Below are 62,236 nucleotides of genomic sequence, written 5' to 3' on the forward strand. Positions count from 1 at the left end.
GTCAGAGGGCCTGGTGGCACCAGTGTCCGGCAGCCTCGCCTCTGTCAGTGCGCCCCAGGGCAGCTGTGGCTACAATGTAGCTTGCCATCACCAGTGTGTGAATGGGTGGATGACTGGATATGTAAAGCGCTTTGGGGTCCTTAGGGACTAGTAAAGCGCTATATAAATACAGGCCATTTACCATTTGAATAAACAAATACATTTATTAATATATGAGGTTCCATTCAGTTCAAGGAATTAAATTTTAGTGTGGCTGCAACTTACTCCTTAAGTTAAAAATTATGCTGTATATTGTAGTTTATATGTTATACTACTTTCACAGTGAATCGCATTTTATAGTGATACACTCTGAATGAGGATTTAAGTAATTACTCTTAGATCTACAGTAGAAAACAACAGAAATCCGGATGGTGTAATAGTATAATCTCAGTAACATCACCAATTGTTACATTTGCTGTATTTTACAGCTGTTTCCATGAGTACGGTGAGTTACCGTAAAAATAATGTAATCTCATGGAATTTTCCCACAATTACATGCAAATTACAGTACCAAACTGCAAACATCCTTTAGAGTTTTTTACTTTTGATTTTGCAGTACTAAGCTATGGAAATTACTGCAAAGGCTAACAGTGTACAACTGAGTAAAAATACAACGATGCCAGAAAAGAGTATTGCACATTAGTGTTATTGCACATTTGTGGATGTGTGTGTTTGATCAGTTAAAGTCTTTGTTGTGGAGTCTGACAGCAGTGGGGAGAACAGACCTGCAAAATCTCTCCGTCCCACACCGTGGGTGCCGCAGTCTCCCACTGAAGAGGCTGTTCAGTGCTGTCAGAGTCTCCTGCATGGGGTGGGAGATGTTGTCCAACAGGGATGAAAGCTTAGCCGCCATTCTCCTGTCACTCACCACCTCCAGTGGGTCCAGAGGGCATCCTAGAACAGAGCTGGCCCTTCGGATCAGCCTGTTCAGTCTCTTCCTGTCCCCAGCAGAGATGCTGCCGCCCCAGCAGACCACACCATAAAAGATAGTAGAGGCCACCACAGAGTCATAGAAGGTCTTCAGGAGTGGGCCCTCCACTCCAAATGACCTGAGTCTCCGCAGCAGGTACAGCCTGCTCTGCCCTTTCCTGTAGAGGGCATCTGAGTTATGAGTCCAGTCCAGTCTGTTGTTCAGATGAACACCAAGGTACCTGTAGCTGTCCTCAGCCTCAATGTCCATACCTTGGATGTTCAGTGGTTGCAGTGGAGAATGCTTGTGCCTGCGGAAGTCTACCACCAGCTCCTTGGTTTTACTGGCGTTGATCTGGAGGTAGTTCAGATCATTAGACAGCATTAATATTGCACAGGTGTGCCTTAGACTGCCCACAATAAAAGGCCAATCTGAAATGTGCAGTTTCATCACACAGCGCAATGCTACAGATGTCCCAAAACCAGTCAGTATCTGGTGTGACAGACATGCTCAATGGTTAATATGCTGGCCATGCAAGAACTGGAATGTTTTCAGCTTCCAGGAATTGTGTACAGATCCTTGCAATATGGGGCCGTGCGTTATCATGCTGCAACATGAGGTGATGGTCGTGGATGAATGGCACAACAAGGCCGCAGGATCTCACAGTATCTCTGTGCTTTCAAAATGCCATCAATAAAATGCACCTGTGTTCATTGTGATTGAGTTTACATTCCTTAAGCAGTTTTTAAATCAGATTTGATGTCCTTTTTTCTCTCTCCCTGCAGCCTTTGACATTATAGTTAGTCTCAGTTTCAACTTATTTCAATTCAAATACCAGTACAACCAGGCAATACACAGCCTGAGGCAGAGTGTGTGCAGCTAATATTTAGAGCAACATGCCACGTTAAGGGCTAAATGAATTAACTGCTCTCCGAATTGTTGCTTCACCACTTTTACTGTAAAGTCACAGCAAAGAAACCTGAAATGACAAATGTGAGCAGAACCATGTGTCTGAGAAACAGATACATTTTCAGTCTGTTGAGATTCCCAAGTCAGAACCTAATAACCTAAATGATGGAAATATTTTTTTTCCTCCAGTCATTTTAGTCCACAAATTCCTAAGAATCTGTCATCAAGCTCCAGTTTACTTTCCACTCTGCATGCAAAAAGAAATGCTTTTAAAGGCAATATGTGAGAAACAAACTGTCAGTAGAACAAAGACATTATTACTGCCTGTCAGAGAGATGAATGTTTCCGCGTTCCTCTATCCATTTCTAGCAAATACAACTTGTACAACAAGTCTTGTTGTACTAAACTTTTTTTTCTCCAGCATTAACAAAGCTTCTGTTAATCCATCTGAGACACAGACAGTGAAATTTTTTATTGGAAGACTTAAAATCAGTGAATAAAGGCTAGAAACTTTCCACCCGACAGACAGATTGCTGTGAATGATCTCTCTCTGAATTAACAGTTCACCTACAGAGGCTGTGATCCACTAAAACAAATAAGAACATTTAAATGCCTCCACACTTGAAATCTGAAACATTCTTATGGTAAATGGCCTGTATTTATACAGCGCTTTTACTAGTCCCTAAGGACCCCAAAGCACTTTACATATCCAGTCATCCACCCATTCACACACTGGTGATGGCAAGCTACATTGTAGCCACAGCCACCCTGGGGCACACTGACAGAGGTGAGGCTGCCGGACACTGGCGCCACCGGGCCCTCTGACCACCACCAGTAGGCAACGGGTGAAGTGTCTTGCCCAAGGACACAACGACCGAGACTGTCCGAGACTGTCCAAGCCGGGGCTCGAACCGGCAACCTTCCGATTACAAGGCGAACTCCCAACTCTTGAGCCACAATCGCCCTATGATTAAAATTAATAAATTTTAATCATTATTAAATTAATGATTAAAATTAATAAATTTTAATCATTAATCATATTAATGATTAATCATATTATGATTTCATCATATTAATTTTATGATGAAAATAAAGAGTCTTAAATCTTTAACCCTTAATTGTGCTGACATCAAATAACAACAAGCACAACACATAAATAGATAATTGAAATAAATGTCTTTTTTTTTTTTTTAATTAAAAAAATGTTTAACAAGCACAACAACTGCTTTCTGCCCATTTCTCTTAAATAAAAACAATGACTAATGAAGCATTTACTGTGGAAATACTCGTAAATGTGAGTGTGTCCACTGTGATCACTTTAGGCCGCAGAAATTTTTATTTTACTTTTGATTGTTGAACACATCCACTGTCACACTGATAAAAAGCAAAGGAGGTGAAGCTGAACTGTAAACTATAACTGTCTTCCATTTTGTTATCTGCTTACAATCACAGGCTCATAGGGAGTTTCATTTAATTACTTTCTGTAGATACAGAAATTTACTGTGACCATTTTTACAGAAAAGAAACAAAACGCAGACATACTTGTGTGTGATAAGATCTACAGAGAGAGCCAAGCACATACACAGCGCCCGTTCTCACTCCCGAGGCGTAACATCCCGACGTTTTGTCACGTCCCGCGGCGTTCCTGAGGAACGCGAAAGGTGACCTTCTGCGTTCTTATGCGTTCTTACGCCGGGTTCCAGCCCTGTATTCCAGGCCTAAACCTAACCTTATCCCTAAGCCTAACCATAACCGTAGCCCTAACCATAACCATAACGTTATCCCTAAGCCTAACCATAACCGTAGCCCTAACCATAACCATAACGTTATCCCTAAGCCTAACCATAACCTTATTTCAAACCTTAACCAGCACTTTAATAACGTGAAATAGTGTTTTCCCAAGCGATTTTAAGGAAAAGAGCAAAGATGTGTGGATTGAGTCCAAACAGTTCTCATGTGTCCTCACTTTTCCGAGGTCGTCATGTAGGAACGTGTTGGGTGCCCGAAAACATAATATGTTGACAATTTGTCACGTAGCGTAAAATGTTACACTTTGGGAGTGAGAACGTGTTGATACACAACATATATCTGTGAGCATTAAGAAAAAACATAACATAATAAAATGTTAAAATTAATACTCTGATGTTCCTCATAAGAAGAGCTCTTTTCATCACACCAGCCAAAATCTGGCTTGCACTGACTTCGGCAAACAGATCATGTGATGAAATACGTTTTTAGATTTTATCATTTATTATTTGCCTTAAATTAGACACCTAGAAGGTTTCCTCATCAAAATCTTTATTCAGATCCATTTAGATTCACTAAGTTATACCTTTGTATAAAAGTGACACAGAAGCAGTTGCTTTCACCTTTGGTGACATGATTTTTCACACATTTGTACAGCTTTAGTGATGACAGGGTGCTGCAGTGATTACTCTGTGTGCCTTCATCTGCAGGTGCATGTGAGAATCAAACACACAAGCTGTTAAACTTCATGCCAGTGAAACAAAGACATTTTTCCTCCAGTTATTTTAATCCATAAATTCCAAACAATCTGTCATCAAGCTCAAGTTCACTTTGCTCTTTGCGTGCAAAAAGAAATGCTTTTAAATAGGCAATATGTGTGAGACACAAATTGTCAGTCAAACAAAGACATTATTATCTTGTCTGTCAGACAGATGAATGTTTCCGTGTTCCTCTTTGCATTTCCAGTAAATTAACACCCCAGGCTGACAGTCCTCACATATTTTCATCTGTAGTGTCTTGTTGTAATAAACTTTTTTTTTTAATCATCATCATCATCGTTTATTTATATAGTGTCATGGTCCTGATTCTGTGGACTCAGTGATTTTGTGTTTGGTGTATTTATTATTATTATTGTTGTTGTTGTTATTATTATTGTTGTTATTATTATTGTTATTTGTGGACTGTTTTGGGATGGTTTGTGTTTTGGGGTTTTTCTATACTGGGTTTCTGGGTTGGTGCTCCCTCTGTTGGTCCCTGGTGTTAGTGTTCCCCTGTCTTGTCAGGTTAATCAGGTCCAGCTGTGTCTCCCACCTGTGTGTGATTTCCCAGTGTCCCTCTGTGTATTTATAGTGTGTGTCTGCCTGTGTTCCTTGGCACGTCGTCTGTGTTCATTCACTGTGTTCCTCCACGTCTCTTTGTCCTTTTTTTTTTTCTCTCCCTGCAGCCTTTGACATTATAGTTAGTCTCAGTTTTGACTTATTTCAATTCAAATACCAGTACAACCAGGCAATACACAGCCTGGGGCAGAGTGTGTGCAGCTAATATTTAGAGCAACATGCCACGTTAAGGGCTAAATGAATTAACTGCTCTCCGAATTGTTGCTTCACCACTTTTACTGTAAAGTCACCGCAAAGAAACCCGAAATGACAAATGTGAGCAGAACCATGTGTCTGACAAACGGATACATTTTCAGTCTGTTGAGATTCCCAAGTCAGAACCTAATAACCTAAATGATGGAAATATTTTTTTTCCTCCAGTCATTTTAGTCCACAAATTCCTAAGAATCTGTCATCAAGCTCCAGTTTACTTTCCACTCTGCATGCAAAAAGAAATGCTTTTAAAGGCAATATGTGAGAAACAAACTGTCAGTAGAACAAAGACATTATTACTGCCTGTCAGAGAGATGAATGTTTCCGCGTTCCTCTATCCATTTCTAGCAAATACAACTTGTACAACAAGTCTTGTTGTACTAAACTTTTTTTTCTCCAGCATTAACAAAGCTTCTGTTAATCCATCTGAGACACAGACAGTGAATTTTTTTATTGGAAGACTTAAAATCAGTGAATAAAGGCTAGAAACTTTCCACCCGACAGACAGATTGCTGTGAATGATCTCTCTCTGAATTAACAGTTCACCTACAGAGGCTGTGATCCACTAAAACAAATAAGAACATTTAAATGCCTCCACACTTGAAATCTGAAACATTCTTATTAAATTAATGATTAAAATTTATTAATTTTAATCATTAATCATATTAATTCCTTCATGGTTCCCAGATCCCCAGGTACTTGTAACTGTCTTCTGTGTCTGCAATGTTACCTTCTGGTAGTGAATTGATGTCTTGTTCACTCTTGGCATACAGCTTCATGTCATCCATGTACAGGTGGTGGCTGACAGCTGCTTTGCCTACGGATGCTGACTACGGAACAGTCTTGTTAATGATCTCACTAAGGGGGTTCAGGCCTATGCAGAACAGCAGAGGGGACAGAGCATCTCGTTGTTAGATCCCGCACTTAATGGTGACTTGTGCTATGGGCTTGAAGTTGGCCTCTAGTGTTGTACGCCACATCCCCATTGAGTTCCCGATGAAGGCTCTTAGGGTCCTGTTGATCGTACAATTCTAGGTATTCCAGTATCCAGCTGTGGGGCATTGAGTCATAGGCCCTCTTGTAATCAATCCAGGCAGAGCACAATTTGGTCAGTCTAGTCCTGCAGTCTCGGTTGACTGTTCTGTCTACCAGTAGCTGGTGTTTGTTCATATATATATATATATATATATATATATATATATATATACATACATACATACGTACATACGTGTGTGTGTGTGTGTGTATATATAAAGCCAGATACCACCGGGTGATCCGGGCGTTGGCATCCTTCATGCGGTGGAGCCACTGCAGCGGGGCGTGGTCCGAGCAGAGGGTGAATGAGCGCCCCAGGAGGTAATAGCGAAGGGAGTCGACCGCCCACCGGATAGCCAAGCACTCCTTCTCCACGGTGCTGTACCGTCTTTCACACTCTGCCAGCTTCCGGCTGATGTAAAGAACGGGACGGTCGGCCCCCCTTACCTGCTGGGACAAAACGGCCCCCAGCCCTCTGTTCGAGGCATCAGTCTGCAGAACAAAAGGGAGGGAAAAGTTAGGAGTGTGAAGCAGCGGCTCCCCACAGAGAGCCTTTTTCACCTGCACAAACGCCGCCTGGCACAGCCCCGTCCACTGAACCAGATCTGGAGCACCCTTTCGGGTGAGATCGGTCAAGGGGCTGGTCAGCTGCGCAAACCCCGGCACGAAACGGCGGTAGTAACCTGCCAGCCCCAGAAACCGTCTCACCTCCTTTTTAGTCTTGGGGCGCGGGCAGGATGCGATAGCCGCCGTCTTCTCCACCTGTGGACGCACCTGCCCGCCCCCCAAGTGGTACCCCAGATACTGTACCTCCCTCCGTCCAACCGCACACTTCTTCGGGTTGGCCGTGAGCCTCGCCCTCCTCAGGGACTCCAGGACCACGGCCACCCGCTGCACATGCTCCGCCCAGGTGTCGCTGTGGATGATCACGTCATCCAGGTAGGCAGCAGCATATGCAGCGTGCGGACGCAGCACCCGGTCCATGAGGCGCTGAAAGGTGGCAGGGGCTCCGAACAAGCCGAACGGAAGCGTAACGAATTGGTACAAACCGTACGGAGTGGAGAAGGCCGTTTTCTCCTTGGACTCGGCAGACAAGGGAATCTGCCAGTAGCCCTTGGTTAAATCCAGTGTCGTGAAAAAACGGGCCGTGCCCAACCGATCCAGGAGCTCGTCGACCCGGGGCATGGGATAAGCATCAAAGCGTGACACTTCATTCACCTTGCGATAGTCGACACAGAACCGTATAGACCCATCCTTCTTCACCACAAGAACGATGGGGCTACACCAGGCGCTGTGCGATTCTTCTATCACTCCCATTTTCAGCATTTCAGCCAATTCCCTCTGAACAATCTGCCGTTTATGCTCAGGAAGCCTGTAGGACCGTGAACGCACCGTCACGCCAGGCTGCGTTTCAAAATGATGCTCAATGAGAGACGTTCGGCCGGGCAGGGGGGAGAACACATCAGCAAAACGCTGTTGCAACGCGACAACGTCCGCTCTCTGGGCCTGTGTGAGATGGTCATCACAAGGGAGGGAGGCGGGGATGATGGAATTTGGTACCTCCGGCCCCAACTCATCTCTCTCCTTAACCAGGCTTACCAGAGAAGCGGTTTCAGCCTCTCTCCACTCTTTAAGGAGATTGAGGTGATAAATCTGTGTGGCCCCTCCCCTGTCTGACCGAGCGACCTCATAGTCAACGTCCCCAACTCGCTGTGTGACCACAAAGGGTCCTTGCCACTTGGCGAGCAACTTTGAGCTAGAAGAAGGGAGTAATACAAGCACTTTGTCTCCCGGTGAAAATTGCCTGAGTCTAATCCCTCTGTCATACAGGCGTTGCTGACGCTGCTGAGCCTGGAGCAAATTCTCCCGTGACAACCTCCCCAAAGTGTGGAGTTTCGCTCTCAGGTCCAACACGTACTGAATCTCATTCTTGGCGGGGCTCGAAACCTTCCTCCCAGCTTTCTTTAATCAGGTCGAGCACTCCACGCGGCTTCCTGCCGAACAGCAGTTCAAAGGGAGAAAATCCCGTGGAGGCCTGGGGCACCTCCTGCACTGCAAATAACAGAGGGTCTAGCCAGCGATCCCAATTGCGTTCATCTTCGGTAATGAACTTACGAATCATGGACTTTAAAGTCTTATTCAGCCGCTCCACCAGCCCATCCGTCTGAGGGTGGTAGACGCTGGTCCGAATAGATTTAATGCCCAGTAATTCGTACAGTTCCCGCAGTGTGCGAGACATGAACGACGTGCCCTGGTCAGTCAGTATCTCTTTCGGGATTCCGACTCGGGAGATGACCTGAAACAGTGCCTGCGCCACACTCTTTGCCGAGATGTTGCGCAGCGGGACTGCTTCCGGGTACCGCGTTGCATAATCCACCAGGACTAATACAATACAAAGCGGTAACCACGTGCACTCCGATGAAACGGCCCGATGAGGTCCATGCCAATGCGCTCAAACGGGACCTCTATGAGTGGGAGCGGGCGCAAAGGCGCTTTTGGTATGGCCGGCTGATTAACAAGTTGGCAGTCCGGGCAGGACGCGCACCAGCGGCGCACATCCGCTCAGATGCCCGGCCAATAAAATCGGGCCGTTATTCGCTCCAGAGTTTTTTCGTATCCCATATGCCCTGCCATGGGGTTATAATGAGCCGCCTGGAAAATCATTTCCCGGCGGCCCTGCGGCACCAACAACTGGGTGTGTGTCTCCTCCGTGCGAGTGTCACGACTCACTCGATATAACCTATCTTTTAATAAAATGAAGCGCGGGTAGGTCCGCAAGCTTCAGGGCGCACCACGTGACCATCAATCTCAATCACCTGGTCAAAGGCTGAGCGTAGGGTGTCATCACGAGACTGCTCCAGTGGGAAATCACCCGTGGGGGAAATTTCCGGCGCCGGCGGGGCCTCCCATGAAGGACCCGCCGTCTCCCCCTCCCCGGAGTCAGTGTCGGATGACCCCGCGTCACCGCTGAGCGCCGCGCAGACACTACACGCTACTAACGGTCGTGATCGCATCCCCGCATACTGCCCTAACAGATGATGAAACCCCGGCCAATTCGTGCCCAGAATTAGGGGATGCGACAGGCGCGGGCTAACCGCAGCCGTTACTCTATGCGTTTTGCCCTTATACTTTAATAACAGAGGCACTATGGGATACCTGTGAACATCCCCATGAACACACTTCACCTCCACCCATTCTGCCTCCAGCAATGCCCCGGGGCGAACCAAGCTTTGGTGCACGAGGGTCTGCGTACAGCCCGTGTCCACCAAAGCATGGCGTATACCCCCTCGAGTCCTTACCGGAATGCTGTATGTCCCTCCTGGACCGGGAGAGGGTGCTGGGGTACCGGCGACTCGGAACACCTGCCCCACTTCCATCAGAGGACAGTCCCTCCTCAGGTGTCCCGGTTGCCCGCACTTCCAGCACTCCTGCCCCGGTGTCTGTGCTGCTCTCCGTGGCTCAGGGGCGGCACTGCTCATTTCTGATCCCTGGGAAGGCACAAACGAAGCAAAAGGATTAGTGGGGCTCAGCGCCGGCGCCCGCTCTGCCTGCCCTGGCGCAGGTACCCGGCGCCTCGGAGCCGGCACTGGGGCTTGTTTGGTCGGTCTCCGGCCGCCGTCCCCGGGCTCCCCCGCTCTAGGAGCAAGGTGGTCCTCCGCCAACGTTACCGTGACCTCCAGACTCACGGGACGGTGGCACCGGACCCATCTCGCCGTCTCCGCAGGCAGCCCCTCCACGAACTGCTCCAGCACCACCTTGTCCACCAGCAGCGTCTCTCCCTCTGATGATCCCGGCTGCAGCCAGCGCACCGCTGCGTCGGAAAAAGCGTTATAAAAACAGCTTTGTCCTTGTTGCTGTCACTGAATTAAATAAGAACTGTTTTTGAATCAAAACATTAAAATTACTATATGCTACAGTGAGGTTTATATTTTTACTAGGTATTTGTGTTTTTGAAGGGATGCCAAATGCTGTCATTTTTCTGTAAAGCAAATTTACCTTGCCTATGGGTATAAATAAAGTTACCTTTACACATACATATACACATACACGTATACACATATACGTACACATATACGTATAAACATACATACATACATGTACGTGTGTGTGTGTGTGTGTGTGTGTGTGTGTGTGTGTGTGTATATATATATATATATATATATATATATATATATATATATATTGGGGTGCAAAATTCAGGGTTCGGTTCGGTTCGATACTTTGGTGTCACGGTTCGATATTTTTCCGATACAAAAAAAATGTTCATGCCTTTTTATTTATCATTTATTAAAATTATACATATATATATTTTAACTCAAAAGTACAGTTTTTAAATTTAATGTTGCTGAAACAACAAAATAAAAAAATTAATCTATCTAATCGAGAAATCACTCATCTTTGGAAAAGAGAGTTTGTTACAGAGAAATGGCTCTTTCCAAAATAAAAGCTATACTATACGCTTCTTCTGGGCTATATTTTCAGAAGCATATTAAACATATCAGGTCCCCATAAGGAGAATGTGCTAATGGCTGTCAAAATGACTCGGGTAAAGTTTGTAGCATGCGTGCTTGTTGTTTTTGTCTGCTTCCACTTGTCTTTGCACTAGGATGATGTCGGCGTAAATGTGCAGTCATATTCGTTGTGTTCTCATTAGTGCTGTCAGCGTTAATCTCGTTAAAATGACATCAATGCCATAACGCGGCAAATCTCTGTTAACAAGTTACCGCAGATCGCCCCATGCTTGGGGCTGGACGGTGTCAACACGTTAACAACCTAACTGCGCTAACGCACTAGTTCCCACAAATTGAGCATTGCGTGGCACATCCGACATACTGTTTTACTTTTGTCCATGGCACGCTTACCATCAGGGTCATGCTTCACATGAAAACCAAGATAGTTCCAAACGCCAGATCTGAATGAGGGTGGGGGAAGTTCAATTTCAGGTAGCGTTGAGGTAGTTGCCATGTTGCAACGAGTTTAGCTTCTGTCTTGCTAGCTTGCGCTGCGCTCAGTGGATCTGCACTCAACAGTGCTGCCTAGGCGGAGTAGTCAAACACAGATCCACTGACAGCATCGTCAGAAGAAAAGTTAATAAAATAAATAAAAAATGTTGTATTGTTCAATACATATGCGTACCGAACCGAAAGCACTGTATCGAAAGGTTCACACACACACACACACACACACACACACACACACACACACACACCTATATACACAGACACACACACACACATATACACACATACATACATACACATACAAACATTTTAATTTTAATTGATTTTAATCAATAAATCGATAATCAAAACCCACCCCTACTAGCAGGCAGGGCATACATGGAACGCCATAACCAAGTGGCTGGAAAACTATACAGAAACATCTGCATTGAATACAGCCTGGAAGTCACAAGGTCAAATTGGGAGACTCCCACTAGGGTCGTGGAGAATGACCGAACTAAAATCTTGTGGGACTTCCAGATGGAGACGGACAAAATGGTGATAGCTTACCAACCAGACATAGCTGTGGTGATAGACGTAGCATTTCCAAATGACAGCAACATCAGACGGAAAGAAACTTGAGAAATAAGAAGACTCAGGGAAGAGATCGAGAAGAGTGGTGGGTGAAGGTAACAGTGGTCCGGTAATTGGAACGTTAGGTGTGCTGACTCTCAAGCTAGGCGAGTGGCTCCAGCAGATCCCAGGAACATCATCTGAGATCTCTGTCCAGAAGTGCACAATCCTATGAATAGCTATAATACTGCGCATGGCCCTCAAGCTCCCAGGCCTCTGGTAGCAGACTTGAGCTTGTAGGATAGACCCTTATGGGCGAGAGGGGAATTGTGTTTTGTTTTTGTTTTGTTTTTTTTGCCAATTTCAAATGTGATTCATACTAAAAAGAAATTCTAGGTTCAAAATTGAAACTTGTTTTATAACATAAGTAATAAATTCAAATGAGTGATACTTTGCAGTAACAACATATGATATGCAAGATATGCAAATTATGTTTGTTAAGTCAATTACATTATTTACATTTAAAATTCCAAACGAGTAATCCTCCATTCCAAGTTCAGATATACACTATTGGTAAGAAATCACATGATAAAAGCAGAGGGCATGATGGGTTGGAAGATCTGAATGCTAAGATCCCCGTAGGTTATATGCAGAGCTGTTAGTGTTTCAGTTGAAGATTGTGGAATTACATAGAGGTAAGTTGGGATACAATTCACTAAGTCCTTCCAATTGTAAGATCCCAATCCCTAATCTGTTTTGTAACATTTAAATACTAAAATTCCACATATTACATATAAATCACTAATGTTTAAAAGATTTTAATTTCCCTGTTTCCCATTATTATTTCGTTTTTTCATTTTTTTAGGTTTCCTTTCTTAATTCTTACGTGAATGGTGACATTTTGTCACAGTCAAGAAAGAAGTGAGTAACAAAATGTTTTTATTTTCTTCATACTTTTATATCTTGTAGCAACACACATTAAGACCTATGTAATTGTCTGTGAGCACCCATTGAATTTATTTCAATCGTACTATCTGCATATCATTTTGAGTGAAAAAGTGCTAGGCAGATTATTTGTGTCAAATCAAAAAGGAACATAGTCCTACAGTAAATAAGTACACATATAGAAATCAGCGCATAGAGACATTGACCCTTGAAATTCTTTAACAACACAAATCTGCGATGCTTCCAAATCTTAAATAACCGTCCATTTTAAAAGGGAGTTCTTCCTTCCCACTGCCATCAAAATGCCACCAAACTCCTGATTTCAATTCAAAGTGGTAGGCTTTTTATATATATCAAGGTTTTCTTATATTTCTCTTCTTATTTTTTTTTTTAAGTATTGGGACGTATACTCCTCAATCTGAAGACTTGTGGGCAAAAAACTTAAGTCAGCTGTTCTGATGCGTTTTCTTCTCTACAGGAAAAAAATGCCACATCAGATGACAGAATGCCCAATATGCTTGGTTCCATATGTTGCAGTTGGGCAGCATTTTAAAAAATACCACGGTGTTGTAAACAAAGAAGAATTACATTTACTGCTAAATTACTGCTCTACAGTGTAAGTCACTGTCATAAAGTATATGACAAAACATTGCAACAATTTAAAGTGGTAGTTGTAGTTACATTTGTCAAACTGGATGTGATATGCAGTTACAGGGGAAGGCTGGACTGTCCAGTATGTAAAGCTAAACGCCGTATAAGACTGGACAAGCACTTGGAAAATGTCCACTGTGAGATTGAGGTTAGTGTTTTGTATACTTTACATTTCGTTGTGGAATTAGAATGTATTCTTATGCGACATGTTTCACTAACTTTCTCAAACATTGCTGTCCTATTGGTTATACCCTTTCAGAAATCAGATCAGAAGAAAGTAATAAGGACAGCGAAACGATTGGCTAATCTGAAAGCCCTCAAAGCTATCAGACGTTCAAATCCACAGCCTCCAATGGTGACCTCACTGGACATAGAGCAGCTGACTGAAAGCAGCGACCAAGAGGAGCGAAGTGATAGCAGTGATACCAGTGAAGAATCTGCAGAGATTAGAGAAGACAGCTCAGTCCATTCCCCTGTCCATCAGTCAGATGATGCTCAAGTCCAACATCAGACTTGCAAAAACTGCAAAGAACTGCAAATGAAACTACAACAACTGAAAAGTAAACTGAAAAGACTGAAATCCACTAAGGATAAACCTGGCCTCAAACCTCTCAGCCCCCCAAAGCGCCAGAAATTTGAAAGACACAAACCTGACTCAACAGCCCGGCTTCCTAAATTTGGTATGAATTATTTAGCAAAAGTGTTTTTTGTTGTGTAGTGTAATGTGAATTTGTATAACTGGTTGTTCTATATATTATTGTAGGCTCTATCCTGAAGTATAAAGTGCCTTGAGGCAAATGTTGTTGTGACTTGAATGAAATTTAATTGAATTCTATCGAGGAAGTTAAATCCTGCTAATTAGCAATATCTTGCTAATATCATTGTCAACCAATTCAAGTAGAAGAAAGTTTTCTGTACCTCATCAGTTTGTTATGACACTCCTAATTGCTATGTTGTTACACTTTATTTTAAACAGAGAAAGTCCTGAATGCTTGGTTTTAGCACATTTGTGGAACAAGTAAAAAGGACGTTGAAAATGCCAAACAACGGGTCCATCATGTCCGTGCCTGGGCATATTTCATGTCTCACAATCAAGTCCCTGCAATGACTTTTGCATTTATGGACAACAGAGAAAGACTGACTGAGTACATTTTTACAAATATCTGTGATATATTAGTCCAGTAACCTCAATAATACTAAAGTGATTACTGATTTGTGTTTGTTTGTGGGCCTTTTTTAGATGGACATCTGATCTGAATAAACATGCCGTGACAACCAAAAGGATTCGGATTGGAAATGTGAGGGCGTTCTTGAAAATTTCGGATTGATGCACAACTGCCAGAGGTCAGAACCTCCCGTATGGCTTTAAAGGGGACTTTATTTGCACTTCAGTTGGAGATGAAGAAGAGCAGAACGGAGTTACAAACCCACAGGCAAGACATCCAAATCAAAAAATCATGTAAGATCCAACTTTACTACTTATTCATCACTGTCGATAACTAGCATGTGTAATAAATACATTATTTATAAATGTCATGATGTCATTACTGTGATTTAGTGAGGAAGGAAGACTCAAAATATTATAATCTAAAGTATAAATTCTATATAAGTATATATTTTCTCTGCTGTATACACACAGTGGCATGCAAAAGTTTGTGCAACCCTGATAATTTTCATGGTTTTTCTTTATGAATCATTGGTTTCTTGGATAAGCAATTTCAGTTCAACATATCATATAGCGTACGAACACAATGATATTTCAGAAGTACCACTGTATACAATGTACAAAATAGAAAGTAAACATAAACTAGGAAATGCAGAGTTGTTAGGCTTCATTTTCTAGTTTCTGTTTACTTTCTTTTCATCTACTTTCTACATGGGAAAACAGTATGTCACCACAAGGAAACAGAGGCACATCATGGATAATTATTTGTATACAAAGGTCAGGAGGAAGAAAAGAAAGTAGAGGATAACTACCACAGATGTAGAAAACAAAATTAAGCAGGGGGTAAAAGTTGAACTAAACAACAGAAAATTGGCACCAAAAACAGAAGATGTGACCAGTAACTAACCAGTGGGAACACATAACTAAACATACAAATGCGGAAAGAAAAAACATAAAATATCTAAACAATAAGCAAGCCAGTTATCAAATAAAAGATACCTAATGATAAAATGAACTATACAGTCAAAAAACACAAAGACTAAAATGGTAAAAGAAATGAGACTATCAAAATTTAAGATAGTTTTTTTTTTTTTTTTTTTCACGTGAATGTGTTATATTCAGTACTGAGCTTGGTAAACTTGGACAAATTAGGAAGTAGGATAAATAAATTGAAAGGGTTAGTATTCTGGATTGGAAAGTAAGATTTAAGTTCAAAATGGCAATCCAATTCATTTTCATATACTGTCAGCACTGGTCGCCAGTTCTTCTTCCTTCCAAAACAATTTTTTGAAAAAATATTAGGTCTAAACTAAAACCTGTTTTATATTTACATCACTGCGTGCAGCATGAATGAGCATGACTGGAGCTGCAGGAACATAAAAACATTCTGTGTCTTTTAGAAATGCTTGTAGATCATGCCCACATCACTGATTTTCTTAAAAAGGCCACCACACACATCCCTGAAGCACTTGGTAAGTGTTTAGTTAATTTCTCCCTAAGTACAACTCTAATAACCCCAATAATATCCCTGTCAATGAGAAATTATATAATATTTACTTACCAGCTGTAATATGTATGTATATATAGTTCAGAATCTCAGATTTACAGAAATATATGACAGAACCTTTTGCTTTCAATTTTAACAGACTGCTCATTTATAATCACTTGTTGGACTTTTGATTTTTGTTCAAATATATAATATATATACAAACAGTAGCATTTGTGATGTTTATATAGGATTATATTAGGGGGAGTATATAGCAATATAAGGGATATACTCCCTTATCCCTTGTGTCTTACCGTGCAACCTCTATGTTACTCAGTAGTCGAGCTTGAGAAAAATCCCACAACTGAGAACCTAGACTGGTTCTATGGTCTTCTGGCATCTGCACAACTGGGCACAGAAGAGGCGTCATATCAAATATGACAGTTGAGGAAGCTGGCACTGCTGAAGCGGATGGTGATGGCCGGCGGATAATCAGAGTAATCATTAAGAAATTATTTCTCTCCCTGATTAAAGATTTTTTCCTACAAGCGACATCAATGACTGTGTACAATGTAATTTATTTGCTGATTCTTTTACAGGTAAAAGAGCACAAGACCAAAGAAACATTTGGCCATGCACTTGTTCCCCTAACGAAAGACGAATACATATGGTTTCACCGCTTTGTGTACCACAGATACCCTGGTGGATCATCACAATTGATTTTTGCCAACACCAATGGAAGGCCTTATTCTAAGATGCTGACATCATTTCAAGATGCATGGAGGAAGTTTGGTATCCCAGGAAAACCAACCTTCTCTATGATTAGGAGCAGCATCCGCACTTTTGTGAGTAGTTTCCACTTTATAGTGATTCAGTGTTTTTTCCTTCCTATCCTTCTAGAAGGATGATATAAAACAGTCACCCTTCCTGGTTCTACTCCCAGTGTTTTAATGTTAAGAGGATATTTCTTTTTCTTTATATTGTCTTCTGTTGTATTTCTTTTTGTGGTTCTGTCCTTAACTCTGAAAATCTCCTTGAAAATGTCAATGTTAGTGCAATTAATAACATTATTTAATGTTTACATTTGTAGAGTGAGAGATTCTTGGAAACCCAAAGAAAGGTACAAGTCCACCGCATGATGTGCTATTCTGACGCAACTGCAGAGAGATTTTATGAGGCAGATTTAAACTTTGACGAAGCCTTCAAGTGCCGCAACAATGCTGCAAAGCATTCACTTGCTGTGAACAATAAAACCAGAGACTCTGAGGAATCTACAACCTCAGAAGACAATGAAGATGTGTTGCAGAGAAGATGGACCGAAGAAAACAAAGTCTAGTCAAAATGCCAAAAGAGGAGAAATTGTGAAAAAGAAGACCAAACAGCATGCAAACACCATTGACAAAGACAGCAGCAAAGATGAAAGTAACAATGAAGTCAGGAAAATCATTGATCTGACAGCAGGAAACACATCTGGAAAACACCCACATAAACAGAGTGGCAGGGGAAGAGCAGAAGTGAGGGTAGAAGAAGACACAACAGGTGATGAAGATATGCCAGGGATGGTGACTACAGAGAGTAGTGAAGGTGAAGATTATGATGATAACGGTGAACACATTGATCTTACAGCAGCAGGTACATTGGGATCCACTAAAGGTAAAGATAATGCTAAAGAAAAAGGAAAAGCCACAAAGAACACAGGGAACTTGTATGGTCATACTCAATTTCTTAAAAAGAAGTCTAAATGTTGGGAATATCCTAAAATTATCTTAGAAAGAATTGCAATCCAAACACAAATACAAAAAGTTGTTAGACAAAACAAAACAACTGAGGGTGTGAACCAAAGACAGACAGAGACAATAGATGAAGACAATCAAGCCTTGATGCCAGAAAGCTTAAATGAAAATGAAAACAGTATACAAACAGTGACTACAGATAATGAAGAAGACAAAGCTGAAGATGAAAATGGTCCCTTGGTGAACACAATAGACATAGACCAAGAAGTTTCCAGTGGACTAGTGAGAAAAACTACAGAAAAAATAAAAGGAATGAGCACAGAGGACATAGATAGAGATAAACATGGACCACAGACAAAGACAACAACCGAGGAAAAATGCAATTTGAGATCAGAAGGAACAACAGAGGAAGGAATGAAAACACAGACAGAGACTACAGAAAAAGAGAAAGGATGGAGCACAAATGACATAGCTGAAGATGAAAATGGGCAGCATACAGTGACTACAGATAAAGACAAAGCACTCAGCACAGAGGACACAGACATAAAGGAACAGGGACCACAGATGAAGACCACGGTTAAAGAAAAAAACGATTTGAGATCAGAAGGATCAATAGAGGAAGGAATGAGAACACAGACAGAGAGTACAGACAAAGACAAAGCACTGAGTACAGAGGACACAGACATAAAGGAACAGGGACCACAGATGGAGACCATGGGTAAAGAAAAAAATGATTTGAGAGAAGAAGGAAGAGCTGAAAACAAAGACACAGTTAGAGTAAAAGAAGATGGCCCTGGGACTAGCTATGAGTCTCCAGTGGCACATCCAAATAAGAGGAAAAGGTCTCTAATGAAGAAAAGCTCTTTGGTGAAGTGTGATGAAAGCAAAGAAACAAAGCAAAAGGGCAACAAGCAAGAAAGAAAAAGACCAAAGAGCCTGACTGCAAGACAGTTGTTAAGTCCAAAGATGCTCAGAAGTCACAAAAATTAAAGAGGCACCTAAAGATACCAACAAAAGACAAAAAGCCATACAAAGACTCAGAGAAATTACAAGAAAAAATAAGGAAAAGAACAAAGGAATGAGCACAAATGACATAGCTGAAGATGAAAATGGGCAACACACAGCGACTAGAGATAAACACAAAGCACTCAGCACAGAGGGCACAGACATAAAGGAACAGAGACCACAGATGGAGACCACGGTTAAAGAAAAAAATGATTTGAGATCAAGAGTACGGTGTACATTTTAGGACATCGTCAGGTCTCAGGAAAAAAGTCGTCAGGTATCAGGCAAAAAAAATGTCAGGTGTCAGTCTCACACAAAAAAAATGTCAGGTGTCAGTCTCACACAAAAAAAATGTCAGGTGTCAGTCTCACACAAAAAAAATGTCAGGTGTCAGTCTCACACAAAAAAATGTCAGGTGTCAGTCTCACACAAAAAAATGTCAGGTGTCAGTCTCACACAAAAAAATGTCAGGTCTCAGTCTCACACATTGACTGTAGAAAAGATGGACGACACGCCACTGCCTACTACCATTGTGCAAAAATGAAGCAAAAATACCCCGCTTGTGGAGGCTGCCATCTTGCAAATTTGGAGCCAGAGTCTGCGCAGTAGTGACTTGAGGTGGAGCGACTGTAGAGGGGCAAACACGCCCCTCTACACTTTTTACGTAGCCCGGCTGCTCGAGTTTTTTTGCTGGTTTACCGCGACTGACGACTCATTTAATTAAGGTAAATACAACCATGTCACTGTTATAAAAAAAGACACACAGCTCAACATCTTATAGTTCTAAAATCACTCTGTTGTTAATTCGTTTGCTAAATTAGCCGCTAGCATACGCACTGTGTTGGAGGCTTTTTGCTAGCTAGTTAGCGATGCTACACACCTAATAGTCTGTATTATTGAAGGACTCAGCACTTCTTATGTTTTTTTTTATCCATTTTTAGACAGCGATGAGATCAGCTGTACACTCTACTGAGGCCCAGAGTTACTGTTAATATCATAAATATAATGCTGCGACATACAGCCTTATGATTTTAACATAAGGCTGTGACTGTAATGGATCTAAAACTGTTTAAATCAGAGCCCTCTACATCCTGGTAACACTTTAAAAGACTTTAAAAACAGCAGCATGAGGTTTCAGTAGTGTAGTGCGATTTGTTCTTTTCATTTATTAATAATCCATATTATATCAACAGCTACATTCACCCTGGAGAGAAACTAGTGAGGGAGACCATCAGGACCAAGCTGGGTTTCCTGGGTCCAGAGGTTTGGAGAAACTTCTTCTCTTTCTTTCATCACAGCTGTCCTGTGCCAGAAGTTCTGTTGACCCACTGAAAGAGGCATCATTTAAGAAACACCAGGAAGACTGAAGCTCATCGCATTGATCAAGGAGGACTCATGATCTTCACCAGCAGCTCCCTCACAGGGAAATCTTCAGCACTCCTCCGTACGCCCGCCCCAGGAGATGGATAAACCCAGCATTTCATGAACACTGTGATGGAGACCTTTGGTTTGTGTAATGTTATAAATACTCGGATATTCCCCAGAGGCTCTGGACTTTTACATAAAGATATTATATTCAGTCCTGTAGAAAGTTATATATTTAAAAATATATGATCCTCTCTGGTATGAATAACTCTGAATTACTTTATGGTAAATAACACTATCTGCAAAAAACTGTGAAAGAATTCCAGATGACAAGTTTGTACTTCAACATACAAGTGACGACCTTTGAACTTCATCATGTTTTCTTAAATTGTGTTAGAGAAAATCTCATATGCTCTTCATGCAGTACATCAAGTGTTTAAAACGGAAGCTGTGCAGGTCTGAGATCAGCAGCTTTGTGAAACACCAAACTGAGGTCCTGTTAATGCTGATATATAGTGACACAGTTACATGAGTGATTAATCCTTTTGTTTTTTTGTCTTTAACTTTAAAACAGCTGCAGCTTTCACTACAGCACATGTGGTACTTTAACCTTTGCACTGTTGTCATCAGTTCACTTTGCAGTTAACATGTGAACATGTTGGATGATCTGTCTGCTGTCACTGGGTGGTGCTGAGGTCTGAATCTGAAGGCAGCTCCTGTAATCGCAAAGACAACAGAACCATCAAACTCAGACATAAATTTTATCCCTCAAAATTGAAATAAAGCTGATTCTTCTGTCCTCACACACTCAGGATCTGAAGTTCTTCTCTTACATGTTTTTCAGTATTACAGTACACTACAGTACTTCAATCCATAGTTCCTGATTAATGAGGAGTTACTGAAGTACAAGCTTTTAAAAAAGATGTTACTGTCTTTACAGATGTGGCAAGAGACTGAAAACATGCTGTTGTTTGCACATATTTAATATTCAGCTCTACACAGGAGCTGCAGCAGGGTGCAGCCTGTTGCTTTTACAGTATAATACTTGAAATAAAAGTACAGTAACAGTAATTAGTGACTGAGTGGCCCGGGGCGTTTCTCTTGATGTCTTTAGTCAGAGTAAATGCATTCACCTGTACAGATTAGCTAAACAAACCCTGACAGCCGAGTGCTCATTTTAGCTAGCTAGGTCTCAGGAACTAGCTAAAGACGGTAATTACGGAGTAGCTTACAAACACATTTAACTTACCGAAAAAGTGCAGCGGGGCCTCTGGTCCTTCTGTCGGGTAGTCCAGTTTACTGAAGAACACCTCAGGCTATCAGGTTAAAACACTCGGGCGTGTTTTCGTAACGTAAACGCTGGCCCTCCTCTCAGAGCCTACACTCTATCTGCTATTCCCGAACAGAGATACGCAAGTTTCTCCGTGACTGCAGCTGTCACTACAGTCATTGGTGGGACATGACAACAGCGGCACCTGCAGGAAGATTTTCTCTCTGTCTGATACCTTGTGTTCTGAGACCTGACGACTTTTTGTCTGAGACTGACACCTGACATTTTTTTGTCTGAGACTGAGACCTGGCATATTTTGTCTGAGACTTGACGACTTTTTTTCCTGAGAACTGAGACCTGACATTTTTTTGCCTGATACCTGACAACTTTTTGCGTAAGACCTGACGATGTCCTAAAATGTACATTGTACTCGTGGCACCCCACAGTCAGGCAGCAGTTCCTCCAACACATGTGCGGGCTTACACACATTTCTTTTTCTCCTGCTCACCTTTCGTGCGTCACTCTTTTGTCTTTGCGCTCACTATCCCCTTTAACAGGTCAGCCTGGCGGCTGATAGGCCACCTCGGGGAACGCCCCCACCTCACAGGGGCCTACAATTGTCTGCTTAGTCCACAGTGGATTAGAAGAATATTGTGCAACAACACTAAAATACATAACATAAATATGACGATAAAACCATGCAATATAAATTTCACAATAAAATCATGCAAAATCAATACTATGTACCAATACACAGATTGATAAAACATAAAAACACAAATTTCCACTGCGTGACACGTGTAAAACCTGAAGATAGTAAGATTAACAGTAACAGTATTTTGTCTCCATCTGCCATTCTAAAACAATGGTGTTGCGGAAGTTTTCCATTTAAATAAAGCCTGCAGACGAGCGGTGAGCGGTAGCTAACATTCTTTAATCCAAACACACAAAGACAACAGACAACCAAGCTTGATGGAGCCCCTGCATGTCCGCGGGACAGACGGTCAGCAGAGTCTCACTGAGCCTAGCATGGCTCTCAGTTAAATACCTTCTCCAGTAACAAAAGGCAGTACACAGCTGTTTCACACCTTAAGGTTCACACTCCTTGCTACCTCCCAGAGTCCTCGAAGAGACAAAAGTCTCTTCCTATGGAGTGGTCTGCTTCCCCCAACTTCCTTACTACACCCCCTACCATTTGTCTTAACGTATGGGTGTCAGACATGTTAAAATCCAGTGGCACCAAGGCATTATACAATAAAATAATGTGATTAATACATAAGTAAAAGAAATTCCTATACAATCCCACCCTTTGATTCTTAAATCAAGAATCACATTAAAACCAGAATTTCTTTCCTGACATTCTGTATATCACATCAGCATTATTGTACACTTAAAGGAGTTTCACACTGTGTATCCTCACTTCACTGTTCTCCCACCACCCTTTGTTCATCTTTAATCTTCCCCACAATCTAAGCTCTCACATGCAAATGGCAACAACAATTATACAGAGGAAAGGTCTTCTCCAGAGTGTTACAGTACTTTGCATGGCAAAGTGAAACAGCATTAGGTGGTCATTCCCAGTCACGGTCATGGCTCCTGGTGTCTGTGCCGTTTACAGAGTCATAATTCCAACGCTGGTCTCCCTCTGCGCTGTCACCATTGGAGCTTGGCACACTCTCTCCATCCCTCGATTTCTGTTCCAACGCAGCTGTAGATTTAAGGCAGAGCACGTCGTACACCTTAGTTGTCTTCCTCAACGTCAATGGCGAAAGTCTTTCATTTTATTTAAGATTTTGCTGTTCAAAATCTCCTCGTGACAATCCTTTGGAAGCCCTTTGGTGCAGCCCACTGTCGTTTGTCTGCTGTCCTGCAGATGGTCCTTGCTTCTCACTGGTCCTCTTGAAGCGTTCTCTCCCAGTCATGGTCTGCATCTGCGCCTCAGTCAATCCTTCCATATCTCTCATGTCATGGTCTCTGCAGTTAAAAAAAATGAAAGCTCCCCGGAAAACCCTCTTTTGCCCTATGTCAGCTTATCACAATTAGACATGCACAATAAAGTTGTGCATTGTCTCTTAAAAATTCCCAGGGCTTCTCCCCTGGAGTAGTTTCACTCCAGCCCCTGTTGTAAGAAAAAAAACATTAGCCAGTGGTGTGTCCTGCTGTAAATCATGTGATTGGATCATATGATTAGCCCTCTGCTGTGGAAAAAGTGATGTAGATGTTAGCACACTTTCTCACAGTGACATTTGCATTGTAAACAATACAAGGTCATGAATAACACACCGCTGGTAAATTCACAAAGACCCAGAAAGTGGCATTTAACACTCAGAGCCCCAGAGAGCAGCCATTTGGCTTTTCTACCTTTAAAACCCACCTTCCAGCCAAATGGCTTTTTAGCTAGGCTTTAGCTTCAGCCAAGTGGAAGCTAAATTGGCTAGTCATTCATATGTAAATTAGGTTGTTACCTGAGAATTCTGGAGGGGAGTGGGGGTGTGTGAATGAGGGGGGGAGCTGCTAAAAGCTGTGAACTTCCTTTTGTGTTCGTCTTAATGCATTCTCAATCATCCAGGAAAATAAATCTCCAAAAGTCACCAACTTGGAGTGGTTAATTTCCAGAGCCACAAGAAAACTTGTGTTTCAGTTTGCCATCTTAGGGAGAAATCAACACACATGGGTGTATTTCCTTTGTTGCTGAGATTTATTGATAAAAACAGTACAAAAAAAACCAACCATTTGTACACATATTTACAAATAATAATAAAAAGTGAGTGAGTACATTTCAACATTTTCAACAATCACTCACAATCCTGGCACTGCCATGGTATCTGTAGTCTGCATTTACCACATGTGTATCTGTAGCAGTGAACACATCGCACAGTGGCATGATTGTTCTTGCATTTGTGTTTGACCTGACACATGGCTCTTTTTCCAGGGCTAGGTGTGGAGGGTTGTGTCCGAAGCAACTGTTCTTTTCTTGCCCTTTTCCCAGCTACATGAGAATGAGCCAACTCTCTTGCAAGCTCCACCAGGAAGTCCACCCGTCTTTCCTTCGTCCCGGTGCATGCTTGATACAGCACATGTGCATTCAGTGCTGCCATGTCAATCATGTTATAGAACACGGCAACTGGCCACCCGCAGTGATCGTGCAAAGACTGATAAGTTCGCTGCAATTTCCAGTGTGTGGGGATCATTTGTCACCAACTGCATCACGTGCTACAACCCTGGTCTACATATCACTGTTGATGAACAGCTTTTTCCATCAAAATGACCTCCAGACCTGACCTCCTCCTGCTGCCTTTTATTGAGAGACAGTTCACACAAAACACGTCAGAACAAAGCCACGCCCAGACAAGGCATTGTATGTATATGTGTGAACTTCTGTATCTAAGTAAGAATGTGTGTGTGTGTGTGTGTGTGTGTGTGTGTGTGTCAGACCTCCTGCTGACCAAAGGGTCGTAAACGCAGGAAGCTTACATCAAAAGCACAAGGATGTGTCTGTAATAAAAGACTACAGCCCCCCACCTAGAACCTCGAGAATCTGGGGTGAAGGACAGTGGAATTTCTTTCATCAGAGTTAAAACAATGTACAAATGGTAAACATAAAAATGACAAACATTTAACAATTCACTCTAACAGTTATGGTAATAAAGATGTCGTCGAGTACTTATTGGAGGAGCAAACAAGGAGGAACCGTTTACATGTCAACTAAAACTTGTCACACAAGATTCAAGTGTAACATTCTTAATCCTTCAGGTAAAAAAAAAAATCTCATTGAGATTAAAAATTGCATTTCAAAGAGAGACCTGCATGATCAAAATAAAAATAATAAAAAATAATAAAATGTACATAAAAATCTATCAGGTTTTAATGAATAAAACGTGTAGAAAAACACAAAAGATCAAGATGTAAAATAAATAAAATAAAACAAAAGCCTTACGATAAAAATGAGACTGAAGTAGTGATGCAAACGAAGACAAGTTGCACAGTTGAGCTCTAAGAGCAAACGCTCGATCGCTGTGCGTCTTTACGCGTGAGGTGGGAACAGTGAACAGGTTTCTGTCTGCAGGATCTGGGGATAGACGCGGTGGCTGTTACGGGAACAGCAGCTCAGGTACAATATTCTGGAGCCAGACCATGAAGGACTTTAAAAGTGATAAATAAAACCTTAAAGCCAGACTGCCTTCTTAAGTTACCTCAGCATTATTGAGAGATATTACTTTGTTTCGATCAGTCAGGTATAAGTTCAGGTCTGAGGCTCGGCTGATGTCAGAGCTCACTTTCAGCAGCGCAAACCAGGACGCAGACGCACAGCACGCCCCGGAAAGGTGACGCAGGTTTAAGATGTTTCATTCCTGCTAACAGTGAACCAGAAGAACCGTCTACTTCATGCCTTTTCATCAACATTTAGTCACGAAATCCCGAATAACGTTGAGGAAAGCCTTATATTTACAGCTTTGGCCTGGGTGGCTTCAGCTTCTGACAGTAAGCTGAAAACTCTTTTGCATTTTTCATATAAGATTTTAGCATTTTAAATACTGGTTTTAATGTGATTCAACTCATATTTGGCTTTCTGTGGGTTCACACCGCAGACATAAACACGAATCGCACATTTTCTTTTGTTTTTTTTGTTTATTTCTTTGTTTATTTTTTTTGTTTTTCTCGAGACAAATTTCCTTCCCTTTTTTTTCCAGTGATGACGCTTTTTAAATCTGACTCGTCTTATATACGGGCTGACTCGTGTCCGTACATAAACTAAATTTCACCTTTAAACAGGGAAAAAATCCGCAATTTGGGGTTGAAGGGCTTGGTGGAGCCGTTTACATCACGCACAACCGTTCGCATTTTGACCCGATTTTCCCACATCATTTGCATTACTTTACAGAAAATGAAAAATAATACAACTGAGAAGTGAAAATCAAATCATAACTGACATTTTACGTTTTACGTTAAGACAAAAAACAAAAACAAAACAGAACAAACAAACCAACATGAAAACCCAAAGTTTGAAAAAGGTTCGCGTTCATCAGCGATACTCTGGTGCAGTGTTGAGTGTGCTGATGTGGAGCTGTGCGCATCGTTGCTCACAGTGTGAGCAACGCAGAGCTCACCTTTGGCAGCGCAAATCAGGACGCAGGCGCAGAGCACGGCCCAGTACAATGAAGCGGCTGTAAATGTTTCCATTGTGGCTGAAAGCAGATGAGGAGAGGTGTCGCCTCCATGCGTTTTACCAACCAAATTTCGATCAACGTTACAGAGTCGGCAAATTCTCGGCTTTGGCTTCGGAGTGGAAATAATGGTTTGTCTGTGAGGGTACGCTGAAAAGTACTAAGTACTGATTCATGTACTTGCTATAAATATTCATTTTAGTATAAATGACGTTCAGAAGTTTGAACTTTTAAAAGTTAATTTAAAAGAAATAAAGAACTTTATGAATATCTGAAGTGAAACTGTGTTTAAAATGTGTGGATGCTAAATGATTGAAACGTTTCTGCAAAACTAAACACAAAAACGATAAAAAACTAAATGTGAAAATCGTCACTTCATCCTTCTGTATTTTTTTGTCTTGAATTCATAGATTCTTTGTTTGGATGGGAGGTTGATTATTTTTATATTAGTCACATTTTTCAATGGTAAAGTGAATGTATTTGAGGAATACATCCTAAAGAGATTTGTATTTGGGATAACTTGAAATGCAGCTGGGGTAGACTTCATCTCCCTGTGAACCTGAGCTGGACGTGCAGAAGCAAATGAAGAGGGGACTTGAAATATCTCTTCAGTAATTTATGTGATGCTGAATATGAGGAGTACCTGAGCCACCTTTAGTTTCTGTTGTACAGACGTGATTATAAAAGCTGTTGTTCTGCTCTGTGTTCCCTCTGGACTCCTGTTAAATCATCAAACAGCACACAGCTCACCCTCCTGAGCTTTGCTCCAAGCAACCGACAGTGGAAACTAGAGGGATCACTGATCCTCCTCCTTAACCACAGCGCACTTTATGAAAGCAGTCTTAAATGTCTGTTTGATAAGCTTTTATCAATCAGGGACAATCAGACTCATTGGTTCTGTGTTCACTTTTAAATCACAAAGATTAAACAAAATATAAGCTCTTTACTGTTATTGTTAACCTGTTATTGTGTGCCTGTGAATCAAAGATGTGATCTGGCTCTAATTGGCTGCTCTCGGCCTTTGGCTATCATTAGAGGCACCAAAATGAAGCTGTTGCTACAGATTTCAGCTGTTACACTTCTTCCTGTGATCTGTCACTAAGTCATTGTTGAGTCAGTTTAACTAACTTTTGCAGGATGTCACAGGTTGTTTTTAAGTGTTTCAAAAATACTTTGTTTTTCTTTTTGTTCTCTCATTTTTAAAACTTGTATGGGAGGATTTTGAAATCCAAAAATCACATATTGTGGTAATGCAGAGTTAGAGGTACTTCAAACCACTGAAAAGCTAATGTTTTTAGACTTTTTGTACATTTTTGTACATAAATAGATAGTATAAAATGTACATAAGAACATGAATGCAAACAATAAAAATACAGTGTGAAAATAATGTTTTAGTTCTGTGCTTTCTTTTTTATAACACTTGATTGGTGGACTGGCTGAGGTGACCTAATTCTCTGCTTCTAAATTCAGACAAAACTGAGGTTATTGTAGTCTGTGCTAAAACTCAGATACATACTTTTTACGGCATTAACTTGCCATGTAGTAAACGAGTATGGAGGTGCAATCACATTTCCGGTCCTGCATAGGTCAAACACAGCTCCGTGTTGGATATAAAAGAAAAAAGAAGCAGTTTCCTGCTCGTCAGTGTGTTACACAACTAAACCTATGACCACACTGTTCATCGCTTTTCTCTGCAGTCTTGTTAAATGTCAAACTCAAACTGCTGACCTCATTGTTTACCTCCCCATGACTCTCTTGCTTTAACCTCTATTAAAAAAATTCTGATCTTCCGCTTACAGGAAGTGACTTCATCATCTCCATGGCAGCAGAACCACCCAAGCACACTGAGCAGAGATTGGCTGAGGGGTGCTGTGACTGCTCAGCATCACTTTTGAGCTGCACAGACTCAGAGTCACAGAGTTCATGTTCAGTCAGCTGGGTGTAACTTGAGCTTTATTCACTGAATTTAAATGAATCCTACCTTATTCCATTTTAGTGAATTCTGAAAGGAATACAGCTCTGAGCTTCAGGGTCTCTTAATCTTTCCTTCTTGGAAACATGAACTTCCAGTTAGTATCTGCAGTGAAGTGTAGTGATTGATTATCTTTAGTTTAGAAGAGCACATAATGTCGAAGCCTCCACAGGAACAGAGGGAGAGACTTTAGGGATCGCACTGGAACTGTTTTTACAGCATCAACCAAGAAGGTCAAACTTTTCTGCTACAGAAACTGTTTAGTTTTAATCCTTGAAACATTTCACATTTGCTAACATGAATTTTATTTTGATTTGTATTAAGTTAAAGTTAGTAACGGTCTATAAATCATCACAGTACAGTTGGTCTATTTTCCACCTCGTGGGTAACAAACGCAAACACCTGTGTGGTCGTCCAGGTTCAAGTTTCTGATCCTCAAGCTTAGTGTCATGTGCCTGCCTAGTCAGCCCATCATGGCAACAAATGTTTTGGTTTTGTCTCTCTCTCCTCTCTCTTGCTCTCTCGCTGCTCAGACTGAGGTCCCGCCCTTGCCTCACGCACCTGCAGCTGATCACCGGTGATTCCTCACTATTGTTTGCTGGCTCTTCATAAGGCAGGGGCGCGGGCTACACGTCGCTGGAATATTGAGTAACTCAAGTTAGTGTTTGTCCAGCTCTGCAGAAAGCTGTCATTTGTTGTGTTTGCTTTGGAGTAATTCTCGTCTCTGTATGTAGACTTCCCTGATCCCTCTCATACCCTCACCCCCGAGCGTGAGTATGGCTCTTTGCATGGAGTTTTGTGTGGGAGGGATACCCTGTGAAGAGCGAGAGGAGTGGAGCATGTGTGAAGATCTTGTTGCTCCGTGACCCTGTGGACCCTTGGAACTTTTTCCCCCACGTGTATCTAGTGCACCCAGTGTGGATTAATAAAAGCCTGTTTAATTGTATCTCTCAGTCTGCACCTGAGTCCTTCCCGATTGCCTTGACACTTAGCCAGTTTGAATCTACTTTAGCATCTATATTTTAAATAATTTGGAGTTCACATTCCACTCACCGTGAGAGATGTTGACATAAACGTGGAGCAACAAGCAGCTCAAACAATGATGCACATTATTAGCAGTAATTTTAATATAGGAGACACTAACAGTATCTCCCATATTATACATGACACATGCTGCTGCTTTGTGAAAACTTGTTTATGTGGGAAATGCACATGATTAATAACATGCCACCCTGAAAACAAGCGTCAGGAAAGTCAAAGGAGCTTGCAAAGAAAAGCGTCTGGACTTCTTTAAGTTACTTGAAGACGTTTCACCTCTCATCCGAGAAGCTTCTTCCATGAAGAAGCTTCTCGGATGAGAGGTGAAACGTCTTCTTTACAAGAAGAAAAACAGAAGCTTCTTCATGGAAGAAGCTTCTCGGATGAGAGGTGAAACGTCTTCAAGTAACTTAAAGAAGTCCAGACGCTTTTCTTTGCAAGCTCCTTTGACTACGATGACCTGGATGACTGAGAACCTTCACAGACAAGCGTCAGACAAGCGTCAGGAAAGTTTGCATGGTTTTAGTTAAGAAGCAGTTTTAAGAAGTTTCCAACAGGTGACAGCAGATCACCTCTCTAGTTCCAACACTGAGAGAGATAGAGCTTTACTATTTAAGTTCTGTAGAGTCTAACCCAGTCAGAGTAACAGACACTGTAAAATGAGGTTGAAGGCTCTGAAAGCTGTTTTTCTTCTTGTAGCTACAACTTTGAAACTGACACACAGAGTCATCAATTCTGGACAAAAACAACATAGGAAAAGCCCAACACGTCTCCACACTGCAAATCTATTCCTGAGTCCCTCTGTGGTCAAAATGAAGTCAACTCATAGTATCTTTGTTTTAGTGTTTGGTGCCTTTGAAGTCATTTCTGTTGTCAGTATTGTAGTTTTCAGATTAGAGATTTAGTCACACACTTTTTAAAAAAAAAAAAATTTGCTTGTTATTTTTATTTTGCTGTTCATTCTTTTTATTTTTAGTATATGGTAAGAAGGCAAAAAATGAAATGGCTGCTCAATTCTTAATGTCAGAAAAATGAATAATAAAAATAAATATTATAGAATTTATTTATTGTTTGCATTTTAAGCCACTTAACAGTGACCTCTGAATTATTATAGTGTAAAAAGCCACCACAAACAAGGGAAGAACTGTATGCTAGCTACACATAGAGGACAATTTAGAAACTGAACCATGTTTTAATTGTACCTTTACGTTTTTTTTTTTTTTTTTCTATTAACAGCCTGCAAAAATACACGAACTTTTAGAATGGTTTTTAACTGAAGCTAGAAAAATACCCCAAGTAAGATCTCATTGATTGTTTTACACACTTGGTGATTCTCACAGAGCTGTTAGCTAAAAATGTTTCACAGCATTTTCTGCAAATTTGAAGAAACTGGATAAGCAAAAGACAAACTATCCACAGCAGATAAATAAACAGTCACTTTTTAAAAAATATTTCTCATCATGGAGTTAGAAATGTGTTGAGTGACGAATCCAGGACACAGTTTGTTGTTTGCTACAGGATTTATTCATGAAAGAAAAACTGAATAACAACGTACAGCTGTTTTTACTGAATGGATGATTTCAAAATCAATAATATCATTTCTCCAAGAAAGCAAGACTGTGGGGTGCAAAACTTATGTTATCAAAACATTTGTCGTTTTGATTTTCCACCATGAGAACACACACACATGCCATGTAACCCATAAACATACAACAGAGACTCAGAATAACTTCTATGAGGTGCAAGAAGAGACGAGTAATTAGTCGTATGACTGTCTCTTCCCCTTTTCAGTCCTTTCTTCTATAGTCTGATTGTTATGAGCCATTAGAGAGAAGAGTTTACTGTCCTGGTGGTTTTGGTGAAAGTGTTGCAAAGCTGAGAGTAAACACAGCACAGATAGCTGACACATTTATAAGCCACATGTAGTCAGTGGAGAAATGTGCATGTAGGGCATCTCAGGGCCTGTGTCTGTTTCCTCTCACAGTGTAAAGACATGGACTGCTGACATTTACTTATCTTCTCTTTAATCAAGGTCACCTCTCTCTCTGTGTCTGTGTACTCAGAAACGATTCTCAGTGATCACTGACGCAATCACATCCCCAGCCAGTCTCTCTTCGGCATCGACAGATTGTGCTGTTGCCATGGAGATGAAGAGGTTATTTCCTGTCAGATTAATGAATCAGACTTTTTCTGATAAATATTTGAGAAGATTCTGAGCGTTACCTTTGGCTCTGCACCGATACAAAGACACCATGAGGAGAGTGGAGATGAAGTATTAACAGAACATCACCAGGTGACAGACCAGTCTGAATGCAAAGTGGAGCGAGTCAGAGGTTGGAGCTGAGGTTGAAAGCATGACTATTGATGTGGTGGGAGGGACTCTGGTTGTACCAGGTTGTATTTGCCTGTCAAAAGAATCAGAGCTGTTCAGATGAATATGTGGATAAATTAAGAGATGGAATCAGAGTGAAGCTCCTCACCTGTGACAGTGATCCAGCTGGATGGAGACTCTATGACTGCTGATGTCACACTTGTAGAGGCCTTCATCAGACCTGGAAACATGCTGGATGGTCATGTGACCTTGGAAGTTGGAGGAGTTCTTTGTTTTACAGAGCAGAGTGACGTCATCTCCCTCCATCACAGGGAGGACAGGACTCTGCAGGATCACTGATCCACCTCAACACAGAGACAAACTACAGCATTTCATCCATTTACACACAGCTTCATCAACACTAACTCCACACATTCAGCTTACCAGTGACTGTCAGGTTAACCATGTTACTGATGGGACCCTCTCTGGACTCACACCAGTAAACTCCACTGTTCAGAGAGAAAACATTAATTTTACAGGAAGAACCGGCACCTTCTATATATATATACACACACACATACACATACATACACACATATATATATATATATATATATATATATATATATATATATATATATAAACACCCATCTCGCCCCTGCGGGCGGTTTATCCTTCAAGCTCGGGTCCTCTGGGAGCTTGAGGGTCCTGCACAGTATCTTAGCTGTTCCTAGGACTGCGCTCTTCTGGACAGAGATCTCCGATGTTGTTCCCGGGATCTGCTGGAGCCACTCGCCTAGCTTGGGAGTCACCGCACCTAGTGCTCCGATTATCACGGGGACCACCGTCACCTTCACCCTCCACATCCTCTCGAGCTCTTCTATGAGCCCTTGGTATTTCTCCAGCTTCTCGTGTTCCTTCTTCCTGATATTGCTGTCATTCGGAACCGCTACATCGATCACTACGGCCGTCTTCTTCTGTTTGTCTACCACCACTATGTCCGGTTGGTTAGCCACCACCATTTTGTCCGTCTGTATCTGGAAGTCCCACAGGATCTTAGCTCGGTCATTCTCCACCACCCTTGGGGGCATCTCCCATTTTGACCTCGGGACTTCCAGGTTATACTCGGCACAGATGTTCCTGTACACTATGCCGGCCACTTGGTTATGGCGTTCCATGTATGCCTTGCCTGCTAGCATCTTGCACCCTGCTGTTATGTGCTGGATTGTCTCTGGAGCATCTTTACACAGCCTGCACCTGGGGTCTTGCCTGGTGTGATAGACCCCAGCCTCTATGGATCTTGTACTCAGAGCTTGTTCTTGTGCTGCCATGATTAGTGCCTCTGTGCTGTCTTTCAGTCCAGCTTTGTCCAGCCACTGGTAGGATTTCTGGATGTCAGCCACCTCCTCTATCTGCCGGTGGTACATACCGTGCAGGGCCCTGTCCTTCCATGATGGTTCCTCGTCTCCCTCCTCTTTCTTGGGTTTCTGCTGCCTGAGGTATTCACTGAGCACTCGGTCAGTTGGGGCCATCTTCCCAATGTATTCTTGGATGTTCGTTGTCTCATCCTGGACTGTGGTGCTGACACTCACCAGTCCCCGGCCCCCTTCCTTCCGCTTAGCGTACAGCCTCAGGGTGCTGGACTTGGGGTGAAACCCTCCATGCATGGTAAGGAGCTTTCTTGTCTTTATGTCAGTGGCTTCTATCTCCTCCTTTGGCCAGCCTATTACCCCAGCAGGGTACCTGATCACGGGCAGGGCGTAGGTGTTGATGGCCCGGATCTTGTTCTTACCGTTCAGCTGACTCCTCAGGACTTGCCTGACCCTCTGCAGGTACTTGGTGGTTGCAGCCTTTCTAGCGGCCTCTTCATGGTTCCCATTCGCCTGCGGGATCCCCAGGTACTTGTAACTGTCCTCTATGTCTGCAATGTTTCCTTCTGGTAGTTTAATCCCCTCAGTTCTGACTACCTTCCCTCTCTTCGTTACCATTCGACTACACTTCTCCAGTCCGAACGACATTCCAATGTCATTGCTGTATAGCCTGGTAGTGTGGATCAGTGAATCGATGTCTCGTTCACTCTTGGCATACAGCTTGATGTCATCCATGTACAGGAGGTGGCTGACAACTGCTCCGTTCCGTAGTCGGTATCCGTAGCCAGTCTTGTTAATGATCTCACTGAGGGGGTTCAGGCCTATGCAGAACAGCAGTGGGGACAGAGCATCTCCTTGGTAGATCCCGCACTTGATGGTGACTTGTGCTATGGGCTTGGAGTTGGCCTCTAGTGTTGTACGCCACATCCCCATTGAGTTCCTGATGAAGGCTCTTAGGGTCCTGTTGATCTTGTACAATTCTAAGCATTCCAGGATCCAGCTGTGGGGCATTGAGTCATAGGCCTTCTTGTAATCAATCCAGGCAGTGCACAGGTTGGTCAGTCTGGTCTTGCAGTCTCGGCTGACTGTTCTGTCTACCAGTAGCTGGTGTTTTGCACCTCTGGTATTCTTGCCAATCCCTTTCTGTGCCCCACTCATGTATTGACCCATGTGCCTGTTCATCTCAGCCGATATGATGCCTGACAGGAGCTTCCATGTAGTACTGAGGCAGGTTATTGGTCGGTAGTTGGATGGGACCGGTCCCTTCTTGGGGTCCTTGGGGATCAGGAGCGTTCGACCTTCGGTTAGCCATTCCGGGTGTCTCTCGTTAACTAGCAGCTGGTTCATTTGTGCTGCCAGACGCTCGTGGAGTGCAGTCAGCTTCTTCAGCCAGTAGGCGTGAACCATGTCGGGCCCTGGTGCTGTCCAACTCTTCATACTGGAGACCCTTTCTTGGATATCTGCCACTGTGATGGTTACTGGTCCCTGTTCAGGGAGGTCGCTATGGTCTGCCCTCAGATCCACTAGCCACTGAGCATTGCCGTTATGGGTTGCGTCCTTCTCCCATATGCTCTTCCAGTATTGCTCCGTCTCCAGCCTTGGTGGTGCTGTTCTCTTATTGTTCCCTTGCCACTGAGAGTACACCTTTGCTGGTTCTGTGGAGAACAGCTGGTTTATTCTCCTGCCTTCTATCTCTCTGGTGTACCTCCTCAAGCGGCTGGCCAAGGCTGTGAGTCTTTGCTTGGCAGTTTCCAAGGCCTCAGGTATGGACAGTTTGCTGTATTTCTTATGCACCTTCTTTGCCGCACCTTTCTGCAACTCCGTTAGTTGGCTAACCTCCCTCCGTGCTGCTTTGATCTTGCTCTCTAGCCTCCTTCTCCATGGAGGGTACTGCCCCTTGTGGCTGTTCAGCTTGTAGCCAAGCATCTCACTGATCACTGCTGCCGTATTGTAGATCAGTTTGTTAGTGTCGGTAATCGTGGTTGTAGGTATCGTCCGTAGTGCTGCATTAACATCATCTAGCAGACCTTCTGAGGGTACTTCACGTAATCTTGGTAACCGGCTACGGGGGATCCAGGTTTCAAGCTTGGCCATGATCCTATTTCTCAGGTCAGTTCCTCTCGCACTCAACGATCCTTCTCCTATCGCACTTGGGGCTATGTACCCAATCTCGGGTGGGGGTGATGATATCTCCCCCCTGACCTGGCGTCCTGACTCCTCCTTGCCGTAGCATTTATGTTGTACCTCGTCAATCTCTAGCTGTGATAGCAGTCCCTTCTTTCGAATGTTGGAATATATATATATATATATATATATATATATATATATATATATATATATATATATATATATGTGTGTATGTATGTATGTATGTATATAGAGGTGATCCAGTGATGCTGCACTAATGAATTAGACTAACTATTTACGTTAAAGAGTTAGCTAAAGAGTTGGGATGCTGTGTAAGACATAAATAAAGCTAAAATACAAAGGTTTGGACACCGTTTTGCATGTTTCCCTACTGTAGGGGTCTCTGCAAGCATACAGGGCTCTGAGAGGGTACAGGATGACAACTTTGGAATTCTACTAGAAACAGTCGATCATATTTGTTTGTCAATGCTGAATCCAGGGCCCACTCACATCCTGTGGATGGACAAGGAAGATGTCCCACTCAGACCCATAGTCAGTAGCATAAACTCAGCCACTTATAACATTGCAAAACACCTCGCTACCATCCTTGCACCTCTCGTGGGGAACACCCCACACCACATCAAGAATTCCACCGACTTCACTGACAAGGTCCAGAAACTTACCCTGGATCCAGATGAAACCATGGTGTCCCTTGATGGTGTCTCTCTTCACTTGCATACCCACCATGGAGGCCGTGGAGACTGTCAGAAAATGACTACAAGAAGACGGCTCCTTGGAAGACAGGACCAACTTCACACCCGATCAGATTTGCACACTGTTAGACCTCTTCCTCACCACTACATATTTCAAATACAACAAAGGCTTTTACAGACAAAAACATGGCTGTGCCATGGGCTCCCCCCTGTCACCTATTGTAGCCAACCTTTACATGGAGGAAGTGGAAAGGAAGGCTCTTGGCTCTTTCAAAGGAAGAGTACTCAGCCACCGGTACAGATATGTAGACAACACCTGGGTCAAAATCAAGACACAAGAAGTGGAATCCTTCACTGCGCACATTAACGCTGTGGATAAAAACATCAAGTTCACCAGGGAAGACACAAAGGATAACTGTTTGCCTTTCCTGGACTGCACTGTGCACATTGAAGAGAATGGCAACCTCAGCAGCGAAGTTTACCGGAAGCCCACACACACGGACCAGTACCTCCTCTTTGACTCCCATCACCCTCTGGAACACAAACTTGGAGTAATTAGGACCCTACACCACCGGGCAGAACATGTTCCCTCTAAGCTTGAAGGAAAAAAGAAGGAACACACACATGTAAAGGAAGCACTTAAAACATGTGGTTATCCTAATTGCGCGTTTATAAAGTCAGCAAAGAGGCACAGAACAGAAGATCAGACACCAGCGAGGGAGGATAAGAAGGACAGACGCAACAACATCATCCCCTATGTAGCCGGTGTATCAGAAAAACTCAGGAGAGTTTTCTCAAAGCACAACATCCCAGTGTACTTCAGACCCAGCAACACACTAAGACAAAAACTGGTTCACTCGAAAGACAAAACTCCAAAACACAAACTTAACAATGTGGTGTATGCTGTACAGTGTAGCAAGGAATGCCCAGACCTCTACATTGGAGAGACCAAACAGCCACTTCACAAGCGCATGGCACAACATAGAAGAGCCACCTCTACAGGACAAGACTCAGCAGTCCATCTGCATCTTAAGGACAAAGGACACTCTTTCGAGGATGCCAATGTTCACATTTTGGACAGAGAGGACAGATGGTTTGAAAGAGGAGTGAAAGAAGCCATTTACATCCACTGTGAGCGACCATCTTTGAACAGAGGCGGTGGTTTACGACACAAACTGTCTGCCATCTATAATCCAGTTTTGAGTTCCCTCCCCAGACGCCTTAACGCCCACTCACATCCTGGGCAATCTGACCTCAGGAAATCACATGATAAGGTGGGGCCAGGTTTCACAATGAGCTCACCCGAAACCCTGGCTGATTGGGACCCACACCCTTATTCACACCTTGGCTCAGGCGATTAGAGGATCATCAGGGGGTCCTTTTGTCCCTCTGTGGGGGGATACTCCCACTAGGTTTAAGTCTGGGACTCCCCACCATTTGACCTTAGAACTGAAGAAGCTTCTCGGATGAGAGGTGAAACGTCTTCAAGCAACTTAAAGAAGTCCAGACGCTTTTCTTTGCAAGCTCCTTAGACTCATTTAAACGTAGAAAGCTGTTTGAGGTTGAAGGTGTTGTTGTAGAAGATTAAAAAAAAATGGATTGAAAAACTCTGTGATGTTGTCATTGTACAAACCAGACCTACATCATACAGGGATGTGCTCATCATCTGTGAGACCATCAAACGAGCAAAGATGATAGATCATTAGCTAGGAGACAGAGTCCAGAAGAAAAAACTTTACGTAAACAACAATATCAACAGTGTGATCATTTCCAAGTTGCTTGAAGCATTATAGCGACAAATCTCGCTGGCCGTGGAACAGACCTTCAGGTTTCTGACACAGTGAAGGGAGCTGGAGGTTTGTTTGTTGCGCAGACCTTCCTACCCAAGAATGCTCGTGTAGAGGTGCAGGCATTCGGCCGAACTGCCAGACAAGGATCTCCAGGATCTGCTTAGCTCATTGTCTGTTTGAGTCATCTGGCAGAGCCACTTCAATTACTGCTTTTAAAAAGGAAACTTCACTCGTTATTTAGAAATCTAACAGATGTAACTCCACTTAAACAACATTTGTTTGCAATGCAGTTAAGGTCATATCAACAAAGCAGCAGTAATAAAGCATCTGCAGAAATGTCATCAACACTGAAGGATATTTTGACTGAACCATCACAGCAAGACATAAAGATAACTAAACAGGTCAGAGACAGCTCAGTGGCTGATGAACTATCAAGCTACTTGGAATTTCAGATCCCACGCATGAAGAAGAAGGAAGAGCTCTTCAGTGATTATCTGGATGTACTAGATGATGTGTACAAAAGCAGTAACAACAAACCAGAGGCTTCAGATTTGTCTGCTCTGAATGAGTTTTGGGGTATGCTGCTACTCACAAGCTTCAGTGCAAAAGACTCCACTGAAGAGCTAAAAAGTAGACTGAAAACTGATCTGGACACAGCAAGGCAGAAACTCAGACAGAGAGATTCGCCCTCATCAAACCTGTACCACTACATTAGCTTTGGTAACAACCTGCATGAAAAGGGGAAGTTTGCAGAGAGCATCAACATGTACACTAGAGCCATTCAGAAGGATCACTGTTGTGGAGCTATTGCATATTACAACAGTGCGTTTACATCTTTGAAGCAGCAAGACAGGAGTCTTGCTGGAGGATTTGGAAAACGCGCACAGATCTGTTCAGCTTCACTTTGACCAACTTGAAGTCACTCACAGGTTTTCTAAACAGCACATTAACAAAGACAATGAAGATTCTCTCACAAGACTTGACAAGCAATTCATGGCCAGATACGGAGTGTTGGTGTCATTTAAGGAACACATTACAGAAACCATAAAGAAGGTGGTCAATGTCAGAGAAGAGGGTGAGAAAGTAAAAGTGGAAAAGACCACAGTCTTCCACTGGTTTCATTGGAGGACTCTGTGACATTGAAGGTGTTTGCAATGGAATCACTGGATGGACTCCTCTCTAGAGACCCTCTAAAGTGCTCCCAACTCATTAGCAACCCCTCCTTTGATATTCCAAATGAAATTGAGTCTCTTAAATCTCTGGGCTTTACTCACATCTATACCTTGGACACACAGTTTTCACTGGTAGGCTTTATCTCAACTATTGGTAGAGCCATAATGTCATTCCTGAAACTTGTTCGGTTTTATGTCAGGTGATTTTTACATTTTTTATTCTCACCATTCTATTTATCTGAAGATATGTAATATTATTAGATACAGTATACACTGAGCAAAATCATGCCTTTTTATAAGCTCATTTTTAATATTGTTGTCAGAATTCTCAGTATTTTTGTATAAATTAACTGAACATCAGTGTATAAATTTCCTGATGAATTGTCATTTAATGCAAAATAAGAATTGATATGTTTAGTGTTTGACTTTTATTTTTATTGGTTTATTTTGATACTTAATTCAATATAGCTGTATTCTTTGTTATGTTTTTTGGCACTTTAACATTTAATCAACTGTATTATAAACACCAACTGTATTTTATAACGTTTGGAGGCGTACTAGAAAAAAAATAATATCTGACTGAAATCTGTGTACACACTCATGATCTTAATTAAAAACATGACATTTGTTAAGCTGTTAAGTACACAGTTTATGAAACACATTTTTTAAGTTGACATCTTCATGTTAGAGCTCTGACATTGTAAAAATATTTTTTTTTAACAACTTCGGCTAAGGCCTGATAAAGCAGGTGTCGAAGTATTCAAAATGAATGAAATATTGGGAATACCAACACCAAAAAAGATGTTTCTTCTCAAGATTCAAAGTTCAATATTCCAAAAATTACAGAAAATGAAGTAGAAAGTATAATCTCTAAATTAAAAAGTTCTAAAGCAAGGGATGAGTTTGGATTTGATACCAATTTCCTGAAGCATTACAAATCTTGTCTTTTGGTGCCTGTGACCCATCAATCACACACGTAGTCATTCCTCTGAGTTGGAAGGTGGAAAAAGTTACACCAATTTATAAATCGGGTGATAAATAAGGCCCTGCTAATTATCGACCTATTAGCATACTCCATAGCTTTTCAAAGATAGCAGAAAACTGGGCTGCTAATTCTGTCATTGAACATCTGACTTCAATCTGGGTTTGCACCATATGGAAATACCAAATGCAATTTCGCACTCTTCATTCAACTGAAATGGCTGTCTGTGTTTTTTGTTGAGAGAGTGAAATCTTACTTAGACAAGAGCAGTTATGTTGCGGCTATTGTTCTTGATTTCAAGCATGCGTTTGACACTGTGAATTATCTTCAGCTCTTGTCTAGACTGTCAACATTTAACTTTAGTAATCACACCGTTAAATGGATACAGTCCTATCTATCAGATAGAAAACCATGCATGCAAATAAAGTATAGCAAGTCACCTGTCGTTAATGTAAGCAAGGTGTTCCTCAGGGTTCAATTCTAGGCCCCCTGTTATTTTCACTTTATGTAAATGACCTGCCCAATCTGGATACAATTATCTATACTGATTATATGGTACATTTTACACAAGCCAAAACTGCTGATGATGCAACCCATCAGCTTTCATTGGCATAACAAGTTGCTTGATGTTGTTTTACAAAAATGGCTGAATGACTCATGCCTGTGCCTTAATGTTAAAGAGACCGTATCAATGTTTTTTAGTAAACCTAAAACAACTGTGGCCGTAGTAAATGTTCACTTGGGTGCACAAGAACTAATTAAAGTTGAGGAATTTAAGTATTTGGGAGTGCTACTAGACTCAAAATTATCCTTTAAAAAACATGTTAAAAAAGTAGTAAAAAAATGTAAATGTTAATATACAAAACTTTAGACATATCCGCACATCATTAACAGACACACCAATGAGTGATTTTATTAAACAAAAGTCTAGCAGTGTTGCCGGGTCTCGACTGATTTGAGCCACTGTTAGGGCTGATTGTGAATTGACATTTAGACGGACCACCTTTTCACAAAATCCTCTGTCATATCAGGGAGTGAGCTTCTGGAATAGTCTTCCACTGTCAGTCCACTGAAGTCTCCCCATCTTTAAGAGTCACTTAAAAGGGTGACTGAGGGACACACAAACATGTGATCATGTTTAATAATCATGCTATATATTGAACGTGAAAAAGAGTTAGTGTATTACAAAAAGGGAAACAACTATTAGTGTAATGGGTCAGTGCAATATCAGAACAGTCAGGGCATGTGCAGTACGGGGATTTGTGTAATATAATTGATGTGTTTCCGTTATTGTCATTTATTTTGTCCTCTGTTGTCCACTCTTCTTGTCATTGTTTTTTCTAGTATAATGTGATCACTGTTTCTGTCTTTGTCACATGACCTGTAAGTATTGTCTCTGTATGTTTTTATTAACTTGTGTTTAACACCAACCTGCCAGAGGGTCTGCAGATGGAAATTAGCCCAAGGCAATAATCTGGCATATTTACATTTGTTAAAATGTTCATTAATATGTATTGCTCCTCTTTCTAGATAAAAAAAATAATAATAATTAGTTTTTCTTTTCCCTTTTTTTTTTCTCAATGACACTTCTGGTTCGAATATGTCATAAACAACAGGCTGCAGGTTCATTATAACCAAAACTTCAGATTCAAACATCATCCCAGTGTTATAAGGTGAAGCATTCTGTGAGCAAAAAAAGAAGCAATCATAGGCCAAAACAGCTGGGCACCTGTGTGGTTATTACAGTAAACACAATAGTCGTTTCTCTATATGTTTTACTAACTTAATTGAGTTATTGTGAGTTACAGTGTGAGCACCGTTAACAGAGAGAGAATTTTGCTGAAGAACACTGATCAGTACAGTCACAGATTGTTGTATTTAACATTATCATTATTATTATTATTATTATCTATTTTTGTTGGTGTGGAATTCTCCAAAATATCTGGTCAGCTTCAGGACCTCTTTATCTTTCCTTCTTGGAAACATGAACTTCCAGTTAGTATCTGCAGTGTATATTGATGGATTATCTTCAGAGCACATAATGTCAAAGCCTCCACAGGAACAGAGGGAGATATGTATGAGGTGCTGTAAAGGACATTATTACTAAAACACACTCATACACACTACTGCTTGACAAAAAAAAAGTTGCTTGTACTCATGCTGCCGCGACATCATGCCAGCGCATTTTGGGGATGGTATGGCCGATTGGTTTTTTTATCGCCCAGTAAGGTGCAACTGCTACTTGCGGCACAGGGAGGAAAGGGCAGTGCGCCTGCTTGTTGGTGGAGTCAAAGTAAACTTTATTGTCATCTCCGCTACATACAGTACAGTATATAGAAAGACGAGACGACGAGGATCCAGTCACAGCAGTGCAAGTAAACAAACAATAAATATAAGAAGAGTAAGAACAAAATCTACACTTTAGGACTCGGGGTAAAGGGATCAATTTGAAATTTATAATTTACAGTTTGATGATTTAAAGTCTCACACACAACCTGTCGAAAGGGCCCGGCTGCTTCCAAATAGAGCACATTTCATTCATAATGATGTAAATTCAAGTCATTATGTATTCATGATTTGAATCCTGCGTTGTGCGAAATCCCAGAAATAAACCTTAGACAAAGTGAATCTGTGAACTAAGGTGTAGGTCTATTAGGTCATGTTGTGGTGATCCTTGGGTTGAGGAATGGGTGTTCATACTGGAGTGCAAATTGAAAAACCAATGTGAGATGGACAAGAAAAGTTCAAAGCCATCAGGTCCTCAGTTTAGAAAAAAAAAGAGAAAAGAAGAAAAAAAAGAGAAAAGAAGAGGAGGAGAAACGAGCAAAAGATGCAGGTAAGCAGATGTGTCATTGGATAATGGCAGGTCATCCTGTAACAATCAGAATCAGAATACTTTATTAATCCCTAAGGAAATTATGTGGGTTACAGTTGCTCCAAGAAGAAATGGCAAAAATAGTAAATAACAGACTAAACTCTTGACAGTTTTTTTTTCTGACAGATCACTGATTGTAAAAAATAATTAAATTCATTTACTAAGCAGTGTGCTCTCTCTCTCTATTCATATGAGTCAATGTAACTCACCAAACAGTTTTTCTTCTCTTTTCTATAATAACAATCAAGATGATATGTATTTAATTACACTTTGAATACTGGTATTTAAGTGACTGGATTGTTTTCTTTTATGTGCTTATAGTAATCAAAAGCAGTTGTGTCAAAAACACGAATTCAGTGATTAAAAAGCCCGGCCCAAATACGTCTGTTCCATTTAAATTAATAAAGGGAATCCTGGCGCCTCACCTGTCTAGAAGCAGCAGGAAAGACACTTTTAGAAACTGTGCTGAAGTGCATCAAACACTCAACAATTAGCCATGGTCATGTGATGTGTGTGTTTTGAACAACACCTTGGAGCACTGTTTCAAAACATCTGTGCTTTACAAAATTCAGACTGTGTTTAAAGGTCAGGGTCAAGCTTCCCATCCCTCCCTACATGTTCTGTCCTCATAATTCACCAGCTAAAGCCGATCATCACTGTTACATTTGTACTAAGACCAGTATTTTATCTCTAGGCCTCTGCTGGTTTATGGCTGTGTATGGCTTTAGTTTCTATTGGATCATCTCCAGACTTGAGATGTTTCTCACTGCTGGACATGGGCTCTTTATTTGTTTGAGATCTTTAAAATATTCTTTCTACAATAAAACATTATTTTCACTTCACAATGACACAAAAATATTAATATACCACACTAGATTCAACATTACCAAAGCTGACATCAGCATAAAATATCAGAGTCTTAGTACAGCCCATAAGGAGAGAATTGCGCTCTAAGACTTTGTTAATTTGCAATATGACAAATATATTATTGCGTTAAGCTTGCAGTTTGCCAAATGTTACTCGTGATACTCATGTTAGTTTGCCAGGATTAGGACTGTTACCTCACAGCAAGAAAGGACTGAAATCCACCATCTTTCTGTGCGGAGTCTGCATATTCATCCCATATCTGTGTAGGTTCCTCCGACAGTCCAAAGACTTCCAGTTTGTGGGGTTGAAGAACTGATTCAACTTCTTTACTTGAGTAAAAGTGAAAAAGTCCAAGCTCTGATATCAAAGTAAATAATAACTTTTTGATGAAAAATTCTGCTGCTATTTCTGGGGAAAAGCTAATTGAACTTCATGTCATATTAGTATGATATTTAAATAATGTTAATACAAGAGTAGATGAACCTCATTTAAACTTCTTTTAATCATTCAGCTTGAACACTTGATTTTTGACTACAGAAAAAAATATGATCAACGTTAAACAATGCATGTCTTATTTTGTATATTTATTTGCCTGTTTGCTTTCATTTTAATGCCAGTTATGTCTGGTAAGCAATTGTGATGAATACACCAAAAGGAGTACAGTCACAGGGCCTTCATTCCAACAGCTGTCAGACAGTTCAATAAACACATGCAATAGATAGCTATAAAAATAAATATGTATATATTAACACTCCCACATCACCATATCTCTGATTTGCTTTTTTCTTCCTGACTATAACAAGCGGATTCCCCCAGTGCGGGATAATGTCTATGTCTACGTCTCTGTCTCTGTCTTGTTATTGTTCCCTCCATTTAAGCTGAAATCAGTTTGTTGTGGGGAAGGCATGCAGTCAGTAACTCTCCTCAGATGTGTTAAGCACTGAACCCGTAAAGAGCATGAAGCCAAGATGTTTGTGCTAATATATATATATATATAAAAAAACACAAGTAAAGTACAGATACCTGAAAACAAATGTGTTAAGAAAAAGGAGATTTCAGTGTTGTATACACTACTACCTTTGGTTTTGTGAAAATATGTATGAAATGATCCTAAATATAGTTTTTACATGTTTTCTATCATTTATTTGTAGTTTATTTGTAAGGCGGAAATATAAAAAAAATACACTGATGCCACACAGGTCATGTCAGAATGTATCTGGTGACCTCTCTGCTCTGTGTTTTGTCCTTTTTCAGACTAAATCATCACAGCTTAGTCTGAACAGAACGTCACTCTGTCATGTTGAACTCCAAACAATGATACCAAACTTATATTTCCACAACCATGTCATTTTGGGAAAACTGCAACTCCTGTGCTGCCATCTGCTGGCAGCAATTATACAACACATTCATAACATCTGATTCACACCCACTCAGCAATCTCTGTGAACCTGGGCTGTGCTGTTAATCTGATAAACTTAAATCTACTTGAATCAGCGTCTGCCACCTGCAGACTGACGGGTTGGTGGAGTGGCTGAATAAGACTTTAAAGTCCACGATTCATAAGTTCTTTCACGAGGATGATTGCTGGTTAGACCCACTGTTGTTTGCAGTGCGGGAGGTTCCCCAGACCTATATCATAGGATATAGGTCTGGGGAATCATAGGATGAGAAGGCAGGTAATCTCTGGACAGGTCCGTTGCAGGGCTAACACAGAGAGATGGACCACTATTCACACTCACATTCACAGCGATGGGCAATTTAGAATCACCAATAACCTAACCCCACTAACTGTATAGTTTCGCAAAATCACACACTGCATGGATATAGCTTAAAATCTCAAGGTTTTATAGCTTACAGAAGCCAAAAATGTCAGCCAGATTTGCAGCCACATGACTTAAAAAAGTAATTAAAGTAAATAAAAGTAGAAAAAATAAGATTTTGTTTCTACTGTGGTTCTAGAAAGCCTCTGTCCACGTCTGTATTTTCAGTTGTTTCAAGTATGCTCTCCCATTCTCCCCGTACATTTTTGTTTTGCTCTCGGTTTTCATAGTCACCCCCTTAACTCTGTTTTGTCCTTCTCCCTTAGATCGCTCCTGTACGGTACCGATCTTCCCCGCTCTGTGTTTCCGTTTCCTTCCCTTTATCGTACATTTAATCTGTCACTGTATGTAGCCCTCACCCTTGTAAATACCCCTTCACTGTAAACAAACATTCATTGCAGCTTCCCGAACCTCTGTGTATTTCGGCTACAATAGTACACCCCTTTAGAATCGCCAAACATTTATTTTCTTTCTTTTATGTAAAGCAGTCAAACTGGACATAATAAGACAATAGACAATGGCCACCTACGCATTGAACCTGCTGAATTACACAGCAGCATCGTAGTATTTACAACAAATACTTGACTGTGCAAACTATGGAAAAACCTTGGAATCCAACACCCTCTGGATTCTTCTTGTTGTTGTTATGAGTCATGATTGGGACAAAGAAAAGCAGCTGTACCTCTGGTTTTTGCAACAGTGGAGAGTTTCTTTTTTACACAAGAAACAGGCTCAGATTTTACTGGAGTCTTGCCTATTTAAGTTCAGTAATTCTAATGCCCAACATGTGCACCCAGCGGGAGCAAAACTGATGATTCAGACACTGCCAATGACCCAGATTACCTACATCAAGTCATCAGTGAATAATCTAGGTGTGATTTGAGACAGCTTGTTAAACTGGACAAACATGAAAACGTTTATCAAAGTTTCTTCTAACTCAAGGTAATTCCTAAGGTTAAATAATTAATATATTTAAAATACCTGTAGTAGTCATAAAAACTGTCATTGCATCTCAGTTGAAATGTCATATTGCACTCTACATTTATGATGATGTGGTGTCTCTTGCATGCTTGTAACTGGTACAAAATTCAGGAGCTCACCTTTTAACTGTCATCTCTATTCCAATTTTAGCCATACTATACTGTTACCTGATTTTTTCAGAAAACATTTTAATAATGCACAACATTATAGACAGGAACCTGAAAAATCTGACCAAATACATATAAGCTACTAAACCTTAGTGTCGGGATTTTCAAGAAGGCAAGGTTTAATACAAAGGCCAGGAAATTACAGCTTCTCTATTTACCACTTGAGACTTCAAATAGGGAACCAGCCTTCAAAGGCTCCCATGTTACAATGTCCAATGTACAGTATAAATAAACGTGTTTACAGCCAAATAAAGCAGTTTTGGCTTTTTGGTCTGGATAATTTCCCCCTTCATAAAAACTGTACGAGAGGTTTATTAATTTTTTTATTGTTATTTTTGTTTTTGCACCCTGCAGGAGAGCTGTGTTACGCCTCGGTTACATACTGAGCTTCTTAGCTGTAAACCCCATACCATGAAGCTTTTGGTGGATGTTTTTTTGTTGATGTTAATGCCATGTTGTCAAATGTTAATGAGTGCTGGTGGCATTTACACACGATCTTGTAGAACTGTGATTAGAGATCTGGACCTTGACTGGGTCAAGGTTTAGCTCTTGGTCAAATGGCCTCACATCTGACTTTATTACTTCTATACTTTGGTACATAGATGAGTTTGTGATCAAGTAAATTATTGCAAGGTGCTCCGGTCCTGTGACTGCAAAACAAGCCCTGATCATCACTATCCCTCTGCTGTGTCTAGTTGGTATGAGGTTTTGCTATGCACATTCTTGCCTGTCATCTCCACTTTGCTCCTGTGTGTCCAAAAGACATTTTTTTTCCGGAGTCTTGTGCTATGCTCAAATGCAACATTGCAAACCAAGTCATGCTGCCATGGTCTTACTATCAAATGATTAGAGAGAAGAGGCTCTCTTCTGTCAACCCTTCCAAACAACACAATTTGTCGTTTTTTTTTTTTGTTTTTGTTTTTTCCAAAGCTGCATTGTTATGAATAACATAGTAACTGGGGCATATAAAGTTCAAGATGGAGCTCTTGGGGTTTTTGCAGTTTCTCTGAGCATACCATGGTCTGACCTTGGAGTGAAATGGCTGTGATACCCACCAACTGAATGTTGCATTGTATTAACATATATCTGAATAGTCCAGACCAGTAAAGTACTCAAATGTCTGCTATGAAAGACACTGAGGGTGTATTTTGTTTTTCATAGGACTGCATAGAGTTCTGTGAAAACTCTCTTTATCACATAACAGTCATGAGAAACAGTGAAGCCCTCAACAGTTTCATTTCTTCTAATGGTACTGCTCTGAAAAATAAAAGCAGAACTGATACAAAACCTTTATATGAACTTACTGACTGTGGTTAGTCTATGCTGAAACTGCAGGAAAATTTGTCAGCGGGTCAACAGGTCATTATATCATGCAAACTATAAAATGATTGCAATAAATCTACGGCAGACTCGTCCACGGTTTCATGCTTTCCAACATCTTCATTTACTCGGTTGCTGTTTCAGCGGAATCACAGCTTCAGCTTTGCAGCTTGCAGGTGAACACACACCAACAACAACAACACAAACTCAGGACCAGGTACAGACTTTAAAGCCGGTGAAGCTTGATAATGAATGCCGCACAGGTGCATCCGTCTCCCTCGCAGCTGCGCCGCAGACCACGCCCCGCCACAATGATTAACGCCATAAAACTAAAACACAAAACTGGCAAAGAGGTGAACAGTACTGAGAAGAGTTTACTGAGATTTGGATTTACAGTTTGTACAAACTCTTCATCTATGTTTTTCCCTTCTGTTAACAGCCCTGCAGTAAAACCTGAACAAAACTGCATAAAAGTATAAAAGCTGAAAGCCAGGGAATTTGTGTAGTGAAAAATTGAAAAACTTTACAAAACATTAACCAGAATGGGATAGGCGATAGGGGAAAAAAACCAAAAACACAAATACTGGATAGACTCAGTAGGCCGTATAACAATTCAATTAAATTTCATTTCTATAGTGCCAAATCCGAACAAGTCACCTCAAGGTGCTTTATATTGTAAGGTAAAGACTCTACAATAATATGGGGAAAACCCAAATGATCGGAAACCCCCTATGCACAAGCACTTGGCGACACAGAGGAGAAAAAAAATCCCTTTTAACAGAAAAAAACAGGCTCAGATTCTACTGGAGTCTTACCTATTTAAGTCCAGTAATTCAAATGCCCAACATGTGCACCCAGCGGGAGCAAAACTGATGATTCAGACACTGTAAGTGACCCAGATTACCTACATCAAGTCATCAGTGAATAATCTAGGTGTGATTTGAAACAGTCCCACCTGGACTAAGAGAGACTGAGATTCCCTTCTATTCCACTTGATGATCTGCTTCACCTTGTGGTGTGGTTGGCCTTTCACACACAGCTGGTTATGTAAGACCACTGACTGACATTTTCCCAGCCTTATTTTATTTCACACCTTTTGGACTATACACCTTAGACAAGTTTTATTTGGGGCTGTGAATAATAAGCTGCTGTGTAGAACATTCTCTACATGTGAATGGTGGGTGGGATCTTCATCTGAATGGACATTGAATTTGAGTAATTTGTTCTCCATAACAGTTTAGGAGTCAGGTTACCAGGGTGCGCCCAACATTAAGAACTAAAAGCTAACTACTGGCCAAATCACTACATTAGTAGTTTTATGTAATTTTACTTTGTTTTAATTTTTTGTAATTTTCTTTCCCACAATGGTATAAAGTGCCTTAATCCTGTGGTTGTCAGAACTTATGGTTTGGTTCACTAAAGATGGCTGGTTCTTTGCATTAACATTCCTGCCTTGGTGTCTCAGATAAATACACCCCTGTGCTCCTATAGTCAAACCTATTCGCCCATTAATATAATCTATTCAGTAATTCCCTTTACTGTGTTACACATCTAACTTGCTTTATATTCTTGACATATGCATCTACAACATAGAGAGTAGTAAAACATTGAACGAGAAAGTGTGTCCAGACTTAGGTAGTGTATATTCAGAAGCTGGACAAGGATGGTAAGGATAAATTTTCCCAGAAATAATTATTTTTAACCTTCCTTTGACCCTCAGTGTGTCAGAGTAGACACCTCCAAAATGTTGTTGGTTGACCTCCATCCCCGCTATCACCATACAGGACAGCACATGGTACTGGGAGATTCTTATTAACTTATTATCAACCACAGTACATTCAGCATTGTAGGTTTTACAAGCAACAAGCTGATTCATCAGAAAAATCAGCCACCTCCACTCTTTACGAATAGCCTATGACAGCGATGCCCACACTATCCATATTCCTCTCAAATAGTTGTGTTTTTTTCCTGCATGTATGGTCAATGCAAAATTTTCTGCATGCAGATAAAAGGAACATGAACCTGTTCAGGAACTAACTTAAGTATTCACCATAAACAGCAGCAGACCTGGGCAATGAGATTACTACTCAACCAAGAAACAGCTTTATCAGTGGTCTCTGAGGGGAACAAGCAAGAGAGATTAAGAGAACATGTGTTTCCTGGAAACAGATCATACTAGAGAAGGTAAGAAATCATGCCATTTACTTTGAGAACAACCTCAAAGCCCACTTGAAGAAGAAAAAGGAGAAAAAGCAAATGCAGAAAACAGAGCTTAATTCATTACAAGCTGCTAAACTGTGAAACACAATTTTTGAGGATTAAAAACACAACCATGTTTTCACAACCATGTACACAGGTCAAATAGAGAAACACAGAACCGTGTGTCCCAAAATAAAGGCTTGCCTTCTGTAGTGTTCACCTCCATAACCTTTGTCTGCTTTTGGGTCCACACTCTCTCCACTCTCTCGGCGTCTGCCTCTGCGGATGTCACACAATTTGTATTTAATTAACTGAAATGTTTTGGGGGGTTTTTCACACCTAATTCTAGTTTTTATTTCCAGTTAACTATAATAGCCAGTACAGTATATAGTATTAAAATGAAATTATTCTGAAACAAGATGCCAGCAATGATACAGCATAGCTCTACTGCCTTTAAGAACAGATCGACTTAGATATATCCAGAAACTTTCTGTGGAGCATGTTGAACAGCTTGCTCTGTTATCAGAGGGTCATGTATGCCCACACAAAAATGTACAAGATCAATACTGCTGGTGTTAGTTGTTTCACACATTCTACCATCAATGTGTGGCTATAATACTGCAAAGACATGTGACAGCATGGTCAGAGGCAGATAATGCTCTTTGTTTTATTGTATACACACTACACACCCTAGTCAACAAAGATTAATGTTAGCTCTCACACAAGCCCAGCAACGACAAATAATGTTAAGGGGAGGGGACTAGAAATGGGCTTTAAAAACGCTGAAACAAAAAGGAAACTATTTACTAGACAAGACAGCAACAGTGACACGTCACAGCTCTACTGCCTGGAAACATTAAACATGGCATATGCTCAACTTTGTAAGTATATTCATAACTTTTAGATTTAGATTTCTTTAATGTTGAAAAACACAATTCTCTTCAATACATTTCAGCTTTTCTTTCATAGTGGATACATTGTCAAAGCTAGTTTTATTTGAGTTTTATTAAAAAAAAAAAATTGATTGTGTTAAGATGCCTTCAAAATCTTTTTATGATTGTTGAATGTACATGTTGAATATTGTTGAATGTTCTATGAAGTTACAGCAATGTGACTTCCATTTTCTCAGTGTGAACCACAACTCTTTGTGCTCAGTGATTTCCTCATTTACAGTTTCAACTGAAATTTCAATTTGGAAATAAAGAAACAAAGATAATAACACTTTTTAGCAGCATCTGTAATTTGAAAATGAAAGTTTTCATACAAGAGTTCATCAATGATATATGCTGGCTGTAAACAGAAATTGCTTAAGGGTATAACTAAGACATGTCGAAAAGCTTCCTGTGGAATCAGTTGAACAGGTGGCTCCATTACTACTCCACTTCCTTTACAGGCTGAGCGAATCAGAGGTTTCAAAAGTACAACCTTGATTCTTGTAAAGTAGGTTTTCTATGTAAAATGTAAAAAGCAGAATGCAAAGTTCAAATCCCTACATATCAAAACGTCTACTATTTTATGAAAAATAATGACCTCATTATGAATTTGAGTCTGACAAATGTTTTGACAGGGGCAACAAAAGGCTTCTGTTATAGAAGAATTAAAATTGTCCATCATTTATCTTTTTTCTTAGCACATGGGACATAAATATAGACCTCAAAACTAAGCAAAACTAAACAAGAGGTGAGGCAAACCGTTTACTTAGGCTGTGGGAGAATTTTAGCAAACTAAATATTAAGGCAGACAGAGAGTGCACATGGGAGACAAAAGTGAACACAGTATGACTCAAATGAAGTTAACGATAATAATGTAAATAAACAAACTAAAGCTTTACATACACACAGGAGGTAATCAGGGAGAGTGGCAGAAAGTTGAAACTAATGCAGAACAATAGAACAAGAGACAGCAAATTTACAAAATAGAAATAAACAACAAGTAACCAATAGGCATGTACTAAAAGGAAGTGTGAAGACTGAGCCCAAACAAAACAAAGAAATTGAGCACAGGAGGGACATTATATCTATATATCTATTATAGTTATCTATAATTATGCTGTACATTCTTGTATGATGACAATAAAATATCTTATCAGTTACACACACACACACACACACACCCTTGTCAATAAAGACTAACATTAGCTCTCACACTTGAAAAGCGTTGAATGAAAAATGAAACTATTCACTAGACAAGACATCAGCAGCCTGTAATCTGCATCATATTTCCCCACACACCTAATTTTGAATATATACTGTTTAAATTGAGATGCTGTGTTTATCATATTGACTTGATTTTTAAGGCTGTTTCGTTTTAAGGCTGTCTACATTATTATCATTAACTTCATTTAGTAGTTACTAATAACTTTGCTTGATCATAACCAAGTTAGTGTACCTCTGCAGTCAAGACTGTATTGTTGCAGACCTGTGGACTAAATGTGAACAAATCTTGCACCAGCCATTTGTGATATGTCAGTGGATGTCTGTAACTTCACTGCCCTGTCGCAGATGTAACAGTTGCTGTTGTAATGCAGTGTATCACCGCACGGTGGCGCCTCCTGTCTCATAACTAGTAGGTCACCCCTGTTTTTGTTCTTCTTTGTGTGTACCATCTCTGTTATGGATTTGTTCATGTGTCCATGGACTGGTACATACATTAAATGTGATTTAATGTATGTACCAGTCATTTAACTTTTGGTGGCGCTGTCACTTGGTGTTCGCTCGCTCTGCGGTAGAGTATCACTTCCTGTTCCTGCTCAAACACAGTGGTGTTTCTGAGTAGCTTATTTGCTTAGCAATTTAATTAACAACTTTTAAATACATTCTTCTTTCATAGTATAATCTTCACGTGCTTCATCCGAAGCACACTTTCTGTGTACTCACTACCTAATTTATAGCCAAAGTATTCACTCACTGTCTCTGTACTGTTTCGCTAGCTTAGCTTAGCTCATAGCCGACTCGTTAGCACCATGGCTACTTCACCTGTCCCTCCTGCACTTTCTTGCTCATTGTGTCAGATGTTTAGTTACTCCTCGGCCTCCTTTAGCAGTAATGATATCTGTAACAAATGTAGCATATTTGCAGCTCTGGAGGCCAGGATTACTGAATTGGAGACTCGGCTTCGCACCCTTCATTCACCCGTAGCTAGCCAGGCCCCTGTAGCTGGTGCAGCCGAAGATAGCGTAGGCCCCGCTAGCTGTTCCCCGGCAGACCCCAAGCAGCTGGGGAAAGAGGGCGGCTGGGTCACGGTGAGGAGGAAGCATAGTCCTAAACAAAAGCCCCAGGTACACCACCAACCCGTTCATGTGTCTAACCGTTTTTCCCCACTCGGTGACACACCCGCCGGGGGTCAAACTCTGGTAATTGGTGATTCTGTTCTCAGACATGTGAAGCTAGAGACACCGGCAACCATAGTCAATTGTCTTCCAGGGGCCAGAGCAGGCGACATTGAAGGAAATTTAAAACTGCTGGCTAAGGGTAAACGTAAATTCAGTAAAATCATAATTCACGTCGGCAGTAATGACACCCGGTTACGCCAATCGGAGGTCACTAAAATCAATATTGAATCGATGTGCAACTTTGCTAAAACAATGTCGGACTCTGTAGTTTTTTCTGGTCCCCTCCCCAATCAGACCAGGAGTGACATGTTTAGCCGCATGTTCTCCTTAAATTGCTGGCTGTCTGAGTGGTGTCCCAGAAACGATGTGGGCTTCATAGATAATTGGCAAACCTTCTGGAGGAAACCTGGTCTTGTTAGGAGAGACGGCATCCATCCCACTTTGGATGGAGCAGCTCTCATTTCTAGAAATATGGACAAATTTATTAACCCCCCCAAAATATGACTATCCAGAGTTGGGACCAGGAAGCAGAGTTGCAGTCTTACATGCCTCTCTGCAGCTTCTCTCCTCCTGCTACCCCCCCAAAAACCCATCTCCATAGAGACTGTGTCAGCTTCCAAAAAGACAAAAAACAAACTAAAAACCAGCAACAAACAACTTAAACATAAACAATCAAAAAGAAAGAACAATACAGTATCCACATCTGAACCAAAGAGTAAAACAGTGAAATGTGGATTATTAAATATTAGGTCTCTCTCCTCCAAGTCTCTGTTAGTACATGACTTAATAATTGATCAACAAATTGATTTACTCTGCCTTACAGAAACCTGGTTGCAGCAGGATGATTATGTTAGTTTAAATGAATCAACACCCCCGAGTCATTCTAACTACCAGAAACCTCGAAGCACAGGCCGAGGGGGCGGTGTGGCAGCAATTTTTCACACCAGCCTATTAATTAATGAAAGACCAAGACAGACTTTTAATTCATTTGAAAGCCTGATGCTTAACATTGTCCACCCCAGCTGTGAAACTCAGAAACCAGTCTTACTTGTTATCATCTATCGTCCACCTGGGCCTTACACAGAGTTTCTGTCTGATTTCTCAGACTTTATATCTACTTTAGTTCTGAGCTCAAATAAAATAATTATTGTGGGTGATTTTAACATCCATGTAGATGCTAAAAATGACAGCCTCAACATGGCATTTAGTCTGTTATTAGACTCAATTGGCTTCTCTCAAAATGTAAAAGAACCCACCCACCACTTTAATCACACTCTAGATCTTGTTTTAACATATGGCATAGAAACTGAACATTTAACAGTGTTTCCTGAAAACCCTCTCCTGTCTGATCATTTCCTGATAACATTTACATTTACAATAATTGATTACACAGCGGTGGAGAGTAGATTTTATCAAAGTAGATGTCTTTCTGAAAGCGCTGTAACTAAGTTTAAGAATATAATCCACCCACTGTTATCATCTTCAATGCCCTGTACCAACACAGAGCAGAGCAGCTATCTGAACGCTACCCCAACAGAGGTTGATTATCTTGTTAATAATTTCACCTCCTCACTACGTACGACTCTGGATACTGTAGCTCCAGTGAAAACTAAGGTCTCTAATCAGAAGTACCTGACTCCGTGGTATAATTCTCAAACACGTACCCTAAAGCAGATGACTCGTAATCTGGAGAGGAAATGGCGTGTCACAAATTTAGAGGATCATCATTTAGCCTGGAGAAATAGTTTGCTGCTTTATAAGAAAGCCCTCCGCAAAGCCAGAACATCTTACTATTCATCACTGATTGAAGAAAATAAGAACAACCCCAGGTTTCTCTTCAGCACTGTAGCCAGGCTGACAAAGAGTCAGAGCTCTGTTGAGCCAACCATCCCTTTAACGTTAACTAGTAATGACTTCATGAACTTCTTCACAAATAAAATTTTTATCATTAGAGAAAAAATTACCAGTAATCATCCCACAGATGTAATATTATCTACAGCTACTCTTAGTACCATTGATGTTAAGTTAGACTCTTTTTCTCCAATTGATCTTTCTGAGTTAACTTCAATAATTACTTCCTCCAAACCATCAACGTGTCTTTTAGACCCCATTCCTACAAAACTGCTCAAAGAAGTCCTGCCATTGATTAATTCTTCGATCTTAAATATGATCAACCTATCTCTAATGGTCGGCTATGTACCACAGGCCTTCAAGCTGGCTGTGGTTAAACCTTTACTCAAAAAGCCATCTCTAGACCCAGCAGTCTTAGCTAATTATAGGCCAATCTCCAACCTTCCTTTCATATCAAAAATCCTTGAAAGAGTAGTTGTCAAACAGCTAACAGATCATCTGCAGAGGAATGGTTTATTTGAAGAGTTTCAGTCAGGTTTCAGAGCTCATCACAGCACAGAAACAGCTTTAGTGAAGGTTACAAATGATCTTCTTATGGCCTCTGACAGTGGACTCATCTCTGTGCTTGTCCTGCTAGACCTCAGTGCAGCGTTCGATACTGTCGACCATAATATCCTATTAGAGCGATTAGAACATGCTGTAGGTATTACAGGTACTGCACTGCAGTGGTTTGTATCATATCTATCTAATAGACTCCAATTTGTGCATGTAAATGGAGAGTCCTCTTCACACACTGAGGTTAATTATGGAGTTCCACAGGGTTCAGTGCTAGGACCAATTCTGTTTACATTATACATGCTTCCCTTAGGCAGCATCATTAGAAGACATAGCATACATTTTCACTGCTATGCAGATGACACCCAGCTCTATCTGTCCATGAAGCCAGATAACACACACCAATTAGTTAAACTGCAGGAATGTCTTAAAGACATAAAGACCTGGATGGCCGCTAACTTTCTGCTTCTTAATTCAGATAAAACTGAGGTTATTGTACTCGGCCCTGAAAATCTTAGAAATATGGTATCTAACCAGATTCATACTCTGGATGGCATTACCTTGGCCTCCAGTAACGCTGTGAGGAACCTTGGAGTCATTTTTGACCAGGACATGTCCTTCAACGCACATATTAAACAAATATGTAAGACTGCTTTCTTCCATTTGCGCAACATCTCTAAAATTAGAAATATCCTGTCTCAGAGTGACGCTGAAAAACTAGTTCATGCATTTATTACTTCCAGGCTGGACTACTGTAATTCATTATTATCAGGATGTCCAAAAAACTCACTGAAAAGCCTTCAGCTAATCCAAAATGCTGCAGCAAGAGTACTGACAGGGACTAGAAGGAGAGAGCATATTTCTCCTGTTTTGGCTTCCCTTCATTGGCTTCCTGTTAAATCCAGAATTGAATTCAAAATCCTGCTCCTCACATACAAGGTCTTAAATAATCAGGCCCCATCTTATCTTAATGACCTTGTAGTACCATATCACCCTATTAGAGCACTTCGCTCTCGCTCTGCAGGCCTACTTGTTGTTCCTAGAGTATTTAAAAGTAGAATGGGAGGCAGAGCCTTCAGTTTTCAGGCCCCTCTTCTGTGGAACCAGCTTCCAGTTTGGATTCGGGAGACAGAAACTATCTCTACTTTCAAGATTAGGCTTAAAACTTTCCTTTTTGCTAAAGCATATAGTTAGGGCTGGACCAGGTGACCCTGAATCCTCCCTTAGTTATGCTGCAATAGACGTAGGCTGCCGGGGGATTCCCAAGATGCATTGAGTTTTTCCTTTCCAGTCACCTTTCTCACTCACTGTGTATTAATAGACCTCTCTGCATTGAATCATATCTGTTATTAACCTCTGTCTCTCTTCCACAGCATGTCTTTTATCCTGTCTTCCGTCTCTCACCCCAACCGGTCGCAGCAGATGGCCGCCCCTCCCTGAGCCTGGTTCTGCCGGAGGTTTCTTCCTGTTAAAAGGGAGTTTTTCCTTCCCACTGTCGCCAAAGTGCTTGCTCATAGGGGGTCATATGATTGTTGGGTTTTTCTCTGTATCTATGAAGCGCCTTGAGGCGACTTTTGTTGTGATTTGGCGCTATATAAATAAAATTGAATTGAATTGAATTGAATTAACTTCACTGAGAAGTTTAGCAGGATGAGCTCTGAGTTCAGGATCCTGAAGGAAGTCCAGTTTATCAGTTTGTAGTTTTCAGCCACTGTAAGTTTCACCCCGCCCTCCCAAAGCTCACCTTATTCGAGGTGGCACACATCAGAACCAAGAGCTAATGCAGTGTTTTCATACAAATCATGTCGTTTGTAGCACAAAAATATTACATGGTTTTTTTATACATGATTTTTTTTATTATTATCTCTTCCTTGTTTTCTCATGGTTTGTGTGATTTGTGTTTTATGATTGCATGTCATTTTTATTAATTTATGTGATTTTTGTGTTTTTTTTATTATTTATGTGATACACTAACACTTTTTTAAATGAAATGTATCATCATCATTCATAATAACAATAACAATAGTAATAATGATGAGTGTAAAGTTTTTAGTTCATTATTTTCTCAATTCTCTAACAGACTCTGAAGAAACTGATCTGAGGATTTTGCTCGTTGGGAAAACTGGAACAGGAAAGAGTGCAGCAGGAAACACTATCTTGGGGACAAATGCTTTTAGATCTCGCCCATCTTTCTCTTCTGTTACAACAGCCTGTGAGAAGAAAGAAAATGCTGTCTACAGTCAAACAGTGGCTGTGATTGATACTCCAGGTCTGTTTGACACCAGGAAGTCACTCAGAGAGGTGCTTGCAGAGATCGCTGTATGCATCTCCTTTGCTGCTCCTGGTCCTCATGTGTTCCTGGTTGTGCTGCAGGTCAACAGATTCACACCAGAAGAACAAAAAACTGTAAAAATCATTCAGATGATGTTTGGAGAGGAAGCAAAAAATTACACTATGGTCTTGTTCACACATGGAGACTTGCTGGGAGAAAACAGCATAGAAGAATTAATGAGTGAAAATCAGCAAGTTAAAGAACTCGTTGATCAATGCCCTGGAGGATATCATGTTTTTAACAACAAAGATGAAGATCAATCTCAAGTCCAAGAACTGCTGAGGAAAATCAATGCAATAGTTCAGAGAAATGGAGGAACCTACTACACCAACAGGATGTTCAAAGATGCCCAAGAAGCCATAAGAGAAGAAATGGAGCGCCTTCTTAGAGAAAATCCTCCAATGGATTTTGAAGAAGCAAGAAGAAGGGCAGAGAGTAGTAACAAATTCATTTGGGCTGTTTTAAAGGGTGCTTCTGCTGGAGCTGGTGTTGGAGCTGGTGTTGGAGCTGGTGTTGGAGCTCTGGCAGGGCCTGGAGGAGCTGCAGTAGGAGCTGCAATAGGAGCTCCACTGGGAGCAGTAGTGGGAGCTACTGTGTCTTCAGCTATGGTTGTGAAAGAGAAGGCATGCATCATACAGTAAAACTGTGTATTAATTATACCTCAGGTACAGGTTATTAAGTCACATTATAACAGAGATACAAATAAATAACCCCAGTAAGAATTCAGATTTTTCAGTAATTTTATGCTTTTTCTGCAGAATGTAGCATCTTTCCTAGCTGTTTTTTCTTTCTTGTTGCTTTCAGGTGTTAGAGGAACATCTTCATTTCAAACAAACCTAATAAATACTTATTTTTTGATTATGGAACATTCATGGGACTCTGTAACTTGTAGCATTGTTAGCTCACTGGTTTGGAGTCATAAGAAATCAATCTTCTGAAAGACTGGTACTGACGTCTAATTTGTTTGTGTAAACAAGACTGAGATCTGATTTCATGTATCCAGTATATTTTATCTATTTCAATCAATAAAAATACATATATGGTGCATTTTTTTTTCTTCCATATAAAAAAAACCCAAATATATATATATTTTTTTTTTATTTTTTTTTATTTTTTTTTTTTTACTAATGTCTTATTTTTTCAGTTGATTGACTTGATTTTCTGAACTGTGCACTGATGCTCAGACTTGTGCCAACCCCTGATGGCCTGTCTTGTTTCAGACTCTGACTTGAGGGTGGTGCTGGTGGGTCAGGAGAGAGTTGGGAAGAGCTCAGCAGGAAACACCATCCTGGGAAAGAAGGAGTTTAACTGTAGGATCAGTTTGAGCCCCCTGACTTTGAGCAGTAAGAAGAGAGAAGCTGATGTTCTGGGTCAAAGAGTCTCTGTCGTCGATACCCCTGGACTTTTCAGCACTCGGCTGTCTGCAAGGGAGGTGAAAGCAGAGCTGGAAAAAGCTCTCCAGCTGAGTTCTCCAGGTCCTCACGTCTTCATCCTCGTCCTCCAGCTCGGACGATTCACCCCACAGGAGCAGGAAGGACTGAAAGCTCTGCAGAAGATGCTGGGCGCTGAAGTCTCCAAACACACCATGCTGCTGTTCACCTACGGAGACCGACTGGAAAACACTGACATTGACATGGAAATGTTCACCAAAGAGGACGAGAACATCCAGCAGTTGCTGAAGAGCTGCAGCGGTGTGTACCATGTGTTCAACAACAACATGGAAAACAGTGATCAAGTCCAAAAGCTGCTGGAGAAGATAAATGACATCTGTGAGGGAGGACAGTTGTACTATGAGAGGTCTCAGTCAGAGGGGTCAGTCTGGAGTTTAATACCCAGAGATTTTAGGATTAAGCAGATGCTGTGGTTAATCTGCATTTCATTAGCCGTCAGAGGGATTTATTACATCTGTAAGTGGTTATTCAGTGCTCAGAATAAGTAATTAACCTCCTAGGACCTGGTGTCCACATATGTGGACATCACATTTTGGGTTATTTAGACCAAAATACTCAATTTTGCTCTACAAGGGCCTGATATCCACTCACAAGGAAATTATACTGCTACTGTTCTATCGAAATTTTAAACGAATATCCTCATATGTGGCTCCCATTTCTCTTAGAAACAAAAATTAGGTAGAAAAAAATCTGGTAATTGTTTGTTTTTACAATCATCAGGTCCCAATCAGCCCAAATATTAAAGAGAAATTAAAAGTTTGGGTCTTAGGAGGTTAAAGTAGGTCTCCGTAGATTTAATCTGATTAAATCTGCTGAGACACAGTTTGTAAATTTGCTTTGTAGAAGTTTCTCACTATTAACATGTTTGAGGTTTAATTGAGTAGAAATGACTGCAGGAAATGACTAAAATGCAGCAGGTTTGCAACGATTTCTTTAGACTGTTCTTTTACTGATTGTAAAACTGAAATATTATAAAACAAAAGTGTTTTGGCCACAACTTTGAATTTCTTTTGGGGCTTTCTGATATATACATGTCAACCATGCAGCAGAGCAATAGGTACACACTGAGTTTTACAACACAAGCTGTGTGTTTGTGTGTCCTCCTCTCTCACGCTGAAAATCAGTCTGAAAGGAGCTGCCACCCACCTCTCTGCATTTGAAACAGTGCACACCTAAAGCAATCACTTTAGGTTAACCCATCCATTTTCTTCCACGTATCTTTGTCATTGTCATGGAGGAAGCTGGAGCACTTTTGTATAGTATTTTGGTTCTTTTATTTTATTTAGTACACTATTTTTCTCTAATTATCTCTAATTTGTGTTTTTCTTCCTGACTATAATGAGTGGATTCCCCCAGAGCGGGATTGTATGTCTCTGTCTTATTTGTTATTTGTCCCTCCATTGACAATTGATGAATGCTAATTGATCCATGGTTGTAGAGCAATGAGCACAAAGCCAAGATGTAGTACTACTTTTACCATGTTTGGTTTTGTAAAAAGATGTATAAAATGATTCTAAATATAGGTTTTACATGTTTTATGTTATTTATTTCCTAGTTTATTTGTAAGGCAGTAGTACATAAAGACACTGACGGCTGCAGAGGTCATGCCAGATCAGAATGGATCCAGTGACCTCTTCGGACTGTGTTATTCCCTCTTTCAGACTAAATCATCACAGCTTAGACAGAAAACAGCGTCTCTCTCTCACTGACACCAAAGTTATATTTCCACAATCATGTCATGTTGGGTGAACTAAAATTCTTGTGCTGCCATCTGCTGGCAGCACTTATACAACACTTTGATAACAAGTGTCATTCACACCCACACAGCAGTGAACCAGGGCTGTGCTGGTAATCTTGCATACAGTGTGCTGGTGCATTTGTGGGCCGATATGTCCTGTTTTTTCTTTGTCGATATGATTATACAAGCTGCATGAAGGGGCACATCACACTGGTCCTACAAGCACTGTTAGAAATCCGACTGTTTACATCTTTTCCCCGTGCTTATTGCACCGTCAACCTGCTGTGTGTAAATGTCACAAAATCAATCATAAATTAAACCTAACTGGTGTCGGGATGAAATAGTGTTACTATTCATAATCATTATTATTACTGTTGCATCACTTATGATTTATCATTATTATCATTTTAGTGACACATTTATTGAAACTGTTGATGTTACATTAAAGTCTGTATTTCAGGTGTTAGCATAAGCACATAATCTTTCATTGCAGGTGCAACTGTAATCATGTTATACACATATAAGCTAGCTCAAGTTAATTAATGGTTTGAAGCTACAGCCGGCGCGAGTTCGACTGATCTATGGAGCAAAGTTCAAGTTGAAAGAATTGCCTACATGTTTACAGTACAATTTATCACATATTGCCTGTGTGCATTCAGCAGCCTGCTGCACTGAAGTTTGCCTGGTAACGGATGACGTAGAGGGGGGTCATGCACTAAGGTTAACAACACAGACACATAGTCTGCCT

The 62,236-nt window shown here is 41.0% G+C and overlaps 1 protein-coding gene and 2 pseudogenes across 1 annotated transcript; all 3 read left to right on the forward strand.

The window, feature by feature from the left end:
• Positions 1-17,277: 17,277 nt before the first annotated feature.
• On the forward strand, positions 17,278-39,223 carry LOC146389922 (uncharacterized; annotated as a pseudogene).
• Positions 39,224-51,047: 11,824 nt separating this feature from the next.
• Positions 51,048-59,366, forward strand: LOC146389923 (GTPase IMAP family member 9-like). Its single transcript, XM_084913424.1, has 2 exons — positions 51,048-51,111; positions 58,048-59,366. The coding sequence occupies exons 1-2, from the start codon at positions 51,093-51,095 to the stop codon at positions 58,938-58,940; spliced, it is 912 nt and encodes a 303-aa protein (XP_084769550.1). The 5' UTR covers positions 51,048-51,092; the 3' UTR covers positions 58,941-59,366.
• Positions 59,367-59,421: 55 nt separating this feature from the next.
• LOC146389924 (GTPase IMAP family member 2-like) lies at positions 59,422-60,234 on the forward strand (annotated as a pseudogene).
• Positions 60,235-62,236: the final 2,002 nt, after the last annotated feature.

This window comes from Perissodus microlepis, chromosome 3, assembly GCF_051167445.1.
Source record: "Perissodus microlepis isolate ML-2025 ecotype Zambia chromosome 3, ASM5116744v1, whole genome shotgun sequence".
NCBI classification, from domain to species: Eukaryota; Metazoa; Chordata; class Actinopteri; order Cichliformes; family Cichlidae; genus Perissodus; species Perissodus microlepis.